At 31.5% G+C, this 54,740-nt stretch overlaps 2 protein-coding genes, 1 long non-coding RNA gene and 1 pseudogene across 4 annotated transcripts; 1 reads left to right on the plus strand and 3 right to left on the minus strand.

Moving 5' to 3' along the window:
- Positions 1-15,589: 15,589 nt before the first annotated feature.
- LOC101250300 (actin-100-like) lies at positions 15,590-17,381 on the minus strand (annotated as a pseudogene).
- A 22,161-nt stretch (positions 17,382-39,542) lies between these two features.
- On the plus strand, positions 39,543-45,499 carry LOC138348330 (uncharacterized). The gene is made up of 2 exons (XR_011220840.1): positions 39,543-40,048; positions 45,180-45,499. It is a non-coding gene; the product is annotated as an uncharacterized lncRNA (long non-coding RNA).
- A 1,349-nt stretch (positions 45,500-46,848) lies between these two features.
- On the minus strand, positions 46,849-49,951 carry LOC101264618 (actin-105). Of its 2 annotated transcripts, NM_001375922.1 has the most exons (5): positions 49,821-49,951; positions 48,449-48,518; positions 47,961-48,354; positions 47,263-47,876; positions 46,849-47,157 (listed from the first exon to the last, which is right to left on the minus strand). In NM_001375922.1, the coding sequence occupies exons 2-5, from the start codon at positions 48,506-48,508 to the stop codon at positions 47,092-47,094; spliced, it is 1,134 nt and encodes a 377-aa protein (NP_001362851.1). In that variant the 5' UTR covers positions 48,509-48,518; positions 49,821-49,951; the 3' UTR covers positions 46,849-47,091. The 2 variants fall into 2 exon arrangements, with proteins under 2 accessions (NP_001362851.1, XP_010320070.1); XM_010321768.4 differs by lacking the exon at positions 49,821-49,951 and having other exon boundaries at positions 46,886-47,157; positions 48,449-48,937.
- Positions 49,952-51,495: 1,544 nt separating this feature from the next.
- Positions 51,496-54,398, minus strand: LOC138348209 (protein FAR1-RELATED SEQUENCE 5-like). Its single transcript, XM_069296832.1, has 4 exons — positions 51,941-54,398; positions 51,794-51,860; positions 51,615-51,686; positions 51,496-51,540 (listed from the first exon to the last, which is right to left on the minus strand). The coding sequence occupies exons 1-4, from the start codon at positions 54,091-54,093 to the stop codon at positions 51,496-51,498; spliced, it is 2,337 nt and encodes a 778-aa protein (XP_069152933.1). The 5' UTR covers positions 54,094-54,398.
- Positions 54,399-54,740: the final 342 nt, after the last annotated feature.

The following is a 54,740-nucleotide window of genomic DNA, read 5'->3' on the forward strand; positions in this document are numbered from 1 at the left end:
ATATACTAATTTTTTTAATTATTTTTTTATTTGCTTTGTGGCATGTAAATCCGCTTGAGTTCACCATGAACTCTCCTCTTTTGCATTTCGAGAGAGTCGTAAAGACTCACATGTGCCTGTCCTTGAAGTCAACCCGTCGAAGCATTCATACGCCAATCCCAATTCTTTGAAGATTGAAGAAAATTCGAAACGGATTAGAAGAATTCTTTTTTTTTTTGTATTTTTTTGTTATTTTTGTAAAGGGCATAAGCCCTCTTGTCGTTTTTATTTTCTTATTTTATTTTGTATGTTTAGATTAGGACAGGTACAAAACGGGTCAAATACCCGAAAACAGGTGGGTCCAAACCCGGTCAAGGCGAACAGAACCCGAGCTTGGACCCAAATCTCTCTCTCTCCCTCTCTCTCTCTCTCTCTCTTTATTACTTGTTTTTGTGCGTTTGTTTAAGATTTGCCGTTAGTTTTAGGTTAGAAAACTCCAATCCCGTCGAAATGCCTCTCTACTTTTTATCAAGATTAAAACTAAAATTTATGTGTTAAAAAAGATAGATGTTAAGTTTGAAAAAATTGCTTAGAGTAAAAGTTTAAAAAGTTCAACTTTAGCGAAATCTTGAAGCTAATATTTCACAAGTTCGTTTGAGTTTAGAGAGTTTAACTTTAAGGAAAATTTGCATATTTCAAAATTTGCAAAGTTTGGTTAAGTAAAGTTTAAACTTTGATTTGTAAAAGTTAAAACAAAAATAGTCAAATATTGTTAATCGCCGAAAAACCGTATTTTAAACGGAGTGTCTTAGGTGCCTTACGCCTTCCTAAGACACTAATATGAATCCCGAACCCCTTAAAAAGTTTTCAAAACGATTTTTTCTGTTTAAGTTGTTTTGGAAGTAAGTTTTCTTGATTTTTCTTAAAAATTAAGTGACGACTCCTAAAAGTCGAAAATATCCTTTAAAATCAACAAACTCTTTTCGGAAATCAATTTTTTCGATAAAACAAATACTTTCTTAATTGCTTTATTTGTGAAAGAGTCAAATTGGGATAGGTTAGATAATGAAAAATGTATTATGATCAAAAGATTATTCATGTAGCATATCAAGATATCATAAAATTTTCGTGAGAATTTTTGAAATGACAAGTTCAGGACATGCCCAAGATTCTGCATCATTCAATTTTTTCTACATGCTCATATGTGGAAACAATGTAGCGAAAGGAGTTGTATCCCGCAATTTTTAAGATGGATGGCAGTGGAGTTTTTTTTCATATGACATTTTTTTCTTTTTTGATATTTCTATTATCAATTTTGTTAAACGAGAGACAACGATTTTTCATTAAGCAAGAGTTAATACCTCATATGGTCACTCAACTATGCACTCTTCTCTCAGAAAGTCACTCAACTTTTAATTTTCACTCAAAAGGCACTCAACTATGCACTTTTTTCTCAAAAAGTCACTCAACTATCCACTCTTTCCTCAAAAAGTCACTCAATCTATTAAATTATTTTTTAATTAAAAATTATTGATATTAATTATTTATATAACAAACCAAGAATTTTAAAAAATAAATTAAATCATTTAGTGATCCACCCACCTAACCCGACCCATTAAAAAATATGATTAGGATTAAAGACAAAATAAAATGGGTCATATCATATTTTTTAATGGATTGGGATAGGTGGGTGGATCACTAAATGGTTTAAATGGTATTTTTATTTTTTTAAAATTTTGGTTTGTTATATAAATAATTAATATCAATAAATATTAATTAAAAAAATAATTTAATAGATTGAGTGACTTTTTTAGGAAAGAGTAGATAGTTGAGTGACTTTGAATTAAAATTCAAAGTTGAGTGACTTTCTGAGAAAGAAGTGCATAGTTGAGTGACTTTTGAGTGAAAATTGAAAGTTGAATGACTTTATGAGAGAAGAGTACATAGTTGAGTGACCATCTAAGGTATTAACTCCATTAAGCAATGGCGATTGTGGAGGAGGCGAAAGTAGTTTTGAGTAGAATAAAAAAATATGGAGCAAAAGTTTTTTCAACTGTTAGCTCATTTGATTGAAAATTAAGATAGGGAGCCCTCATAAAAGTTGCTACACTCACCAATATGATGAATAATGTAGCTATACAAATTTTCGAGCAAATAGATTTGGAAATCCACCATATTTTTGGGTCCCTATTCTAATGGATCATACGATTTTTAAATACCATACTGCATTTCTAGCTTCGTTCCTTATTGGTGCAATTCAAGTTGGAGTGGTTGAACTTGTTTTGAGTTACAAATTCTTTTGGCGATGGATAACTCTATTTTTTGCATGTGCAGAGATTTTTGTCTTAGAGGTATTTATTTATTTTCCTTGTCAGAGTAATCTTATTTTTCATATATATATATATATAATTATCTTATTTCTTCCAATATATGCGGATTTCCTTATTTTTTTTATATACCATGAAGCAAGTTCATTAGTCCATCTAATGCAACAGTTAGACTGCATTGGCATTGTCTCTAGCACACTTCTTCTAAGATGTTATTCTTTGTTTTATACCATATATGATTGGACAAAGATATCATACCTCAATAATCTTCTAGCTTTAGGTGCATATTGCGAAACAACTCTCATTTGTGCCTTGAATGCGTGATTACTCATTTTGTGTGCTATTGTGGTTATCTGAGCAGGATTCATCATACACAAGTTCATACCAGAAACAAAAATTGAGGATATGCTGCTAGAAGCAGAGATTCGGATGATACAGTGGTTTTGAAAGAAAATACTTCCAAAATAAGATATTGACAATGTGCACCACTTTCATGTGTGAGTAACATATTTCCTAAGATAAGTAAAATATGTACAGTAACAATTTTTGGAGTAAAAAATGAATATGTGTTATACATGCATCACGTGCGTTGTACGTGCATCTCGTGTGTTGTACGTGCATCTGATGTGACAAAAAAGTTACATAATTTCTAAAAATTGACTTGTAAATGACTTAAAATGGTATAGAAGACTCAAATAAGTTGAAGTTAAAAAAAATGATACAGGTTAACAACTCACTATGAATAAGAAACACTATTGCAATAACTGGATTTGCATTTGGAGTCTGGTTGACATTTTATAATTTTTGACACTTTAATATCAACATATTGATTTTTTTAGGCTCTTTTAAGATCAAATTTAATACTTTTTTAATATTACTTTATTACTTAATAAGTACTAATATTAAAAACTTGCTTCAATATTTGTCAATCCTTGGTAGAATTTTATTCATTTTTAAATATATGTCAGTATTTTTTTAATTGCTTCATTCGTGAAGAAGTCAATTCAGACTAGGTTAGATCATAAAAAATGAAGTATATCTATACTTTCTTCTTTAATGTTTCTTTCAAGCTAAAAATTCATAATTCTGTCATTGTTTGTGTATCATATGAGATCAATTAGAGTAAAACTTGAATAATTTTACTAATGTATTTAAAAGTTGAACAGTGTGACATTGTCCATATAGCTGCACTCAAAAAGAAGAAAAGTACATACATTCAATGATGTAATAAAACACTAAGTTACATCTAGTATCTAGGGTGAACGAAAGTGATACCTCTAAAAATTGAATATTTTTTTTTTGTATTGTATTATCATTGTACAAGTAGAATTATTAGCGTAGAGAGATTTCTCTTGAAATTTTAATGAAGACTTTACAAAATACAAATAACCTTATTGGTGTAGAATTTTATTTATTGTTAAATATAGACCAATACTTCTTAATTGCTTCATTTGTGAAAAAGTCAAATTGGGCTAGGTTAGATAATAAAAAATATAGTATAATCAAGAGATCATAGAAATGTTATATATCAAGAGATCATATGATTTTCGTGAGAAATTCACTAAAGACAAGTAAAACTACCATTGACATTTTCTGTGCTTTTACTAGTTTTCTAGTACTCCTCGTTGAGAATGTAGTCCATCACCCTAATCTTTTATCGTTATGCCTTTCATATAGATTGACTCATTCGTGGGGTCGTAAGCCGATCCTTATTTGTGGATTGACACTTGTATTTTCGGGAAGTATGCTGACGACTTGGTTTTCCAATATTATCTTTGAATTCATCAGGTTAGTTGTTAAAGGATGTGGCACGTGGTTTTTATATAAGGTTGGTGTTCCGATGTATTCATTCATTTACGTGTACGATAAGTATGATTATTCAATTTGTCAACTCATATAAAATATTGTTGCAGCTAATTCGATCATGTATATGCCTAGACACTAGTTTTGCACATGCACAAGATTGTGCGTGCTTCGATTTCTTCTACATGCTCATATGTGCAAACAATGTGGCGAAAACAATAAATCTAGTTTCATCCCGCAATTTCATAAATGGAGTCTTTTTGCATATGACATTTTTTTCTTTTCACTATTTCTACTATTGATTTTGTTAAACGAGTCACCACAATTTTTCATTAAGCAATGCCGATCATGGAGGAGGCAAAGGTATTCTTGAGTAGAATTCAAAAATCTAGAGCAGAAGCTTTTTCAACAGTTAGCTCACCTGATTGAAAATTAAGATAGGGAGCCCTCATAAAAGCTGCTACACTCACTAGTATGGTGATTAATGTAGCGATACAAATTTTCAAGCAACTCATAAATTTAGACATCCATCATATTTTTGGGTATGTATTCTTACGGTTCATATGATTTAAATATCATGTTGCATGTTTAGATCCAAACCTTAGTGGTGCCATCCAAGTAGGAGTGGCTGAACTTTCAATTTTGAGTAACAGATTCTTTTGGCGACGGATAACTCTACTTTTTAAATATGCAGAGATTTTTGTCTCTGGTATTTACTTGTTTTCATTGTCAAAGTAATCTCATTTTAAAAATATATCTAATTGTATGGTTTCTTTCGGTATATGAAGATTTCCTTATTTTTTTTTACAACATGGAGCAAGTCCATTAGTTCATCTAATACAACGGTTAGAGTGTATTGCCATTGTCTTTAGCACCCTTCTGATAGGATGTTATTCTTTGCTTTATAATCCACAGGATTGTACAGAGTTATCATACCTTGATGATCTTCGAGCTTTAGGTGCATATTGCGAGGCAACTACATTTTTATTTATGACATTAATCATAAATTTAGCTATGTTGCCTCTCATTTTTCCCTTGAATGCTTAAATATTCGTTTTGTCTACTATTATGGTTATATGTGTAGGATTCATCATATACAAGTCCTATCAGTGATAGAAAAGAAGGAGGGCGAGCTGCCAGAAGCAGAGATTTGAAAATGCATTGGTTTTAGAAGAAATTACTTCCAAAATAAGATAGTGACAATGGAGCGTAGTACTAGGTATTTCATATTTAGAACATAGTGTCGGAGTAACTTTCAGAATTTGTACTAATATTGTTCATCATTTTCATTTATAAACCACAGAAAGACTTCCTTTTGTTAATGTTTTTGTCGCTTGATCAGGAAATTTCTTTCCATGAGAAAGTTCATTGGTCATTCGATCAACCATGCCTACATACTTTCTACTTTCTTTCTCAAAACTTTAAAGTTTTTAGTAATTTTGTGTGAAAATTTAATAGAATGCCCAATTATTCAATGTGTAGCCTATCATATTTATTTCTCTTTATAACTACAATTACAAGTATAAAATAAGTATATTTGTGCACTACTTTCAAGTGTGACTAACATATTTCCTAGGATAAATAATCATATACAGTCACAATTTTTGGAGTAAAGATAGAATAAGCGTTATAAATGCATCTCATGCATTATACGTATATTTCGTGTGTTGTATGTGTATCTCTTGTGTTGTACGTGTATAATTCCTTAAAATTGTCTCGAAAATGACTTAAAATGGTATAGACTCAAATAAGTCAAAGTTAAGAAAGAAGATAAAGGGTCACAATTCATTACGAATATAAAACACTATTGCAACAACTTAATTTGTATCTGGAGCACGGTTTGTATTTTATAATTTTTGACGCTTTAATTGATATCTATTGATTTTTTCCAACCTCTATTGAGGTCAAATTTAAGCACTTCTTTAGTAGTAACTTCAGTTACTAGTTTTAATAAGTAATAATACTAACAACTTGCTTCAATATTGAACTAGTTGAAAAGTGCAAGTTATGTTCCTTTACATGGTCTTAAAAACTTCAACTAGAGCAATAAGACGTATATTCTTTCTATTCGACATCTCAATATACCATCTTATACATGAGGTTTTAACACGACATAACTTGTGACACCTATATCTTTCTTTGGGTAGATAAATGAATTGTACAATTCCTTTACTTCTAGAGATCCCCTAATGCAAATTTGGCGTACAACGTGTTAGTTATGTACTTTGCTTTGAGATAGAAAGGAATTCTTAGGAGATACTAACCTCTAAACAACTTAGTTACAAAATTGAATTGTGAGGACATGAGAATAAGAATTTTTATTTTGCTGAGTTTGACATATGTTGGGTGGAGACTAAAGTCCCGTGATAGGTAAACATACAAGATAATAATAAATATTGGACGTATATTCTATCTTGACGCCTCTCGTGTAGAGTATGATTTTAATAGATTATGATCTTTTCAAAAAGAAAAAGGAAAACAGTATCCTATGAGGATTTGTGGTGCGTTTACTCGACCTTCAAGGTATTCGGGTAGGTTAGAGCTTACTCTTTTAAAAAGCTCAACTTGAGTGATAGTTTATTGTATAAAGTATGTTATACATGGATTAGACATGTTGATGAGATTGAAAATTTTGGAGAAATGAGTTGGTTTCGTAAAATCTAGGTTAGGACTAACTGAATATATTATGTGTTGTGTGTTATTCTATGCTTCATATGTTATATCGCACTATGATGAGTTCTTGGATTAATGGGGTACTAAGTTGAAATATATCTACTTAGTTGTGGAAAATATGGCCCAAGGGCTATTTTGAAAGAAAATATACTATTTGAGAAGGTTGGTAGCCCATGGATATTGTTGTAAGAAAGATGTTTATATTTGTGTTATATTCAAATTTTCTTATTTTTGTGATCATTCATAAATATTTATTATCACGGATCATGAATATTGGTACTATATATATGACATAGTAATACATGAATGGTCGCTGGAAATGGTTCCAAGTGATTGATTATTGATAATATCGAGGATAAATATTGATTTCTATGTCTGAGGGAAATAATTTTGGGTAGGTACATGGGTTTAGTGAGTTCCTCATGTATTAGTCCTGGATCACATGCCGCTATGTATTGGATTGGAATATATCTGAAATGTATCTGATATTTGATTGGAACACGTCATATATATCTGGAAGATCAACTTTCACATATAACAAATATAAAAATCATATTTGTATGCTATAACAATAGTTTGCATTATTGCACTTCATAACAAATTTTATGTTTGATATAGAGCTTTTAATTTGTATAATTCGCTATAAACATCCAATTTTATGCAAATTTTTCAATTTTGCATAAATTTATTTATACATTGTAATTTGTATAATAGGATATGTATTTGTATAATTACAAGTGTATATGACGAAAATATATGTATTTGTATTTATATATACACTCTTCTCTCACTTTATACAAACACAAATGTATTTTATACATTTTATACCGGAATGTTTAAAATATATAAGTGTATACTGAATCAGATGACAAAAAAAGGAACGTTTGTTGCCAATTACAATTGAAATAAACTGTAGCCATACATTTAATTAGAATTAATAGTTTGCTATTTTATACAATTTTTCATATCTGGAATGCATCTAGTATCCGAGATGCATATCTAGTGTGATACACATGTATCTCAGTTACACCTCACCTCTCTCCCTCTCTAATGAATCGTCTCTCTCTATAAATAGTATAGAGTGTATCATGTAGATAAAATAGATGTATTTAAGTATGTCTGACTTGAAATTTGGTATGAAAATGTGTATCAATGAAATAAGTTATAATTATTTCAAAATGTAAAAGAACTAGTAAATAGTAGAAATGTTCGTATAATTAGGTAATTTATAACATTTTTACATTAATAAGAGAAAATACATTAAAAAAAAACTAAACTTGACAGCACAACTTACTTTAGCACTTAAACTACACGGGTTTTAAATACCCAATTAACATCTTTAAAGTGATTTTTTTGCACCTGGAGACTATATCACCACTCTCACCCGCCATATCATAACCACGTAAGCGACACATCATAACCATATAGATGTCATGTCATTATTTTTTTTTCTTTTCTACTATCATATTTAACCTAAAACACTTTTTAAATTAATTATATCTTTTAATTAATTTATAAATGCATACCCTCACTCCCACCCCCATCCCCATCCCTTTCGTCTTCCTTGTTGTTCACCATTTCAACCTTCCATATTTGTTTTTCTTCTTCATTATTCAATAATTTTTTTAAATAACTTTAAAGAAAGAAAATTCACTATAATATGCACATTATTTTCTTTGGATCCTTCCCACGAATTTACCCTCATCGAGAATGATTTTTTTTAAAATCAATTTTTTCTTGACAACTCAAATAAGAAATGTAGATTGCATAAGAAAGTAATCCAAAAAAGTATATAAATTCTATGACAAATGTTTGAATAAATCTAGAAATCAAAATGGGTCACTTAAAATTAAAGAAAGTTTACATTTACAAAATCGACATTAATAATATAGAGTGAAATCGATGTCAATAAAATTACATTGGTATTAAATTTTAAGAATAGTAAAGTACTAGTGAAATGAAAATAGTGGATAGAGGTGAGATGATTATGTAGAGGAGGTGATACAATAGAGAAAATGGTGTTTTCAGAAAACAACAAAATAAAAATATTTTTTTAAAAAATAGAAATTAAAAAGTGGATCCACTAATTTTACTAACCACCTCTAAATAAGAAAATTCATATTCTTAAAGTGTTAATATATCGAAAAAATTATTTACGATATTAGGTATATATTGACCAATAAAAATAGGCTATGCGTAGGACTTTCAAGAAATTCAATTTATTTTCTCTCTTTCACGTGCATTTAGGAGAGTGTACTCGCTCTTTCTGTCAAATCACCTCTTAGAGGGTGTTTAAATCACTTGAAAGATGTTTGGGGAGAGGGAAAAGAGGGTTTTTTAACACACATGTAGTTTAATTGCTAAAGTAAATTATGCAGCCAAGTTTAGAGAGGTTTTTACCTGTTTTCTCTATTAATATTATTTGAAGATAAATAAGTACCGCAAAAGGAGAATCTTGGGAGTTAGGACATATGTAACCTTCTTATCAAAAAGTGGAGGGGAAAATTTAGTTTATAGCTAAAATATGAAATATGTGATAGGTAAATTTGGGGCCTTTATGTAAAATACTCGGGATATAGTAAACAACTGAGATAGTCGTTGGTAAGCTTTTTGGTTAGTTAGAAAATTGATCGATTAGTTTTAGCCGTATTTAATTTTAATAGTCCATTTTGATCATCAATGTATATAAATTTTTAAGTCCATTTGTTAGTTACGTTAGACCAAAGGCGATCTACTTCATCAAAATTAAGGGACTAAAGATGTTCGGAGTTATATTTAAGGATCAAAACAGGCTTACTCCCATAGACAAGAGACAATTTTGGCAAAAATCTCTTAGATGATGTATTTAATTGGTTTGAGTTATTAAAAAATAAAAATGATATCAATTTCTATGGTTGCATTAATGAAACAATTAATTAAAAACTTTATCAAATCTAGAGAAATAATAACATTAAATAAGAGATTACCACAGTCAAATTTATTTGCTAATTCTATGTATTCAGGACAAAAAAATAAAAGAAAAAGTCCATAAAGCAATATAAATATTTTGGTATTACTTATCTTTGCCCCATTTCTCAACTTCATTGTTATTTCCTCCTAACTCAACAAAATTTTGATAGGAAAGACGAGGTAAGTAGTTTTTTCCCCCTTTAATCTTGAAATTTCATTTTGTAGAATTACCCCAATAAATCTACTACTTTTAATATTTCTTTTTTCTCTTTTGATGAGTTTGATGCTTTCATTTTCTAGTTTTAATAATGTTTGGAATTTGTGAATCCTTGAAAAATGTTGACAATTTGAGTCAATCATGTCTAGTATAGGTACATTTCTTCTTCGATATTTTTGGAAAATGTTACCTGAAAGAGTTTTATGTGAAAAGTTTGATTTGATACTTTTATTTCATAAAAGAATGTACTTCTACAAAAAAAAAATGTGGTTGGGAGTGTGGGCGGTGGGGTGGGGGTGGGGGTGGGGGGTGATACTACATTTACTAGTGTGTAAAATAATAATAAATTTTTTGTATGAGTTCGCTGTATATATATGCTAGCTAGTATTAATAAGTAAATTGATAACTTTATTTCATAAACCAAAGATACTGTATTGATTATATATTTTATTTTTTACCAAAAATAAGTTTTTTATTATTATTAAATATATGTTATGCACCTACCTGTTTATATAAAAACAAAATTTTACTTATGAAGTGAAATAGGAGAAATCATATGAAGATTTATAATGAAAAGATGAATGAATAAATAACTTTAAGAAAGAAAAAAAATAATTTTCTCGTAAAGGAATAAAGAAAGTTATAGATTCTAAACCAAAATGCTTGGCACATAGAATATTGAAGATCCTCCGGACCGCGATGTTGAAGAAGGACGATGTTGATGTGATCATCAAATCTCAACAACAAATTCTTGGTGAAGCATTTGATGGAAAAGAGAAAGCGAAGTCACGAGAAACAGATAGGGAAGCAGCACGAATCGCTATTGCAAGTATCAAAAGAACAGTCAACTTTGATGATGGTTTTCAAGCAGAAAGAGATTTGATGTCCATTCTAGGTGCGCCACAACAAATTATTGGCAAAGCATTTGATGGAAAAGAAAAAAAGAGGAAGGTTGAGTTGCAAGAAGAGGAAGCTAAGTCGCAGCAGAAAAAAAGGTAGAGAAGCTGCTCGAATTAATTGATATTACAAGCCGAAATTATATGTAAGGGACAAAAAAGACTAGTTAACATAGCAATATAAGTTGAGTAATTGACGTTACATATATTTGCTCCATTTCCCAACTTTACTGTTATTTCATTCAATCTCAGTTTAACTTTGGTAGAGTCAGTTCTAATTTGTGTAGAAATTCAGTTATGATACATAATCAGTTCTATTAGTTTTGTTCATTACTAAAATGAAGTAAGTAGTATTTTTTCCTTTAACTCTTTGAAATTTCAATTTAGCGAATTATTCAATAAATATAATTTAGTGCTAATTATCTTTGTTTTTCTCTCTTTTGATATGATTTTTTTTGCTTTGATTTTCTAGTTTTGATAATCTTGAAATTCATGAATGCTTGGGAACTGTTAAGAGATTGAGTTAATCATTTTTAGTATAGATCAAATTATTTTTTTGATATTTTTATGAATTTTGTTTTGAATTGATAAAGATATGAAAAATGTTGTTTCTCATTTCTAATAAAACTTGAAAAATATCGATTTGTTTTATGTAGCATACATAAATCACGTGTTTGGGGCAAAACTAACCCTCTTTTTTACTCTATTTTTGTATGTTTTGTCTCAGTCATCTAAATGACTGAGACAAAGTCTTGGGCTCAATGAATGGATGCAACCATTTACTTTGAAAATCATACCATACAGATAACTCAATAATTAATTTAGTATAACATAAACTGAACTTTCTAGAATAGTTTCAATAAGTTTTGATTTAAAGTTTTTCTGTAGGAAACTAATAACAGATAGTATTAAATAAATAGTATAAAATAATATTAGTATTTACTGTGTACTAATCCTAGTCCTATTAGGATTAGTACTCCTTAATCCTAGTCCTATTAGGATTAGTACTCCTTCCTATATCTCCTATATATATCTCCAATGTATTCCCTTATTAGGTTAACACTTTAATACAATCAATATTCCTTCATGGTAGCAAGAGCCAGAAAACCTAGATCTTCTTTTCTCTAGGTTTTTTTTTCTCTCTTTGATGCACCGATCGTTCCCTCTCTTCTCTTGGGCGGCGGCAGCCATGACAACCGAGGTGGATCCTCTCGATTCACTTCCTTCTATCGTTAAACTCCTTCTCAGGCATCTTCATGCCCTGATTCCCGAATAATTATCAGACATAAATTACCCTACATGGAAAATCACCGTTCTTACATCCCTTGAGGCCAATTACCTTCTCAAATACATCGATGGAAGCAAGAACCACCACTGGCAGTCATCACCGCCACAGACAAATCAGAAAAAACCAATCCGGCCCATGCCGCCTGGAAAGCCGTGGATGGCCAGATCCGATCATGTTTGATTGAGGTCATATCTCCCACGGTTCAGAAACACGTCCGATCCTACACAACTGCTTCAGCCCTGTGGACGGCCCTCGCAACACGCTATGCATCAATTTCCCACTCTCATATTTTTCAATTGCGTGATCGTCTCCACACAAATACCAAAGGCACGAAAACTATGGCGGAGTATTTAGACGAGGTCTCCACCATCATCACAGCCCTCGACACCGTGAATGAAATCATTCCCGAAAAAGATCTCGTCATGTGCGTTGTTCGGGGGCTCCCATCAGCTTACTCCTCCATTAAACAGGCGGTTCGCATCAGTCCAACGCCCGTTGCCCTGACTACTCTCTCCTCGTGGCTAAAAAGTGAAGAAATCAACGTGGATCTGGAGAGCAAACTTCTTCTCCGAGAAGCCGCTGCTATGGAGCCGGCCACCGCCCTCACCGCAAGCCAGAACTATCGCGGGGGGCGTGGTGGCGGCCGGCAGGGGAGCCGCGGCGGCTACGGCAGAAACAGCGGAGGCCGCGGGCGCGGCGGTCGGCAGGGCAGTCGTCCGCCGTACGACGGTCAGCAGCACGGCAGCAAAAACAGCCTGCACTCCTTCGGCAGCGGTGGGCAGTCATCTTCCAGCGGCGGGCAGGGCACTTACGAGCGAGATCGTCCAACTTGTCAAATTTGTTAGAAAACAGGACACACCGCTGTTCATTGCTGGTTTCGATATGAGGAAAGCCGAAATAGTGATAACCGTGCCAATTATGCATCTCAAGCCGGTCCTTCCTCTGAATGGCTGTTGGATACTTGGGCCAACATACAGGTTACTTCTAATCTATCTAAGCTTAACGCTCCAAATCCATATAATGGCTCCAATGGTATTACTGTTGGCAATGGTGAGTCCTTTTAATATTTCTCACACTGGCACGGGTACCATTAAAACCCTCACCGCCATCTTTCACCTAGGTAACCTTACCCACGTCCCTTCTATTAAAACCAATCTCCTTTCAGTTCACCAATTCACAAAAGACAATAATTGCTCACTCTTGTTCACCTCTAATGATTTTCAGATCCTAGACAATACTACTAAGAGGGTGATTTTTCAGGGCCCCTATGAGCATGGTCTGTACGTTGTTCCTGGCACAAGTTCGTCTGTCCACCTAGTTTCAGAAAGCGTTCCTGTGGCTCCGGTGGCTCTTTCGGCTGATGGCCACAGTCTGTTGTGGCACAGTCGTCTGGGTCACCCGTCTACTCAAATAATAAATTCTTTAATGTCTCAATTAGGTTTTTCTTCCATTCATGTAAACAATTGTGACTCCTGTTCAATTGCTAAATCTCATAAATTACCTTTTACTTTATCTGAGAAGCGTACTACTGCACCTTTTCAACTTATTCATTCTTACCTATGGGGTCCTACTGCTGTTCTTTCATTTGCTGGTTTTCGCTATTATATTTGTTTTGTGGATGATTTTATAAAATACACTTGGTTGTACCCACTAAAACACAAATCACAGGCATATACCACCTTTGTCACCTTTGAAAAAATGGTCAAAACACAATTCAATTCTCATGTTAAACTTTTTCGAAGTGACAATGGAAAGGAATATGTAAATAACATCTTTGGCCAGTTTCTGCAATCCCTGGGAATTATACATCAAACCTCCTGTCCATACACTCCCGAACAGAATGGGGTGGTTGAGCGTAAGCATCGCCATCTCATTGAAACGGTGGTTACTCTTCTACATCAATCTCATCTCCCTGTCTCCTTTTGGGTAGAAGCTCTAGCCACCGCAAACTACCTAATTAACAGAATGCCCAGTCACACCCTCTCCAACAAATCACCCTATCAACTCCTTTACCACGAACTTTCCAATTATATCAACCTCTGCGTCTTCGGGTGTCTTGCCTACCCTTGGCTACGCCCTCATATTACTCACAAATTACAACCCCGATCCCGTCCTTATATTTTTTTGGGCTATCATCCTACCTCCAAGGGTTATCGCTGTCTTGACCCACAAACTCATAAAGTCTACATATCTCGTCATGCCAAATTTGTCGAAAATGAGTTTCCCTACGAGTCTATTTCCTCCTCCACAAATACATCATTCATTGGCATCCTTCCCCTTTTTCCAACATACTCACAGGGTCCCTCACCACCTTCCCCCACACCTCCACCCACTACCCAACCACCCCTCATCACCCCTTCGACCGTCACCCACAATACACCCGCAACCACCACCCACACTCACAACCAACCCGAACCACCCCATACCCACAACATCTCCAGCCCGATCCGTTTTGGGTCCTTCCCGGCCACCCCTGAATTACCACCGCCCGTGCCACCCTCCAATACTCATCCCATGTTAACCCGTGGCAAAGCCGGTATCTTTAAACCCAAAACCTTTCAGGCTACCATACTACCAAATACACCCCTTCCATATAGTGAACCAACAACCTAATCTGTTGCCTCAAAAAATGCTTATTGGCGTCATGCTATGGATGACGAGTTTAAGGCTTTGACTGATCAGAAAACTTGGGTTCTTGTACCTAAGCCCCATGGGCGGCACCCAATGGGCTGTAAATGGGTGTACAAAATTAAACACAATGCAGATGGCAGTATTTCCAGGTACAAGGCTCGTTTGGTTGCTAAAGGCTACAATCAGGAGTATGGTCTTGATTACTCCGAGACTTTTAGTCCTGTTATTCGGCAGGAAACCATTCGCCTGGTACTGTCACTCGCCGTGCGCAACAATTGGCTCATCAATCAGTTGGATGTTTCCAATGTTTTTCTTCATGGCATGCTTGATGAAACTATCTACATGACGCAACCACCGGACTATGTTGATCCCTGCTTCCCTCAACATGTTTGCAAACTCCAGAAGTCTCTGTATGGGCTCAAGCAAGCCCACGTGCTTGGTACATACGTCTGAAAACGTTCCTCCAGGGACTCGACTTCACCTGTTGCGTACACAACACGAGTCTGTTTACTCGACATTCAGCACACGGTACAGTTATTCTTCTTGTCTATGTAGATGATATCATTATTACAGGCTTTACTGCAGCTCTCATTCAGGATGTTACTCGAGCTATGCATACTACCTTCAAAATGAAGGACCTTGGCCCGTTACATTATTTTCTGGGAATGGAGGTTTCTCGAACAGGCAGCGGCTTGTTTCTTCATCAGTCAAAATATGCTCGAGATCTATTGCAGAAAGCTGGACTGGAAAAATGCACCAGTTAACCAACACCGATGGCAGTCTCTTCGTTCTAGTCCCTGAACTAACTGAAGAGGATTTTAAGTTTTCAAAAAATCTTAAAAAACCTCTTGTGGACAATTGAGGGACCATATTCATCATACTCTCCTTTTGTTATCAACAGCTGCATAGGATGTAGTTATTAGTGTTGCATCCCTTGAGCTTAAAAGAAGTTAACAAGAAGACATTCAATAATTAGAACCAATCATTCAAGACTTGAAAGATTGATTAATTGATTAGTCAAATAAAGTAAGGAGAAACTAACTCTTTTGAAAGTATTGAGGGAATCTAGCATTGATCCTCCTATCCAGGTGCTATACTTTCTCTCAGGTTGCGCAATCACCTTGATCTCCGTGCCCCTTGGAGAAAGAGTAGTGATTTCCTTGCTCATACGTTCTGCTAAGCCAGGAAACATAGTTGAGCCAGTACAATGTTTTCAAATAAATCTTTCCTAATATCAACATCACTTTTCATGATTGAATTGTAGACTTTTTCATGGATTCCTGTCGGTCCCCCTTTCCGACTAGTGATGGCTGAAATAGGACTTCAGGACATTGGAAACTCCCAGCACCAATATAAACGACTTTTCGATAAGGAAGCTCAAAGCCCTAATAAACTAATGATCTATTTTTTGCCTTCTCAATCTCCTCTTCAAAATCTAGTGTAGCATAAGTAATTGTCTCCTTTATATGCTAAAAATTATTTCCTTCTATCACTATGTCACATGCAAAACCTTCTCTGATAAGCTCCCATAAATAATAAGTAAGATCACGACCACCAAAATCTAACCATGAGATAGCATGGGAAAGTGCATGTACCTCATATATGGGGACCGTGTGGGTCGAACCATCACAAGAATTAAGCACGATGCCTGATTGTAAAATAACAAATGAAATTAGTGACTGACTAATATTAAACAGTAGAGAACCAATATTTCTTCTCTTCTGTTTACCAGTTAGGCGACCATTAGCAATCAGAGAGAGAACAGGCTGGATTGCGACATACATAGATGGAACATTGAATATCTCAAACATGATTTCGGTCATTTTCTTCCTGTTTACTTTGGGGTTAAGTAGTACTTCCGCCAGAAGAACAGGATATTCCTCGGGAGCAACTCGGAGTTCATTGTAAAATATGTGATGCCATATTTTCTCCATATCATCCTTGTTTTTACCATTCCATGTTCAATGAGATATTTCAGAGTCAAAATACCTCTTTTACATCAAGCTTCATCACCAACATAGAAATCTTTTTTTCCCATACCTATGTAGCCAGGTTTATGACGCGGACGACCAACAATACTTTCAAAAACAGGAATTTTTAACCAAACTAAGCCATTATATAAAATAATTTACCAAAGTAATACATTTTTTAAAAATTTTTACAAAATTAGTATAAACGTATTTCACGGTAATGTTTTAGGATATATTTTATTTAAAAAAAACGTTTTACTCGTAAAACGTTATTTTCAGTAACGTTTTACTCCTAAAACGTTACTGTGAGTAACATATATCAATCTGACGCCATCAACTTTTAAAAAATAAAATATATCCTAAAACGTTATTGTGGAATACGTTTATACTAATTTTGTAAAATTTTAGAAAAACATATTATTTTGGTGAATGACTTTATATAATGACTTAGTTTGGTCAAAACCTCCAAAAACAGCCTTTGGAGCATTATCCCCAGCAAACCCAGCCTAATGAAAAAAGTGTTTGAATATCCACTAAGAGCAGCACAATGATTAAAACTGAAATCGCAAGAGGTTTGTTCTTACAAACCTTCGATAGTGCAGTTTTGTTGTCGATAACAACTGTTTGAATAACTATCCCATCAGCCATCTGATAACGAATTTAAAAACTATTTGTACTAGTCCGTGACAAATATCTTCCTTTATTAGTTTGATATGATTTTCATATTTCTTGTTGAAGAGTAATTTCCTGCCAGTGAACAGAAAAAGAGACAATTTCGAGATATAAATACTCAAATCTCGAACTAAATCTAAAATCAAATCGTATTCAATAACAAATTATACATCGGATCCGATGTAATGAAGCATGTGCACTTGTCTAGGAAAAAAAATAGACGAACTTTTTCTATCTGACATAAGAATGAATCCATCAGATTTACGTACAAAGAGAAAAAAAACTGAAAATTCTACAACTCACCGTCGCTACATTAGGGGTGTTAAATGGGTAATTTGGGCTCACCTTTTACTCAAGTCCACCCCTGGCCCACTATCCATCGAGGGTAGATTTTGTGTCCGACCCTCACCCGATGAAACCCATAGAGACTTAAACCCGATACCCAACTTGACCAAAGACGTGACCCAACCCCAACCTTGAATAGGAACTCATCCCCAACCCTGACTTGGTCGGACCCAAGACCCATCCCAACCCTGACTTGAGACTTGATCTTGTCCCGACCCAGCCATTACATAAGACCCGAGCCTTGAACCTTGGTCATAAGAGTAGACAAAAATTTTTTAGCTAGTTTGTCCTAAATGAAAAGACTTGACTACAATATTATTTATTGCTCCATAAAGTATCATGATTTACTTTCTTATACATTTATCTTGAAAATTTATGTCTCTAACGAATAATTTTTAATAGTAAGATATATATTATATGCTTATACCAAAATATGATAGGTCTAATCAAGTGAAAAACTTAAGATTCGCCAACGGAGCTGTCACATAGTACCCTTTCGAGCAAGGGAAACGAGACTGCTTTTAGCTATTTGTACAGTAGTTTTGCTTGCCACAATAGGTTCAAAAACCAATAGAATTTCCAACAATTGGTATGACAATAGAAAGATATAAAGAACAAAAATCTTTTCTTTCAAATTGAATAACATAGGTGTTTCTTAATACCTCCAAAACTTGAAAAAATACAACCCGAAACCATAGAATACAAAACATAAAAAATGTAGATCTATCCTTCTGTTACCAAAACTTAGAACATATAATTTTGATGTAGACACGAGGAAATCCACATTCCACATAACTCAGAAAGCTCTTGTTTTTCAAGAGAAGATGTAACCACCAACTGTGCCTAATTAACACGGAAAGCAATTGAACAAACATCAGTCGCAGAGTTACTCCATCTTCGTGGATTTCAACTTGGAACTAAGAATAAATGTGAGGCAAGCTAGATTGGCATATGACGGAGCAGATAGAAACTAAAAAATCATTCATTTGGAAAGAGAGGATGTAAGTTATCTAACCACTCCTAGAAGCACTTTTTGTGGACAATAGAGGGACCAGATTCATAGTATTGACCCTTTGTTATACACATCTGCACAAAAAGTAGAAGTTAGTGATGAACCCCTTAACCTACGAGAAATTATCAACGAGACATTCACAACTTGTTTGGGAATGAGATGTAGTTGATACGCCAAATAAAGCAAAAAAAAGAAACTAACTCTGTTGTAAGTATTGAGGGAGTTAACTAAAGTTGATCCTCCTATCCAGGTGTTGCACTTCCTCTCAGGCGGTGCAACCACCTTGATCTTCGTGCTTCTTGGAGAAAGAGCAGTGATTTTCTTGCTCATACGTTCTTCTACGCCAGCGACCAAAGTTGGGCCACCAATAAGCACAAGTTATTTTACCTTAAAGTTTGTCCATAGGGAAAATGGGATCAAAAGTTTGAAACTATCATTTCAAGATCAATAATCTAACTTTTTATAACTAGGTAGAGAAAAGACAGTGTGAAATTATTCATGTTACTTCAAAGCGACTTGAACACGTACATCACCACATTATTTGAACAGTCCTAACGTTGTCTACAAAATCCTCTTGCAACACAATGGCCCTATTATATATCAAGTTTGTTCTCGACAATTTGAGTGTTGATTTGAGTAATTCAGATATTGATCATTCGTTGCTCTACCAGAGGTGTTTAGGAACTCACCAACCCAAACCTTTGTCTTCTTTCCTATTCAACTCATCATCATCACAATTGAGATATCTTAAGATAACAATTATCTATGTAACACTAATCGGTGAAAATTATTCTTATATCCACCATCATTTATACTTTTTAGTACAACATAAATCATGTAAATACTTAACATTTACAAGTCAAACATTATAATAAGATGTCTAAGGACTTATATGGAGCACAATAGTCATATACTTTAAGTGTATAGTAATGGGTACACTTAGCTACACGTGCGACACGCATAATAAGATGTTTCAGGACTTATGTGGAGCACGATATTCATACACTAAGAGTTTATACTAATGGGCACAATTGGCTACAAGCACGACGCGCGTATCCAGAAACTAGTAACTTGAAGAGTTTAGGGGTATCAAATCACAATGGGTGAGTTGGGCTGACATGAGCACTTTAAAAGGAAAATTACTTAGCTACACGATCTTTCTTTTCATATTCTCTAAAAATTTTCTACCATTTCAAAATAATACAAAAATACCTATTGGACTTTACTTCTCTCCTTTTCTAGATACATAACTCACAATCCTCTAATCCAACGATTTTGTTTATATTTTCACGTTTGAAATCACTCCCGTGGATCATTAATTGTCTTCATCACTTCATTTTTTAAATTTTAAATCTATTCTCTATCCAGTTTATCGATTTCAAGTTCCTAAAGAGGTAGAACTTTTTTTTCAGTTCTTAAATTATCGTTTTAAAATTTTCTTTTTAGATTTTTTATCCACAATTTTAATTTTTAATACCTATGATATTGGTGATGAAAACTTTCATGAAGAATTTGAGAGCGAAAAATTCAAAAAAGAATGCATGCTCGAGTTCTAAATCTACTATTGAAAAAACGCCCAATTAAAAGGGGAAAGTTGGATCTATCGTACACAACTATTACTATCAAACTTGCAGATTTTCAATGCATCTCATTTATTTTAATTCTTCATGTTTAATGTTTTCACCACTTTGATACATCACAGATGCAATAGCCTTTGTTTTATGCAATATAATGTATCATTTTCACATTTGAGGTATTGATACATAATCCCCAATGATGTTCAATCTTCCAGTAGTGTTTATCTTACTCAATATAAATGTACTTGTTACATAAACACTACCTAGTGTATCATTTATATGTATCAAATTTTACTATGTATCTTCAATCATATTCAAATTTAAAAGGCTATATAGGTAGAACCAAATCAAATGTGTGTCATGTATCCACGATCTTTAATATTTGTTCCGTCGTATCCAACTTAGAAGGCTATGTGTGTGTATATATATATATAATCTAATAATAATCTTGATACATAAATCATAATAAATCATAATGTGCCATAATTAGAGCACTATCTATCAATTCCAATAATAGGTATACAGTGAAGTGACAATGTATACTACTTTATTATGTATCAAATTATGCTAATTATGTAACAATAAACCTACACATAGCGACACAATTTTGTAACCATCTTATAACATATACCAGATACATAATACAATAACCAATAATACAATTATTTATACAAAAAATTGACTACACAACATCTTGAGATCACAAATCGAAAAAATCGACTACACAACATCTCTTCAGTCTTTTTGTTGTGTTGTATCAATGTATTGTAGATATATTACAAATTCCCGCTCATGTTTCTTCACCGCCAAATATAGACTGACGGAGATATTCATAATGTGTTTTCTTAAAAGTTTTGATAGATCTTCGATGAAATGGGAGAAGAATTTTGAATCTCAATTTTTTCGATAATTTTGAATCAAAACTGAAAGGATCCTCGATGAAATGAGAGAAGATTTTTTATTCTAAAAGCTATTTGACAATTTTAATAAAATTTGAGAGGATATTCAAACAATTGTATAGGAATAAAGCAACATTCGTCTATCTGAAGTCTCAAATCTCTATATTATTCTTAACTCATCGATCTCCAAGCTGCAATGGTTGATTCAACTTACCTTTCTCATTTTATTGAATGTCTCAACAAAATATAGAAATTCATGATGTATCAACTCAACTCTTTAAAATGATTTTGAATAGAAATTGAAAAGATTTTTGACAATTTTGGAGAAGAAATTTGAAATTTGATTTTTTTTTTTGAAGTTGTTACGTTTTGAGAGAGATCGATTAGAAGTGAAAACAGCGTAATTGCATGATTATGGATTTGATATTTAATTTTACTTTTCGTTTCTTTCTTAAGTGCAACATAAAAGATTTCCCCCCTTTTTAGCGCAATAGAAGGTTTCTTCTTGTATCGAATCAATGTATCCAGATGGTGGATTAATATATCCGATGGTGAACTAAGTATCCGGAAGATACAAATTTTAGGAGATTATTGTAATTAGAAAGAGACTAGAAATATGATGTAATTTACTCTTTACACAATGTGATTTATATATAAGTTATATCAATTTAAAATGGATTGGGCTCTCCAGGTCCACCCTCTCCTACTATCCGTTGAGGGTAGCCCTCGTGTCGACCCACAACTCCAACCCTCTCCCGATAAAATTACCCATCCTAACTTAAACTCGAGACCCAACTTGACCAAAGACCAGACCCAACTCAACCTTGAATAGAGACTTGGTCCTCAATCCTAACCTGCCTGCCCAACCCTAACTTGGTCGAAACCCAGACCCATCTCAACCCTGACTTGGGACTTGATCTTGCCCCGACCTAGTCAGTACATAAGACCCTATCCTTGAACCTTGGTCATAAGAGTAGACAAAAAGATTTAGCTAGTTTGTCCTCAAGAATTTCAATAAGAAAACTATAAAAACTTTGACTAACATTTTAAGATGTATTTTTCATCATATTAATATGCAAAAAATTGTAATTCATAGTACTTTTCATGAAGTTTTAGAATATCTAATTTTTTTGTTTAAAATATCGAATTAATATGATCTAATTTACCTTTGAAAATTAGTCAAATTGACTATCGATAAGCATAACATGCAAATAATTCCGGACGGAGGGAGTACTATTTACTTTCTTGTATGTTTATCTTGAAAATTTATGTCTCTTAGGAATAACTTTTGTTAATAAGATATACATTATATATTTATATCAAAATATTAGAGGTCCAATGACGTGAAAATCTTGAGATTGTACCCTTTTGAGCAAGGGAAAAGAGGCTGTTTTTCGTTAGTTATTTGTACAGTAATTTTACTTGCCGTTTAAAACAAAATTCTTTTGGCCAATAAAATTTCCAACAGTTGGTACGCAGATAAATGCACAATAGGAAGTTAAAAAGGAACGGAGGGACTACAAAATTTGCATTAATAAGGGCTTTAAAATGTGGTACATTTTGTGTCTCTAAACAAACTTATCGAATTTGTACTTTTCTGAAAATAACAATATTAAAAACTCGCAATTCAGTAAAGCATTTCATGCAAATGATATTACTATCTCCGTCTCATTTTATAAGGATTTCAAGAGTCAAACAAGTCTATCTTTGATTAAGTTTAAACATTTTGAATTATCAATTATTGTAACTCATAGTACTTTTTACGTAGTTTACCGATATATAAATTTCATTTTAAAAAATTGAAAATTTCATGCGCAAATTTTCGATCAAACTTAAACTGTTTGATTATCAAAAACATAAAAAATGTCATATAAATTGGGACAAAGAGATTATCAAAATCTTGAATCATTATTGGGGTATAACATATACGGTCAAGGTAAAGTTATACATACCAAAATTGATACCATTTTGAATATTGTGAATAAAAGAGACTTACCATCATTTGTTCAGATAACTCACGGTGATCTTCGAGAATTTTATTGTATTTTACACTAATGTATTTATTTAGTTTGAGTTATTAAAAAATGATATCAATTTTCCATTGTTGCAATGATGAAACAAGCAATCCAAAACATTAGTAAATTTCCAAAAATCGAGAGGAAATAAAAACACAAAATAAGAGATCACCATAACCAGATTTATTTACTATATACTGTGAATTTAGCACTAAAATTAAAAACAAAAAAGGTCATTATTACGTTGTTCATCTTGTATTTCAAACATACTTAGAACAAAACTTTGAACATCTTCGTAAGACAACAAAGTTTAAGAACATTTTCACAACTAGAAAATTAAAACTAGTAGCGAAACTAGAATCAGAAACAGTTTTAAAAAAAATATACGAAATATTTTTTTAAAGAAGAATTGTTGTTAATATGTGTCTAAAGAATCTAACTGATTCCAACAAACTTTGCAGAAATACGAAGTTATCAAGTTTAATGAAACAGTGAAGAACAAAAGAATAGAAGAACTGAAATTAATTAATAAATCTAAAATTTGTAAAACGCGTACCAGAATCTGGAAAACTTTTATAAGAAAAAGATCAAGTCCACTGAACTCACAGTCCCTTTAAGGAAATTATTCCCCTCTAGTATCCGAGGTTTGATTTTGAATATGACCTCCCAGGGTAAAATGATCTCAATCACCACCAGAGTATAGATACCGAAAACTTCGGTGTCAGTGAACCACTCAACGACAGTAAAGTACACTTAGAATATTAGATTTAGTAGTTGAAGAAGAAGTCCATGAATTCTATATTAAAATAAGAGGAAATCCCTCAATTTATATAAAACAAAGGTAGTGCGAAAAGGTTCTTATTGTGCCTTACCGGAAAGGTTACAAACCTTTGAAAAAGTCACAATCTTTTAGAAAGGTCGTCGCCTTTCATAAAAGTCACAACTTTTCATAAAAGTCGCAACATTTCATAAAAGTCAGAATTTTTCATAAAAGTCGTAACTCTTCATTTTCCATTCACACCTTTTTAAAACCCTATAGTAGTATAAATATCATTGGTATTACATGTATTTGCCCCATTCCTCAACTCCATTGCTATTTCCTCCAAACTCAACCTATTTTTTGCTAGAAAAGACGAGCTAAGTAGCCCCCCCCCCCCCCCCCCCTCCTTTAATCTTGGAGAATTACCCAAAAAATCTAATGCTACTTATAAATCTTTTATCTCGTGTTGAGTTAATGTTTTCATGTTCTAGTTTTGATAATATAATGAAATGTATGAATGCTTGGAAAATTTTAACAATTTTGAGTCAACTCATATCTAGTGTAGATCAAATTTTTTCTTCGATATTTTTGGAAAATGTTACATGACTCATGTTTGGATTCACTTAGAAACTCAACTAAAGCATTTCATTAAAACAATCATTGATCCTATAATGAAAGAATTCATGATCCTTGTATGAACGGATGCAAATAAATTATAGGTATCTTTCTTATGGCCTGATAATATAAAAATTGATTACGCTATTAGTATATAAGTTAAACGATTACCTTCATTGTTCCAATTTTTGTGAAAGACCTAAATTTGATACATTTATTTCGTATTTCGTTAGAAACAAATCCTTCAATTCACACTATATTAGATAAACTAGAAAATGTTCATTAATTGAGCATATCAATAAATATTACTCTTCTAAGTTAGTCCCATTAACGAAGACTACTTTTCATGAAAGAAAGTATAGTGAAGGAAAAAAAAAAAGGGGGGGGGGGGGGGGGGGGTATTGAGCAAAAACAAATAATAATGCTTTATGATTAGAACTATCATGCAGTGATGTATGTAACAATGAGAATTATCATGAAACATTTTATTAGTGTATAAATTTTAGTATGAGTTATATATATATATATATATATATATATATATATATATATATATATTCTAGTATAAATAAAGCTTTATTTCATAAACCAGATATAGTGTATCGATTATGCATTTTCATTTTTACGCAAAAATAAGTTTTTTTTTTTTATAATTGATATATGTTATGCTCCTACCTATGTATATAACAAATCGAATTTCATTTATGAAGTGAAAATGGAGGAATCATATGTAGATGTATAATGACATGATGAGGGAACGGAGAAAATTAGCAGTCATAATTAAGTTCTTTAAAATGTGGTACATTAATATTTTTTTTAGATTTAGAGTTTCCAAACAGACTAATTGATGGTACTTTACTAAAGATAACAATTTTTAAAAAAAGTCAAAATTCATTTAAGCATTTCATGTGAAAGATATTATCAAAATCTTGACTCATTATTGGGGTATAATATATAGGGTCAAAGGTAAAATTATACATACCAAAATTGATACCATTTAAATATTATTGCGAATAAAAGAGATTTACCATCATTTGTCCATATATCTCACGATGATCTTCGAGAATTTTATTGTACTTTACACTAGTATATTTATTTAGTTTGAGTTATATTCAAAAACGATATCATTTTCTATTGTTGCATAGATGAAAGAAGTAATCCAAAACATTACTAAATTTCCAAATCTAGAGGAAATAATAACACTAAATAATAGATTACAACGATTAGATTTATTTACTTATATACTATGAATTTAGGACTAAAGATTAAAAACAAAGAAGCTCATTAGTAGTATAAATATTATTGGTATTACATATCTTTGACCCATTTCTCAACTTCATTGCTATTTCCTCCTAACTCAACCTAATTTTTGCTAGAGAAGACGAGGTACGTAGGCTACTTATATATTTTTTTCTCTCTTTTGTTGAGTTGATGTTTTCATTTTCTAGTTTTGATAATGTTGTTTATGAATGATTGGAAAATGTTGACAATTTTGAGTCTAGTATAGATCAATTTTTTTCTTCGATATTTTTTTTTTTGGAAAATGTTAGGTGACTCTCGAGTGAATTCACTTAGAAACTCAACTAAAGCATTTCATTAAAACAATCGTTGATCCTATAATGAAAGAATTCATGATCCTTGTATGAACCGATGAAATTTATTAGAGATATTCTTTAAATAATTTGATAATGTAAAAATTAATTTCACTGTTACTCCGTCTTTCTCAATTTATATGACACATTTGATGTTTTCAGAGTCAAACAGTTTAAGTTTGATCGGAAATTTGTGCAATCTTCAATTTATTTGAAATGAACTTTGTATATTTGTAAATTATGTAAAAAGTACTGAGTCACAATAAATGACAGTTCCAAATGTTTACAAAATCTATAAAAATTTACGGTCAAAGTTAGATTTATTTAACTCTTGAAATCCAAAACATCACATATAAAATGAGACAAAGAGAGTAATATATAAGTCAAACAATTATCTTTTTTATTCCAATTTATGTGACATAGTTTAATTTCATACATTTATTTCCTACTTTGCTAGAAACAAATCCTTTAATTCACACTATATTAGATAAACTAGAAATTGTTCATTAATTGGACATATCAATAAATATTACTCTTCTACATTAGTCCCATTAACGATCGATCACTACTAGGGATATATAGCAAAAACAAATTATAATACTTTATGATTAGAATTATCATGTAGTGATATCAAGAAACATTTACTAGTGTGTAAAATAATAAATAAATTTTCGTATGAATTGTATATTATATATATGCTAGTATTAATAAAGCATTATTTCATAAACCAGATATACTGTATTGATTATACATTTCCATTTTTACCAAAAATTTTATATATATATATATATATATATATATATATATTATTATTATTATTATTATTAATTAATGTACATAACATATAAAAAAAGGAAAGATTTTTTAATAAATTAGATTCCGTATTTATTAGGCTTTGACCGTCAGATAAATCTAAATTACAATTTGGGAAATATGTCGTTAATGGAAATTAAAGCAAGACTTATACTATTATTACTTAGTTTATTTTACTATCACACACATATCAATAATCTTTTATCTACATTACAATTTAGGGTTATTATCTTGTTAATTGTTAACGTTATGGCGATGCTTTGTGATTCTAAATCAAAATTATTGGCACAGTTAGGACCCGTGCGATGTCAAAGAAGGTTGATGTTGATATGATCATGAAATCCCAAGAAGAAATTTTCGGTGAAGCATTTGATGGAAACGAGAAAGCGAAGTCACGAGAAAGAGATAGGGAAGCAGCACGGATCGCTATTGGAGGTATTAAAAGGACGGTTTACTTTGATGATGATTTTCTAGCAGAAAGAGAATTGTTGGCCATGATGGGTGCTCCACCACAAATTCATGACAAAGCGATTGACGGAGAAGAGAAGAAGAAAAAGAAGAAGAAGGTTACGTTCTGTGAGGAACAGTTGCTATACTTGCAAGAAGAGAAAGCCAAGTCGAAGCTGAAAAAAGAGAGAGAAGCAGCTCGAATTGCTATTGCTAGCATGAAAAGGATAGTAAGCTTTGGTGATGATATTCAAGCGGAAATAGAATTTTTGACCATGATTGGTGCTCCATTACCAATTTTTGGCGAAGTAGTTTATGAAGAAGAGAAGAACAAGGAAGTTGAGTTGTTGGAGAAGCAGTTGCAAGAAGAGAAAGCCAAGTCGTAGCAGAAAGAAGATAGTGAAGCCTCTAGATTTAGGATGGGTGATTTTGAAGTTAGTGAGATTTGATAGGTGCTCAAAAAGTGGTTGATTTAGAGTTTAATTGTTTTTTTCATTTGATACTTCAAGTGATTTTAGTATTAAGGATGTGCATTATATTTTCTATGAAAACTATTTTAATCATCTAATTGAAAACTATAGATGAATGATTATTGTATGTCCATTGCAATTTGCAATTCTCAGAAAAATCTATCACTACTATAAGATGTTTAAACTTTTTTATATAAAAAGAAAAAAATTCTGCTATAGAATTCCTTTTTTTGGGCCAAAAAAAAAAGTTATCTTCGTAGACATTATACATTATATATCGTAATTATAATGTTTGTTGATTTCGTGGTTATGTGTTGCTCATATCCATTTTACTGAGCACTACAAATCGCACTGCTTCAGAATCATTTAAGTCTTTTCTTCTTTACACGTTTTAAGATGTTTGTTTTAGTCCTTTCCTCATTTCATAATTCTAACTCATGACTATTAACTTCCCCCAAAAGCCATATTATAGAAGATTTGATAAGTTACGTCAAACGTTGCTCCTCTTATTACCTTACACTTCAACAACAAGATCCAAGGTTATAAATTCTCAAAGTCTCTTTTCTAAATAGTTCTTTTGTAGACACTGAAATTTTGTGAGATTTTATAAGATGTCAATTCGAGCAGGAACTCTACAAATTCTGTTCAATTCAAATTAGGATTATTGGAGGTTAGTCAACTTTAAATCCTAGTTTATGTCTATATAATGGATGCTAAATTCACATCTCAGAATTTCCATAAAGAGATCGAGATCTCGAATACTCCACAAATTGATGGATTATTCATATAGAGAGGTCAAATCTAAATCATCCCAGTTCGAGAAATATGCCGCTAATGACCCTCGAATCATGGATAAATCTTAGAAGAATAGAATCAATGGATCAACATAATTGTACCCGTTGTTTGATCAATAAAGTTATCAACATAATTGTACCCGCTGTTTGATCAATGAAGTTATGTTTCTTCAGATTTTATTTGTCTGATTTATTTATTTTCTATACGTTTAAAATTTGTAGCAAACATCTTCATCAAAAGGTATGTTTGAACACTCCCTACTTCGAACTCCGCATACATGGTTTATATTATATTTTATTATTCATATTTCCGAAATTACGTATTGAGGTAAGGGCTGAGACAGATGTCATGAAAATTGAGTATAAATAATTTTCTTATCTTTAATTGTGTTCAAATTACTTTACTATGATTTCAAAATTTGGATGTTCTGTTTTGAATGAGTGAATTTCCTCAAATGATTTTAAAAAGGGTTTTCCTTATAAATATTGAATTTGGAGATTTATGAGTCTTTCAAAATCATTAGTTTAAATGATGAACATATTGTACTTTTCCTCAGTTAAATGCTAATGATTTTGCATTTTATGTGTTAAGTCTTATAACTTGGAAATAGTTGGATGTTGACATTGAACGAAATGTTTAACATAAGTTGAACTTTTTGAAATATTTTCACCAAGTTTTAAACTTTTTACCTTGTAGATTTGTCCATGAGGCAAGTGGAGTCAAAAGTTTAAGACTGCCATGTTCAACATTAATGATGTAATTTCCTATAACTAGGCAGAGAAAAGACGTGGTGATATTATGTAAATTACTTCAAAGCAACATGGTCACGTACATCACCACATTATTGTTTAACTTAATAGAATTTATTTGTTTAAGCTGTTATTTGGTTGCTTCAAAGTGCACCCCAATTACACACACTTAATATCCAGGTATACATTCTTAATACTTATAGAATTTGTTCCTTCGCTTCTAAAAAAGGAAATCACATACTAATTGTGCATTGAGAAGGATAAATATCAAGAAAGTTACCAAACTTGATCGAAATAGTTTGCTATAATTGAACACCTTTCCTATTGTTTGGTGTAGTGATATTCGACAAAATTGCAATTACAAATTGAATCATTCCCTAAACGGTTTTGCTGGCTTGTTGCACTTTTAGTGGTGACAGTTAGACTTGGGAGATCACTCAAGGATGATAGAGTCCAGAGCTTTTACGCTACAATAAAAATAATCAATAGCGACATTTAATTCTTAATTGTTGCTAAATATGTATTTTTAGCGACAATTGTCACTCTTGATATATGTTCCTAAAGTCTTTGGCAACATTGGTTCTAATGGCACTTAATTAATGCCGTTAAAGACTTTAACACTCTTTATTAGTGTCAATATTTAATACCGCTAAAAGTTATTTTTGTTATATTGTTACCTTGTTCCTCCAGCATCACCAAATGTCAACGTACTGCTTGATGAGTATTAATTCATCCAGCTAGCTAGGTTATGCTATTAGTATAGCCACATTAATGATTTATTCCATTTGTAGTTTATCAACATAGGTTCATAATGATGTTACTAATGTTTGTTCAGCTTTAAAGTTGTCTTGAAAAAGGATTTTTAAAGTTCTCACAAGTGTAGAGACACTTCCTGTGGACAATTGAAGGACCAAATTTATCATATTCGCTATTTGTTATGTTGGGTTTAAAGGTGTTTGAATGGAAAATGAAGAGTTCCGATTTTTATGAAGTATGAAAAGTTATGATTTTTATGAAAGGTTACGATTTATGAAAAGTTATGACTTTTATGAAAGGTTGCGGCTTTTATGAAAAGTTTTGACTATTATGAAAAGTTGCGACTTTTACGAAAAGTTGGGATTTTTATGAAAGGTGACGACCTTTCTGAAAAATTATGACTTTTTCAAAGTTATGTAACATTTCCAGTAAGGCACAATAAAAATCTTTTCGCATTACCCTTTGTTTTCTAGCAATTGACGAATTTCATCTCATTTTAAATATTGAATTTTTGTACTTCTTCTACTACTACTAAGAGCCCGTTTGGATGGACTTAAAAGAAGTAGCTTGTAAAAAGTACTTTTGAAAGTACTGGACTTATTTTTAAAATAAGTAGTTATTTATTTGAACAAAAGTGCTCAAGTTAAAAAAAATTGTTGATATGTTTGGCAAATAAATGTATTTAACACTTTTTTTAATCAAAATATCTTAAATACCCTTAAAAGTTGTTAACATGATAATAGTTGATTAATTTAAAATTTTTATACATAAAAATGAAATAAAATTAATTTATATTTTACATCCATAAATAATTATATTTTACTATCATTCACATATTTCTTTATTATCGCAAATTGTTTATAAATAATAATTATAATAATATATAATAATAATATATAATAATTTATAATAATAATAATAATTAAATAATAGTAATAAATAATAATAATAATATGAAAATAACAATAATAATAATAATTATTATTATTATTATTATCATAAAAATTATGATAATAATAATAATTATTATGATAATAATAATAATTATTATGATAATAATAATAATATAATAATAATATATAAAAATAATAATAATAAATTATATAAAATAAATGATAGTAATAATAATAATAATATAATAATAATAATAATAAAGAATAATAAAATAAATAACAATACTAATAACAAAAATAATTAAATATAAATAATAATAATAATTATTATTATTATTATAATAATGATAATATATAATAATAATAATAAATAAAATAAATAATAATAATAATATATAAAATATTAATAATAATAATAAAGAATAATAAAATAAATAATAATAATAATACAAATAATAAAATAATAATAATAATAATAATAATAAAAGAATTAAGGGTAAAAAGATAATATATACAATCAACACTAAATGACTTTTAAGTTAAAAAAAAAAAGCACATCTCATCTAACTTTTAACTTTTGGCTTAAAATAAGTTACTTTTATATTTGTCAAACACTCTAATAAGTCAAAACCTGACTTTTAAATCAATCTGACCATCTTTTAAGCCCATCCAAAGAGGCTCTAAATTTAGTATTCTAAGAGCATGTTTGGCTCTTCTTAAAAGTTGGTCAAACTGACTTAAAAGCTGATTTTGACTAATTTAGTTGTTTGGCAATACTCAAAATAACTTATTTTAAGTTTTTTTAAAAAAAAGTTATTTTAAGTCAAAAGTTAAAAGTTGGGGTAGGGTTTTTTTTTTAGCTTATAAGTTATTTTAAGTTGACCACATTTTTACCTTTTTGCCCTTAATATTTTTATACAATCTCCAAATTACCCACATAACCCTTACATCTCTTTCTTCCATTTTCCCTTTTCACGTTTGGCATAGCTGCTAAACTTCTTCATGTTCTTCCAATTTGAAGTGAAATTAAAATTTATATTCCTTTTATAAATAATTTGTGATAATAAAGAAATATGTGAATGATAGACAATTATTATTATCTATGGATAAAACTAAAATAAATCTTAAATCGTTCTTTGATCTATTCAAATTATATATCTTAAAATCTATAATAAATTTATATTCCTCTTATAAATAATTTGTGATTAGAAAGAAATATGTGAATGATAGCAAAATATAATTATTTATGGCTGTAAAATATAAATTAATTAACTTTTATTATGTTAACAACTTTTAAGGGTATTTCAGACATTTTGATTTAAAAAGCTGTTTATCAGCATTTATTTGCCAAACACATCAACAACTTTTTTTAATTTCAGCACTTTTATCCAAATGCATAACTGCTAATATTAAAAATAAATTTCAGCACTTTCAAAAGTATTTTTGTAAATCTGCTTTTATTAAATCCATCCAAATGGGCCCTAAGTATACTTTACTGCAGTTGAATGGCTCGCTGACACCAGCGTTTTGGGTATCAATACACTGGTAATTGAGATCATTCTATAATGGTAGGATATATTCCAAATCAAATATCGGATACTAGAGGAAAATAATTTTCTTATGGGGACACTGTGCATTCAGTGAGCTTGATCTTCTTTCTAGTTTTCCATTTTCTGGTATGTGTTACTGTTGGGAAGTAGGAGAACAAATAAAGTAGTTTTGATGATTGATAAAGTGAAGGATGGTGTCATATGTGTAAAATTATGAGAGGTTGCGGCGAAGAAGAAAAAGTATTGAGGCAAAGAAGAAAAAGTGCAGCATTGTAAAGAAAGAAAAGAAGGAGACAAATATGGAAATAAATAAAGAAGGAAAGAAATAAAAAAGTAGCAATTCAAGTCAAAGAATGAAAGAAATAAAAAAGTAGCAATCCAAGCCAAAGAAGGAAAGAAATAAAAAAGTAGCAATTCAAGTCAAAGAAGGAAAGAAATAAAAAAAAGTAGCAATCCAAGCCAAAGAAGGAAAGAAATAAAGAAATTACAATTCAAGTCAAATAAGGAAAGAAGTAAATATAGACAAGTTCAAGAAGGAAAAGGATTTGTAATTTCTTTCGTTGTAGAAGTTGAAGGCAAATCAAATCTATAAAAGGATCAAGAAGTTGAAGAAAAAAAATGTCTTTGCAATCACAAAAATCGAGAGAATTTTTCCAGCAAAGCCAGAACAATAGGTATTGCATATTCACGAAATATATCATCTTGAGAGCAGTATTTTCTGGAGAAAAAACGCAGGTCTTCGTCACAGAAACGCAAGGACCAGGTTCACCTTCATCACAGCAAAATAAGGACCAGGTTCACGATACCTGTTCTACTCAGAACTATTGGATATTGAAGTTTGATCAATTAAAGTCTAGAGTTATTAGTCTTTGTTGATTTGTTCTAGGTTTATTACTGAGTTGTAATAATTCCTAGACTTGTAACAAGAAGTGAATTTGACTTCTTGGGAGTTGAGTCTTGAGAGAATTGTAAAAAGAAGTGGGTTTGACTTCTTGGGAGTTGAGTCTTGAGAGAATTGTAACAAGAAGTGGGTTTGACTTCTTGGGAGTTGAGTCTTGAGAGAATTGTAACAAGAAGTGGGTTTGACTTCTTGGGACTTGAGTCTTGAGAGAATTGTAAACAAGAAGTGGGTTTGACTTCTTAGGTGGTTAGAGTTAACAAGAGTTGAGAGCTTTTGTAAACAAGAAGCGAGTTTGACTTCTTGTTGAGTGGAGAGTTTTCGATTATAGTTAATCAAAAAGGGTAGAAGTTTAGAGTTAGATTCATTGATTAACTGAGTTGTAAATCTTGAATTAATAGAAAACTTCGGTGTGATTTTTCCCTTCCTCGAGTTAGGAAGGTTTTCACGATAAATCTTTGTTTTATTGTGTTACGACAAAATTACAAGAACCTGGTTCTTGTTCTAGGAGTAAGGTTTCTTCAGTTACAAATTTTAGATTTGTGAATGAACTTCTATTCTTTTGTTCTTCTATTCTTCATTGTTTCATTAAACTTTGATAATTTCGTATTTCTGCAAAGTTTGTTGGAATTAGTAAGATTCTTTAAACAATGATTGACAATAATTCTTCGTTAAGAAAAATATTTCGTATATTTTTTCTAAATTGTTTCTGATTCTAATTTTCTCTACTAGTTTTAATTTTCTAGTTGTGAAAATGTTCTTAAACTTTGTTAAGCATTATCAAAGTTCTTCGAAATTTTGTTCTAAGTATCTCAGGAATGCAAGAGTTAACAACAATCTTAAGGAAATTATTATGTTGTTACTATTTTTTGTATTTTACTGATTGAGAGTTCTTAAAGGGCTACCTCACTGATGGCCTCTTCAAATTGAATGTAATGGTTATTAACGGTATTAATAAGAAATTTGTTTTTGTTTACTTATTGGAGTCAAATGATTTATGACATGTCTGTTGAGACATATAAATTACAAAGTCTTGTGAAAATTGATTACTTTAGAAGTATTGCCTGATTTCAAATGCAATAAATTGAAATGCTAAATTTGTGTGAAAAGTAAGTTTGTTAAACATCCTTACAAGTCTATTGACAGGAATTCAAAATTTTTAGACTTAATTCCACAGATTTATGCAATATGAAGTCGACACTATCTCATGGTGAGTTAAAGTATTTTATAACTTTTATTGACGATTGCACTGAATTTTGATATGTATATTTGCTTAATACTACCTTCGTCCCATTTACATGTCACCTTTCGGATTTGAAGAAGCATTAAGAATATATACATTTAATCCACGGGATTTCATTGTCATCAGAATGACATTCAGGGAGAGTGATTACTTGGGGTAAACTTATGAAAGTTGTAGAAAAGGAATGGAATAGACATGTGCCTCCATATAGAAATCCGATTAGGGGTTGAACTGCATATTGAAAGGTTTAGTTAAATAAATATTGTTTTCTTTTCAAGTTAAGGTTTACGTATTTATTTATTTGATGGTTAATCAAACAAATTTGAAACTTACCTTTACCTGAAAAAAATCCATTGCTAATATCAATTGATGACAAAAGGCTACGATCCAAACTCCTCAATCCCGGCAATCATCTAGATTCTATTTTTTCGAATTAGATTTTTTTTCTAATCATTCTTGTATTAGAATTACTAAATTAGTAGTAATTAAAAAAATATCAAGTCATAATATATAAGTATGTCCTTTATTTAGTTTTAATTGACATTTATGGTCTCAAACTTTAAAATGTGCACAAGTAGGCATTTAAATTTCTATAAAATTGAGCAAATAGGCACATGCATCATACGTGGCATGATACACGCATAGTACACGTAGAATACAAAATTTTCATGTAAAACGCCATACAGGACTATTTGTTCAATTTTATACAAATTCAAGTGTTATACACGTTCAAATTAAAGAACATAGATATTAGTTAAACCCAAATTTAAGACAATTACCAATTCTTTTATATAGTAGGATGATGACGCAACTAAAACCGCTTCTTGTGCCTTGGACAATCTCCTAATTGTGCATCTTCAGCCATCTCCATTTTCTAACACAAGTGCAAACAATTAATATTTAATCTAAACTATGATTTGCAATTGTTTCTCTGTATTAGCAAGGAGGTACATATATGCAGCTAGCTTATAATTAGATATTTTGTTTATTGGATACACATAAAGTCTATGCTTGTAGTGTTTGTTTCAATCTCCCCAAGATTGTCAAGGTGTTCACAGTGATAAAAAGTATACTTGTGGTTATTGAGGATCTTTTTTTTAATAGTAACTCTGGAATGGATTTAAACATCGTGATTGCCCAATTCATAATATAGCTATTTAATATGTATCATTCTTAGCAAATTACCCCAAATATTGTCTTATATTGAATAGGGTTTGTTTTATATATTAAAAGAATGATGCATATTATATAGGTAAAAATAGGCCTGGGCATATATATATATATATATATATATATATATATACCCCATAACCCATTCCTAAATTCTAATCCTTCCAAGCCCAATTACATAAATTTTTATGGAAAAATTAGTAAACTAGTCAAAATAAATAACATATTAAGTAAAAATATCCATACTTTATAAATATTAGCAATAATGTCAAAAATGTCATTATTTTAAAAAATTTATGTGTCCCAATTTTCTTCCTATTTTATCTCTCTTTTTCAATTAATTCTTATCGTTCTATCTCATATTTATCTTTTCAAATTGTTAATTCTCTCTCCCATTTAATTTTTTCTCTCTCTCATGGTTATCTTTTCTGATTTTCCTCCAACATTCAAGTTGCAAATATTTTTTTGCCATATATTTTGGTTGTTTTTTTAATCCAAAATTGAATCAACAAGAATCCCTTTGATTAAGGTATCTCTAATCTTTATCCTATTTTCAGATTTCTTTTCTAATTTTATTTTTCTTTAAATCTTAAAAAATGTTGTTTATATTTTTCAATTTCCGTTATGGTTTACTCTCCAATGGCTGAATCCAAGAGGCTTACTAGAGGTATTCATCTTAATCAACCAATTTCTAGTGATTTTTCATCCTTTAATTTATTTATTACTTAACAAATAGTGTATAATGTATGATCCGCTGCTAAAATGAGGGAAGAAAGAGGGTAAGAACATTTACAAGACTCATTGGTGTGCAAAACCTTCCTCAACTTCAGAACGCAAATGTAGAATCTTTGTCTACTCATGAGGATCTTGGAAAAGATGACGAAGATCGGATAGTTGTCGAACAATTTTCTATTAGTTTGTTTTGTATTTATAGTTCTTTTTTAGAATTTGGTATGCTTTCTTAATTTGTATTCAAATCACTATGTATACTATCAATATTTGTATTTATTAAAAATTTCATGTTGCATGGTTTATGAATCTTGTATTTGTCCCTAATTTGTATTCATCCAAATTTATGTCAACTAGTTATGTATTTTATTTATAAGAAGAACAACTTTCTATTAGTTTATTTGTATTCGAATACAAATACAAATACATATTGGAATGAATACGACTTAGAAAAGGAAACAAGATTTTGAAAAGAAAAATAAATACACAGTGAAAAATATATACGAATACAAATGTATTTCTTAAATAGTTACATTTTATTTGACATACATATTAGAATGAATACAAACTAATAAAGGTATGTCAACTGAATTTGACATTTTTTTCTAATTTGTATTTATTCTAAAGGTATGTCAACTAGTTATGTATTTTATTTAAGAATGAGTACACCAAATATTCAATTATTTCTTTTCAATTTTATATTTCATTCACTTTTTCATCATACTAATTTTATGTATTTTATATATTATTATACAAAATTCTAAATAAAAACTAGAATAAATAGAAATACAAATAAAATACATATTGAAATGAATACATACATGATTTTTGAAGAAAAAAAAACTATATAGGGAAAAATATATGAAAAAACAAATATATTTCTTAAACGACTATATCGGCATACCTATTGGAATGAATACAAACTAATAAAAAACTATAATAAATATAAATAGAATATATTGTGGAATGAATATAATTTTAAAAAGGTAAAAATTCTGGAGAAAAAAAACAAAATTTAAATTTTATTTGAAAATGTAACTGATGAGAAAATTAAGGATGCTTGCCTTTTTTTGAAATATTCCCCCCTCAATTTTCTCCTTTTTGTTATTAAATAATTATATTCTTTAAATAAAAATAAATAATAAAAAACTTAAATAAGATACATAACAAACTAAAATGACATTTTTACTAAATATTGAAATTGTTGCTAATGAGTCCTCTTAAATGCTAAAATATTGACATTTTAAAAAATTTCCCAATTTTTATTACTCAGCCCAAACTCAATTATTAAAAGGAAAAATTACATGAGTTGACAAACATTACTATGTTATTAGTTTAAAAGGGTATAGTTTAATTTAATTATTTTGAGTGAATACAGTTTGTATTTTTTTGCCATTAATTATGAGACCCACAGTTCATTATATACCCAACTAGAAAAAACTTTTATTTGCATTTGTATACGAACTAAATTTCATCTCTCCTTTTCACATTTCCCTTTTCACTCCTTACACTTCTTTTTTGAAATATGAAATTCTCCACTTTTCCTAATAATCGATTTTTCAATCTTACATGTAACCGCTTAGATTTCTTCTCAATCTTTTCGTAATTTTTCTTTTGTATACTATTTAGGCTTTCTTTTGGACGATGCGATTCTACCGGGGTTATTATTCCGATTGTTGTCATCGTTGTTTATACTTTTGTCACTGTTGTTGTTCTTGTCCATAAATTCTTTCAAAAGAGAATTATGAGTTAGGGTTTATTACTCATGTGTCGCCGTCGGTGATGAGTGCACTAATCGGACTCTTGTCGTCGAATTCAGATCGATTTTAGTGGTTAAGGATCAATCTAAATAAATTCTAGAGGAAAAATTTATTGAGGAGTTGAGATCAAAGGAAAATTTGACCCAATTGCATTTGAAGAGATTGTGTCTGGTTCATCAAATCAGGGCAAATCTGAAGAATATCAAGCGATTGTATAAAATAATTTTTTATGCAACGATTTGTATATTATGCACTCATATACAAAATTAGTTGAGGTATATGCATAATTCTGTATACTTAAGTACAATATTAATATACATATTCAATATTTAAATACATACATTCACAAATCTGATAAACATCAGATAATTGTATAAAATAAGTTTGTATATAGTGATATATACAAAAAAAAATTATATATAGCAATTTGTATATTTTGATAGTTATATACAAAATTGTTTGAGGTATATATATGTATTTCTGTAAATTTGAATACTATATTGATATAATTAAGTTTGTATATAGCGATATATACAAAAGTTTGTATATAGCGATTTGTAGTATTTTGGTAGTTATATACAAAATTGTTTGTAGATATATACAAACACAAATAGTTTTTATTAGTTTTTATTTCTACAAATAGTTTATATTTGTAAAGCATATAATTGTATAAATTGTGTCATTCGATTTTTCTGACCAACAGTTTGAATATAATTGTTAATATACAATTTTTCTAATTTTTTAATTAAAAAAATACATATTATACAAATCAATCGTATTCTTTTTTATTGTTCAAAGTATGAAGTTTCCGAGTTGAATAAACAAGGATATTGAAGAATTAGAATTTCTTTCCCGTGTAATATTGCTTGAGGAAACTAGTTTTTATGGTGTTTGTATCATCATAGGACTCTTTTATGGAAATTATTTGATTTAAGACTATTAGCTTGAATCATGGGATTATTTAAATTTTTTATTACCTTTATTTAGCGTTAATTTATCTATATATTAAAAGAAATATTATATAAATTATAAATAAAAAACATAATACACAAATTAAATGTTGTATAGCAAATTAAACTATACCCATAAAATGTAATTAGATAAACTAGACCTATAGAGCGTTATTTCATTAAATATGTTTGCCATATATGAAATTTTCCCTTATTAAAATTCTTAAATCATAACCCAAATACCCATAACCCAATTACCCAATACCCAAGCCCCAAGCCCATTTCCCTAAATAATAAATCCCTAAATTAACAATGAAGTCTGAAAGTCAAAACTTCTTCTTTGAAACTTGAAAGTGAAACCTTCTTCTTTGAAACACCAGTCCACTGCCATCGACGTCCGACCCACCGTCCACTGTCCACCGTCGTCAACTCGTCCGTCCGTCACGCTGCAAGTCGCCACTCCCACGCCGCCAGCCGCCACCCAGGCCACCGCCACAGCAGCCAGCAGCACTGCCAGTCGTCAATTGCCGCCCACCGGCTCTCCACAGGCCCACAACCACCCCTCTCATTCATCTCTCAACTCTCATCTCTCGTTTTCGTCACTCGTAAGTTTCTTATGCCTTTATAAAACACATCCAAAAATATAAATAACAACAACAACAACAACAATAATAATAATAATAATAGTAGTAGTAGTAGTAGTAGTAGTACTAGTAGTGAAAGAAAGAAGATAACCAAGTTTGTGAAAATATTTTTTTCTTTTCTGTGCTCTGCAAATCATTATTTTTGTTAGTCTTAATTGTATGATTTTTTTGTTTTTCCATTATTTGCTAATACTAAATGATTTTTATCTTATGACTTTTTTTTAATTAATAATTACAATTATAAAATTAGAATGATTCTTTATGATTTACAATAGATGAAGAAAATTTCAGTACTCATATAGATTAAAAATAATAGTGTGGGTAATATTTTTTTTGGAGTTTTGTGTAGTCTTGTGTCTTGACTTTTCATAGTTTTTTTATTATTATAGATTGAGTCGATATTTAGTTATTACGATGGCCGTTTTACCATTTTTTAATTAAATTTGATTAAATCGAAACCGAACCGAAATAAACCGAACCGAATTTATAATAACCGAACCAAACCGAATTTATTTCGGTTTTGTTTGGTTTCATATTTGGCCAAACCGAAAATCGAAAATCGAAACGATATTTACGAACCGAACCGAACCGACCGAACGCCCAGGCCTAGCTATAAATGATAAATATTTTTTAAAATATTATATATTTAGGTAAGTTTCTCGCTTAAATACCCCAAGGCGTATCATAGTATAATAATGTCTAGGAAAGTTCAAATTGTTAAACCGATTTGATTAACAATAAATCTATTGTATTTATGTGGGGCCTATTGTATTTACTTAATACATCATTCTTCAAAAAGTTAATTATTTTACTTGATTTTATGATTAATTGGATAGTTTGATTGGATTTGGCCCTAATATGATCTATATAATTATTGTGGCATCTTGTATTGTTCTATGGGTAAAATTGGTATTTAAAAACAATTAAAGTGGTTCGTGTTGTAAAATCAGGATTATAGGAAGAAGACAAGAGAAATAGATGTAGGAGAAGACTTTCTTCTTATTCAAGTATATATAAGTTTCATATATATATATATATATATATATATATATATATATATATATATATATATTACAATAGTGAATGAACAACCCTATTTATAGAGTGAGAAATCATTCCAAAGGTCACCATATTAAGTATCATAATAAATAGATGCATACTTATCCAAAAAGGTTCATGTAACCTAGTGAATATGAATGGTTGTTCATGTACTAACTTTATGGACTATCCACTTATTTAATGGATTTATAACACTCCCCCTTGGATGTCCATAGATACTGTGTCTCGTTAAAACCTTACTAGAAAAAAAAACCCTGTGGGAAAAAATTCTAGTAAAGGAAAAAGAGTACACATATCTTTTGATACGCATTATTTGCTGCCTCATTAAAAACCTTTCTAGGAAAACCCAATGAGACAAAACCTAGATTAAGGAAAAAAGAGTACAGTGCGTATTTTACTCCCCCTGATAAAAACCACGATTCAGATGGTTAAGTTTCCGCATTCCAATTTTGTGAACCATCTTCTCAAGAGTTGAGGCGGTAAAGATTTAGTAAATAAATCTGCTGGATTATCACTCGAACGAATTTGTCGCACATCAATATCACCATTCTTCTAGAGATCATGTGTGAAGAATAATTTTGGTGAAATGTGTTTCGTTCTATCTCCTTTTATAAAGCCTCCTTTTAATTGAGCTATGCATGTAACATTGTCTTCAAAGAGTATTGTGGGTATCTTGACGTCACACTTCAAACCACATCTTTCTTTGATAGAATGTATTTCTGATCTTAACCATACACATTCTCTACTTGCTTCATGAATGACTATTATCTCAGCATGATTTGAAGAAGTAGCGACAATAGACTGCTTCGTAGATCGCCATGATATAGTAGTACCTCCATATGTGAACAGATAGCATGTTTGTGATCGAGCTTTATGTGGGTCAGATAAATAACCTGCATCTGCATGACCAACAAGATCTGCACTATCTTTGTTAGTATAAAATAGACTCATATCACTAGTTCCCCTTAGATATCGCAATATATGTTTAACTCCTTTCCAATGTCTTCGTGTAGGGGAAGAACTATATCTTGCTAACAAATTAACAGAAAATGCTATGTCAGGTCTCGTAGCATTAGCAAGATACATAAGTGACCCAATTGCACTAAGATAAGGTACTTCTGGACCAAGAGGTTCCTCGTTCTCTTCTTGAGGTCGGAATGGATCGTTACTCACTTCAAGTGATCGGACAACCATTGGAGTACTCAATGGATGTGCTTTGTCCATGTAAAATCGTTTCAAGATTTTCTCAGTATAGTCAGATTGATGGATGAAGACCCCGTCTACTAAATATTCTATTTGTAGTCCAAGACAAATTTTTGTCTTTCCAATGTCTTTCATCTCAAATTCTTCCTTTAGATATTCAATTGCCTTTTGAACCTCTTCTGGAGTTCCAATGAGATTAATGTCATCAACATAAACATCAAGAATAACAAACTCCAATGTTGTTTTCTTAATAAATATACAAGGACAAATGACATCGTTCATATAACCTTGTTTTATCAAGTACTCACTGAGAGGATTATACCACATGCGCCCTGATTGTTTTAAGCCATATAATGACTTTTGTAATCTGATTGAATATATTTCTCGAGATTTTGAACTACATGCTTCAGGCATTTTAAGTCCTTCTGGAACTTTCATATAAATTTTATTATCAAGTGAACCGTAAAGGTAAGTTGTAACCACATCCATTAGATGAATTTCAAGATTTTCATGTACAGCTAAATCGATGAGATATCGAAAAGTTATTGCATCCATAACATGTGAATATGTTTCTTCATAGTCGACTCCAGGTCGTTGAGAGAATCCTTGTGCAACAAGGCGTGTCTTGTATCTTACAATCTCATTTCTCTCATTTCTTTTTCGTACAAAGACCCATTTATAGCCAATTGGTTTAACATCACTAGGCGTTTGGACTACTGGTCCAAAAACCTCACGCTTAGTAAGTGAATTCAATTCTGATTGAATTGCTTCTTGCCATTTTGGCCAATCATGTCTTTGTCGACATTCTTCGAGGGATAGAGGTTCAAGATCCTCATTTCCTTGCATAATGTTAAGTGCAACATCATATGCGAAAACATTATCCACTATGATTTTTGATCGATCTAAACTTATCCCATCACCTGTAGAAGAACTTATTGAGAGTTCTTCATTTACTTGAGTCTCGGGTTCACTGAATTCTTCAGGAATATCAGGATTAATCAGATCTTGAATTTCTTCGTGAAATTCTTTTGTAGTGTCATTTTTTGTACTTCTTTTTCTAGGATTCTAATCTTCTGAACCCAATGGCATACCACGCTTCAGGCGTATTTATGATTCAGAAGCTATGACACTTATAGATGGTCCTTTTGGGACGTCGATTCGGATAGGCACATTTACTGCAGGAATATGTGACTTTGTTATCCTTTTTGAATCAGTAAATGCGTCTGGCATTTGATTTGCTATGTTTTGCAAATGGATGATCTTCTGGACCTCTTGTTCACACACAGGGGAGCGTGGATCAAAATGAGATAATGATGAAACTTTCCATGCAATTTCACTTTTAAGTTTATTTTTCTCTCCCCCTAATTGCGGAAAATTTGTTTCATCAAATCGACAATCTGCAAATCTTGCAATGAATAAATCTCCCGCCAATGGCTCAAGGTAGCGAATATTGAGGGTGAATCAAACCCAACATATATGCCTAACCTTCTTTGAGGGCCCATCTTGGTGCGCTGAGGTGGTGCTACAGGCACATATACAGCACATCCAAAAATTCGAAGATGAGCAGTATTTGGTTCATGACCAAATACCAATTGTAATGGGGAGTAATTATTATAATGAGTCGGTCTGAGACGAACAAGTGATGCTGCATGTAAGATAGCATAACCCCAAACAGTAGTAGGCAACTCACTTTTCATAAGTAGAGGTCTTGCTATCAATTGTAAGCGCTTAATAAATGACTCAGCAAGGCCATTTTGAGTATGAATATGAGCTACAGGATGTTCAACTTTTATCCCTACCGATACGCAATAAGCATCAAAAGCTTGGGATGTGAATTCGCCAGCATTATCAAGACGAATTGTCTTAATGGGATAATCTGGAAATTGCGCTCTTAATTGTATCATTTGTGCCAATAATTTTGCAAACGCCAGGTTGGGAGATGATAAGAGGCACACATGAGACCATCTTGAAGATGCGTCTATTGGGACCATAAAATATCTAAACGACCCACTAGATGGGTGAATAGGTCCACAAATATCCCCATGTATTCGTTCCAAAAATTGAGGGGATTCAATGTTAACCTTCATTGGTGATGGCCTAGTAATCAATTTGCCTTGGCAGCAAGCAGCACACGAAAACTCATCATTTGTAAGAATCTTTAAGTTCTTTAATGGATGACCATTTGAGTTTTCAATGATGCGTCTCATCATTGTTGATCCAGGATGACCTATTCGGTCATGCCAAAGCACAAAAGTCTCTAAGTCAGTAAACTTCTGGTTTACGATGGAGTGTGCTTCAATCGTACTTATTTTTGCACAATACAGGCCAGAAGATAAAGTTGATAATTTCTCCAATACATATTTCTGGTTTGAGACAATCTTGGTAATACCAAGGTATTCAACATTCATTTCATTTATTGTCTCAACATGATATCCATTTCGGCGAATATCTTTAAAACTTAACATGTTTCTTGGGGATTTAGAAGAAAACAAAGCATCTTCTATGACAAGTTTTGTCCCCTTAGGCAGAAATATAGTAGCTCTTCCGGAGCCTTCTATTAAGTTTGAATTACCAGAAATTGTAGTAACATTTGCTTTTCTTCTAAGCAAGTAGGAGGAGTATTTCTCACCTTTGAATATGGCGTGCGTTGTTCCACTATCAATTATACAAATATCTTCATGATTGATCATTGAGGTATCCATATATTCTTCAAGATAAAAGATATAAAAGAAATAAACATTATACCTTTTAGTTATTTACAAATCTAGGAAAACATATTCATACTAGTTCATATAAACGACGAAAATGAAATATATTTATATTATTACAGACCCATCACCTATCAGGTGATCTATCTTTCCTTCGGGGTTCTCAAAGAAATCCGCTACATCTAGATGCATGGGTTCAACAGTATCTTCCGTGATAAAGTTGGCTTCTGCGTTATTTTTCACCTCCTTCAGGGAAGCTTGATATAACTCAACCAGGTGCCTTGGCGTACGACAGGTACGTGACCAATGTCCTTTTCCTCCACATCGATAACATTTGTTGTCTGAACTTTTCTTCTGCACTGCGTCATGTTTTTCATTCTTCTTTTTACACTGCTGGTGTTGAATGTTATTATTTAGTGCAAGACGATCACCATGATTAAAATTTCTTCCTCGACCACGACCATGGCCACGACTGGGTCCACGACCTTTTTCACGCTTAGATTGGTGAAAATTTGTCGTATTTACTTCAGGAAATGGCATAGAACCAGTAGGCCGACTTTCATGATTTTTCATCAGTAAATCATTATGTTGTTCAGCAACAAGGAGATGTGAGATTAATTCGGAATACTTTTTAAATCCCATTTCTCGGTATTGCTGCTGCAGAAGCATACTCGAGGCAGGGAAAGTGGAAAACTTTTTTCCAACATATCATGGTCAGTGATATTTTCTCCACATAATTTTAATTGTGAGATAATTTTAAACATAGAAGAGTTGTACTCACTGATAGATTTAAAATCTTGAAGTCTCAAGTGGATCCAATCATAACGTGCCTGTGGAAGGACAACCAACTTCAGGTGGTTATATCTATCTTTTAAATTGTTCCACAACACCAGAGGATCCTTAACAGTGAGATATTCCATTTTCAAACCCTCATCGAGGTGATTACGGAGAAATATTATCGCCTTAGCACGGTTTTGATTCGATGCTTGATTATTTTCTTGGATGGTGTCTGCTAGACCCATCGCATCAAGATGAATTTCTGCATCGAGTGCCCATGATAGATAGCTTTTTCCCGATATGTCTAGAGCAAGAAATTCATGTTTAGAAAGATTAGACATTATTTAAAAATAAAGGAGATTCTTACCTCCAAGGCTTTGAAAGTCTTTACTTGAACTGGTAAAGACTCGTGCTGATAACGTGTTGTAAAATCAGGATATAAGAAGAAGACAAGAGAAATAGATGTAGGAGAAGATTTTCTTCTTATTCAAGTATACATAAGTTTTATATATATATATTACAATAGTGAATGAACAACCCTATTTATAGAGTGAGAAATCATTCCAAAGGTCACCATATTAAGTATCATAATAAATAGATACATACTTATCCAAAAAGGTTCATGTAACCTAGTGAATATGAATGGTTATTCATGTACTAACTTTATAGACTATCCACTTATTTAATGAATTTATAACAGTTCGTACTTTGTACTAGTCCATTGGACTATTTATATAAGCGATTATCGATTGCTCTAATCGTTTCACAAAGAATTACTTAATTTGATGAAAAGTTAAATTAAAATATTATAAAAAAATAAAAAAATTCATTCTTTTTAATCAGAATAAAAAGAAAATGAGGTCTTTTTTTTTTGAAAAAATTAATAGAATACTCCTTAAGGGATCCCAAATCAAATCAATTTTTTCTGTAAAAAGGAAACAAAAAATAACTTTAGACTAGATAATTCATCTTTTTTTTTCAGATGTCTGGTACTCAGCACAACTAAATACAAGATTCACGCTGAAAAGTCATAAATTGAGGGTACAACCTCTTCCTAACAAAAGGGACTCTGTTATATTGTGATTCATTAATTATTATGTAATACAATTTGCTTTGAGGTTAAATTCACAGTAGAAAGACCTGAACAAGAATCAATAACATAAAAAGTGTTACCAGACAAATTAAAATTACACGAAACGCAAGAATTCTTGACACAGAATTCATTTGATAAACAAACTAAAGTTAACACAACCACTCTTAGAAGCACTTCCTATGGACAATTGCTGGACCAGATTCATCATACTCGGCCTTCGTTATCCACATCTGCAAAACAAGTACAAGTTAGCAAAATATATAGAAGAGAATCAATTATTTTCGAGATTAAGACGTATCTGTTATTCAATCAAAGAGAGGGAAAAAGAGACCAACTTGTTGGAAAGTACTGAGGGAAGCTAGAATTGATCCTCCAATCCAGACGCTGTACTTCCTTTCAGGTGGTGCAACGACTTTGATCTTCATGCTGCTTGGAGCAAGAGCAGTGATTTCCTTGCTCATACGATCCGTTATGCCAGGGAACATAGTTGAGCCACCACTAAGCACAACGTTTCCATATAAATCTCTTCTAATATCCACATCACACTTCATGATTGAGCTATATGTTGTTTCATGAATTCCAACTGCTTCCATTCCAATCAATGATGGCTGGAATAGGACTTCAGGGCAACGGAACCTCTCAGCACCAATAGTGACTATTTGCCCATCTGGAAGTTCGTAACTCTTCTCAACATCCTTACCGTTCTTTGTAGTCTCAAGCTCCTGTTCATAATCCAGTGCGACATACGCAAGCTTCTCCTTCACATCACGAACAATCTCCCGTTCAGCAGCAGTGGTGAATGAATAACCTCTCTCTGTGAGAATCATCATGAGGTAATCTGTAAGATCACGACCAGCAAGATCTAACCGCAAGATAGCATGGGGAAGTGCATATCCCTCATAGATAGGGACAGTGTGGGTCACACCATCACCAGAATCAAGCACAATACCTTGTTGGTAAAAAAAGCAAGCAAATTAGTGACAGAAAGCCAAAAAGAACTAGTATGCGTTCCTAATCAATACTTGCTGCTTACCAGTTGTACGACCACTAGCATAAAGAGATAGAACAGCCTGGATTGCAATATACATGGCTGGCACATTGAATGTCTCAAACATGATTTGAGTCATTTTCTCTCGGTTTGCCTTAGGGTTAAGTGGTGCCTCAGTCAAAAGAATGGAATGCTCCTCAGGAGCAACTCGGAGCTCATTGTAAAAATTGTGATGCCAGATTTTCTCCATATCATCCCAGTTGTCTACTATACCATGTCGAATTGGATACTTCAGAGTCAAAATACCTCTTTTGGACTGAGCTTCATCACCAACATAGGCATCTTTTTGTCCCATTCCAACCATGACACCTGTGTAACGAGGACGACCAACTATACTTGGAAAAACAGCTCTTGGAGCATCATCCCCAGCAAAACCGGCCTAAAGAAATAAATAACATAGTTGTTGTACATCAGTAAAGTCACATAGCTATATATAGAGTAACAAGAATCGCAAGCAGTTTTTGCTAACCAACCTTGACCATTCCAGTTCCATTGTCAACTACAAGTGGTTGAATATCTTCTCCATCAGCCATCTTATAAACGCTATACATAAGTAAAATTGAGGTAATACATCACTAGTACAAACACCTAATCAATGTAAAAGATGTCCAAAGTATAAAGTCAATTATGTGAAAGTTTTTGTGTAGGAGTCTCTTACTTTGTGTAATAGACTCAAACTCGAGGTGAGATAGACTAATATTGAAATCACAAACAGAGTGGCACAAGTAGTAGGGGAATCATGCAAATTTAACAACACATGAAAGGAATAAGAGGTGTCAATTTGTGCAGTGGTAGTTCATTCATGCAATTATTACGACACATTAAGCCTAAACACCAAGATATGATAATAGTGAAACATAAAATCCATTTAACTCAAGATAAGTTCCGTTACTATTACATACTATTCAGTTGCCAGTTTCTTATCGACATATCTCCTCAATACTCTACAAAAGCATATCCATTTTCCAAGATTTCTAAGTTCCCATTCTCTCGATGGAAAGAAAGAGCAAAATGCTAAAGAATTGCTAGTACTTACTAGTTCTCTAGTTGCACAGGACGAATTCACATTCATAAAGGATTTGCTGTACTAAGGTTGAGAAAACACGAAACAAAATGAGTAGTGAACAAACTGAACATGCAATATGTTACGCAATGAGAACATTGCTAAACTATTCTTTCACGTTTTGTTAAAGACTACCGCGTGCTCATTGCAAATAGTGGCATATATATATTTATGGATCCACTCAGATTGCATTCTGTAGGTAGAAATGATAAATCTTGTTAAGACAAAGAATGTTAGCCTCGCAAATAGTAATCTTAGGACTCATTTGGTTGGGGAACAAGTTATCCCGATATTGGTTATCATTGATGACAAATTCAACCTCAATTAGTCCCGGATTAGTTATCACTTAAGAGAACTCTACCGATCACAGAAATTACGTTCTAATCAAATCAATGTAGCACTTGTTGGCTATTTTTCTTTAACAAAACAAAAAAGAACAAGCCATACTAATTCAATAACATCACTTGTTCCCAACGAAACATACTTAAAAAATCCATCAGAACCACATGAAATCAACCTAACCAAGTGTCAAAAGTGAATCTGAAACACCAAAAACTGTGTTAACTGGTTACACAAACAAATAGTTGAAGTACTTCATCCATAAAAAAAATATCAAAAACACATAGGCCATAGCCATGTCAATATTGACAAGCATGTACAAAAAATCGTATTCAGAACACATAAAGTTCAAATCCTGACTCGAAAGAATAAAAGCTGAGTCCAAAAAGTAAAACAAAAACAACTCAACTTCAAATAAATTATGAAGCAGTATTAAAACTTACCTTTGGAGGAAATTGGTTGCTAATTCAGTATAGAGTTCTTCTGAGAAAACAGAGGATTTTTGGCAGAAAGTTTTATTTTATTTTATTTGAAAAAACAGAGAATCAATAATTCGAAACTCTAAGCATCTTCTTCTTTTTTTCTCTAGACACGTATCATTGTAAATAACTGTAAATACAAATGAAATTTTAAATTAGATACTAATCAGTTATCTTGGACCAAATTAATTTGTTTCCTTTTTTTGAGATTTGTTTCCTTTTAAAATGACAAAAATAATATATTTTCTAATATTACGTACTACGTTTCAATTATTTCAACAGATTTTCCATTGGAGAAACAAATTAAAATTATCTCTATTAAACTGTTCATTTACATTACTGTATTTTAATTGCAAAATATTTTAATTCATGTATTTCGCTCTCAAATTACTTTTTAGTCATCATAACAGAACTATCTTTTTAGTCTAAACTACGAAATACAATAAACTAATATCATCAACCAAAAACAGTGGTATTTACATATTATATTCACCCTCATTCATCATTTTAGAAAAATAATGTTGAAAAATCTCTAATTTGAAACAGTTTTACCCTTTTTTAAACTTTGAAAATTAGTTACACGATTCAAAATTAAACATGCTTTAATGACTAATACATTTAATTGAGTAACTGCAATATTGAATAAGACATCATGAAACGTAATTTAATTTAATGAATAAAAATCACAAAGTATATTAGGCAAATAGATATTTTCCATATGACTATTAGATAGAGAAAAATTATATGGAATCACTCATTATTTTCATATATGTTTTTCGTCATTTTGACTTACTTGAGGATACTCCAACATCACAAGTTGACAGTTTAAAAACATATATATTTAAGAGTTTAGCTACTATCCACCGACGGTGGACAAAAAATTACACGGGCATATTATTTTTGGAAATATTTAATTTTTTTAATTAATATATTTTAATATTATTAATATTAAAATAAAAACAATAACAGAGTGTTATATGGTAACTTGAATTATAAATTAATTGTACAAATTTAATTAGGATTCTTATTTGTCTTACCAAAAATAAAAAATACATAATTTCTTGTGTTTTCTTATTGGAAAGCACTTCAATCCTTCAAAGAAAATCATTGCCAACATATTATTTTTTTTATAAGAACCGGTACTTGTTGCCATTGAAGCAATGCTAGCAAAATATTAATATGAAACTATTCCAGAAACATAAAGTGCAACAAAATCAACATATTCAAACTTATAAGAGTAAGCAAAAAAAATCAAACACTATTAATTACGGCCCATGATTTAATCACAATTGCATGCTTGGTTACAAATTTTATTCTTTCGGTGAAAATTTTTTGTTGCTATACATTGTTATTGCTGCTGTTATGTATCAGAGAGTGGAGTATCCTTGCTAACATATATGAAGGCATAAAAGAGTAACTAATTCACTATGAATAAAAACACAATCAACTAAAAAAACTAAAGCTAAAACTCTGAGTTATTGTATGTAAACTTAAAAGAAAAAAAAGTCTTGAACAAAAAATATCCCTGGATTTATATTCTGCCAAAGAAAGAAAACAGAACAAAATGAATTTTGAATAATTGTCTCTCTAGACATCCTTTATAGTTTTAAATTCCACAAACTCCAAGTCACCTTGTAGATTAGAAACCTCTTTGATATGGATACGAAGTTGCTCTCATCAAATCCTGAATCAGTAATTGTTTACAAATGCATATATGCTATAAATAAAATACATACAAGCGCAGTAAAATAAACCCACCATAAATGAGGTTGGATATGAATCAGCACGACCACTTTGCCCTTCAAAAGGTTCTGAATATGCTGAGAATTCCTTTAAAAATGATTAAATAAAAGAAAAATTTGTTAGCTAAAAAGAGAATGATACATAAGAATAAGTCTTAGTCAAAATTCACATAATTTATCAAAATAAAACCTTACCATTGTAGGATCTGCATTAATGATTGTTTCCCTGCTATTGAATTCCTTTTCAACATTAATGTGTGAACTGAAAATTAAGCAAATAATTGAAATATGTGATTTATTCAATGAATTCACATTAAATTAAAGATCAAACTATAAAATTACCTTACTCCTTTGCCTTTTTTTCTGATTTTGGTTTCTCTTTTTGATTTCAGCGAAGAGCTTCTTTTAACCTTCTGAGAACTTTCTAAACCACTTTTCATTCTCAAAGAACGAGGACATCCTTTAGTAGCCACGCATGGAGGGTCAAGCAAACTAAATTTTTCTCTTTGTTCACTTGAGTTCAAATCATTATTTGACTCGTTAACTTGATCATCACAAACATTATCATTATCCTCATATGGAAGTTCATCAAGTTCTTTACTTAGTTGCAACAATTTCTGATATGTAAATTTATAATGCTTTTCTGAACGAGTAGCTCGTTCAGAGAGCCCAAGAGAATGTGTCATAATGTTATTAAACCATATAGTAGAAGACTTCAGATTATACGCAAGCGATCCTGCACTTGAAATGTCATTAGCTTTTTCTGTAGTTGCATACCTTGTCCATCGATCCAATAAATAACATGGTGGAAGCGAGTGAATCTGTTTCTTTATAAATATCATAAGCACATGTCTACACAAAATTCCCATGAACTCAAACTTATGACAAGAACAAGTAGCATTCTTTAATTCAAGATTCAACCTAACAATATATGTCGGTGTTTCTCTCTGAAACAAATGCACTTTATAAATATGTATCCCATCCTGAACCTCAATTTTTTCTGAAATAAATTTTTGAGATTGAATTAACTCTTCTTGAAATTTTTGAAATATTTTTCTGGTATATATTTTGGCTGCTTCATCCTCCATTGGATATAATGTTTTCAAGATAGCCTTTGAATACTTTGTCTTATAATCCTTCTCCCTTACTTTGTCATACCTAGCGTCAACAGCTTTATCATATTGCGTCACAAATACACTCATTGGCGTACTAGAGTTAAGATAATCTTTAAAGTATTTATTCATACTTTCACTTCTTTGAGTTGTTGACATTCCGGCACAAAAAGTAGTTCGCACATATGCTGGAATCCATTTCTCGCGAATGGTGTATATTTTACGCAACCAAATATGCTCTTCTAAATTGTACATTTTCATTATATCGATCCAAGCAATTTCAAATTCCTCAGGAGTTGTTGTACAATGTAAACACTTACTAAACTTATTTTTAAAATCATCAAATGCATGAAAAACATGACTTAGATATTCAGGAATCTTCTTCTCAATGTGCCACATACAAAAATGGTGTGCACTATTCGGGAACACCTTTGCAACTGCATTTGTTATTGCAGCATCTTGATCTGTGATTATTGTATGAGGGGAAATACCAAACATTGCCTCTTGCCAAGTATGAAGTAACCACTGAAAAGTTTCTTCCGTTTCATCCCAAAGAAGAGAACATCCAAATAAAATGGATTGGTGATGGTTATTAACTCCGGTAAATGGAACAAAAGGCATCTTATATTTATTTGTCAAGTATGTAGGATCAAATAGGACAACATCTCCAAAATTCTTGTAAGCTATCCTAGACCTAGCATCTACCCAAAAACAATTAGCTAAATGACCCTCCACATCCATTTGTATTGCATAAAAGAATCCTGGGCTATCAGATTGTCGCTTTTGAAAGTATTTCAACATCAATTGTGCATCTCCTTTCTCAAGACAATTTTGCCTTTTAGTGCTCAAATAATTCTGAATATCTCGTCCAGTTATATTGAGATTCTCTATGCCTCCCGCCTGAGTAGTTAACACTGATGCGATTTTACTTGGACGAATACCAGAATTATTTAAGAGATCAATAAGATTTTTTTGAGCCTCTGATTTTTTTCTTTTTGATCGCAAGAATTTCTGATTATTAGGAGAAGCAAGTTCATGATTATGATTCAAGACAAGCCTAGCTATAACCCACTTTTCTTCTTCTTTCTTTGACATATATATCATCACTTTGCACCCCTCTCTAGTCTCATCTCGTTGCTTATTACTCTCAAGACATTTTTTTGAACGAAATCCTTCTTTTGAACAAACAAACTCTTGACCAATAATGGATTTATCTTTTCTTGATCTACTAATTCGATTTTTGCGCACACTAAAACCATTACGATGAGCATAATCAAGATAAAATTTAAATCCAGTATCAAGTGATTGAAATTCCATACCGATGTAAGGCTCTCTTAATTCTTGCTCACCTAGTTGAGGAACAAAAGATACAACTGCATTCATGTTGCTTTCTATATCCTCCAAGGAATCTTCAATTCCTTCTGCATTTTGCTCTTCTAAATTAGAGATTTCAAAAGTTTCCTGCAATACACAATTATTAGATATTAGACTGATAGGGTAAGTTAGCTTTAAAATTTTAAATATTTTTCATGGCTAATGTATTGAACTTCTTCAATTTGCTAAAAAGTTCTTAAACGTATTCTTTAAATATCTTCATCACTACAAAACATAAATTTCTTCATACATTAAAACAAGAATATTTCTTTGAAACGTTTATTCATGTTGCGAAAAAGACTTAATAAGTTATGTAAAAAAAGATATACGAGGAACGCTACCATGACAATTGTTTCAAATTGCTTCAATGGTGGATAGTTGGTTGCTTCAATGGTTTATGTAGAAAAAGAAGAACGTTAATACAACTAAGAAAACACAAGAAATTATGTATTTTTTATTTTTGGTAAGACAAATAAGAATCCTAATTAAATTTGTACAATTAATTTATAATTCAAGTTACCATATAACACTCTGTTATTATTTTTATTTTAATATTAATAATATTAAAATATATTAATTAAAAAAATTAAATATTTCCAAAAATAATATGCCCGTGTAATTTTTTGTCCACCGTCGGTGAATAGTAGTTAAACTCA

This window comes from Solanum lycopersicum, chromosome 4, assembly GCF_036512215.1.
Source record: "Solanum lycopersicum chromosome 4, SLM_r2.1".
Lineage (NCBI taxonomy): Eukaryota > Viridiplantae > Streptophyta > Magnoliopsida > Solanales > Solanaceae > Solanum > Solanum lycopersicum.

Coding starts and splice junctions, on each gene's coding strand:
- LOC101264618 (XM_010321768.4), bottom strand. CDS start 48,526: ATGTATAGCGTTTATAAGATGGCTGATGGAGAAGATATTCAACCACTT. Junction 47,877..47,960: donor TGCTAGTGGTCGTACAACTG/GTAAGCAGCAAG, acceptor TTTACCAACAAG/GTATTGTGCTTGATTCTGGT. Junction 47,158..47,262: donor CCCTCAGTACTTTCCAACAA/GTTGGTCTCTTT, acceptor CTTGTTTTGCAG/ATGTGGATAACGAAGGCCGA.
- LOC138348209 (XM_069296832.1), bottom strand. CDS start 54,093: ATGAATGCAGTTGTATCTTTTGTTCCTCAACTAGGTGAGCAAGAATTA. Junction 51,861..51,940: donor AAAAAAGGCAAAGGAGTAAG/GTAATTTTATAG, acceptor CTTAATTTTCAG/TTCACACATTAATGTTGAAA. Junction 51,687..51,793: donor TTAATGCAGATCCTACAATG/GTAAGGTTTTAT, acceptor TCATTTTTAAAG/GAATTCTCAGCATATTCAGA.